The sequence below is a fragment of the Tursiops truncatus genome, chromosome 4 (assembly GCF_011762595.2).
Source record: "Tursiops truncatus isolate mTurTru1 chromosome 4, mTurTru1.mat.Y, whole genome shotgun sequence".
NCBI lineage: Eukaryota > Metazoa > Chordata > Mammalia > Artiodactyla > Delphinidae > Tursiops > Tursiops truncatus.
Window position 1 is genome coordinate 16,685,498 of NC_047037.1, and position 72,089 is coordinate 16,757,586.

Below are 72,089 nucleotides of genomic sequence, written 5' to 3' on the forward strand. Positions count from 1 at the left end.
GGATAATAATAGAAGATGTGTGCTACATCAGCCTTGGAGAAGGATACAATTCTCTCTCAAAGTGAGTGTCATGACCCGGTAGGGCTTATCTAGTAATTGTCATAGGAAAATGAGTGCTAAGGCATGATCAGGCCGTGGGGACTAAAAGAGCCACAGGTTGATACTACAGAACATGGAGCAGAGCTGAAGGAGAAACCATGATGACACACCATTTTTGTTCTTTATAGATGGGCCTCTCAGCTGAGGAAGATGGGTAGAGGGAAAGCAGGGTGGAATGGAGTAGGGTAAGAGGACGTACAAAGAGCATGCAACTTTGTTGTGAGAATACCAACCTCTTAAACGAGGAGCTGTACTCAGCAGAAAGGAAGTAAAATATTTGATGAAAGGGTGTTTGCTACTACACATCTAAGTAATAACTAAGACCTAGTTTTATAAGTTTTTACAAAAGGTTAAGCAGATTTAGCTTTAAAATTAACTGCTCCACAGGAGAACAGGCTAGCTTGTGATACGCACCTGGGGAGGGCTGCTTCTTGAGGCTGTGAGAATAGTTTTCTGATATAAGTGAGTTTGGGGTAACTGGGAGGAACAAGACATAAATAGGGGGCCAACACAGCCAGGTTTCACTAGGACTATCCAGGTTCAGCACAGAGAGTCCTGCATCTTGAGAAACCTCTCATTCCTGGGCAAACGAGGATGGTTGGTCAGCCGAGGCAGGACCCACAATTCCTCCAAGATTCCTCAGCAAAGGGGATCCTAAAGGTAGAATTCTGGCTTTAGTTTGGGAATTACATTAGGAAAGAGGAATCAATCAAGAATATGAGTTGGGAAGAGATGGGTCTCAGGTAAATGACCGGAAACATCAAGGTTGCAGAAATCTGTCACCACACTGGGCCCTTCAGTTTACCCACTGGTAGGCAGTTCAGGCCCTGAGAAGCCTCATGCTTGTAGTAAAATGATTAGTTGATTTCTAAGCAGTTTTCAAAATATCATCCTGTTGCTGAAAAGTAGTAAGAAAGACATGAGGAAGCAAAGACTAAAGTTCAGTTTCCAGAAAGGCGGCTGCCACGTCCCTGTGTGGCGGCAGAGGCAATTTTGGCAGTGAAAGCAGTGAGTTTTATTAAAATGTTCCAAAATATTGTGCCTTGTGTGTGACTAATTTTATTGTTCCATTAGCTGCCTCCCTAGAGCTCTCCTCTGGAGAAGTATTAGTCATTATTAAATTAAAAAAGCCAAAGCCCTGCTGCTCCTCCCCTGTATCACACAACGTGGAGCAGCTCACATGACTGACACCCCGTGCCTGCATTTACGCACTGTTAGGGGCTCAGCCAAAATTGTAAACCACAAATCTGTGGTGACACCAGTTAAACCCATCTGCATGCTTTCTTCAACACATGTCAATCCAAGGAGAAAGAATTGTTTGATGGGCACAGTGGTGGTGAGAATGGGCTTGAGGAGTTACTGGGAAGGAGGTTAAAATAATTGACTACTGTGTCCCGGCTACGGAGGAAAGGACATGAGGGAGCTGAGAAAATGGGAGTGCAGGTAACAATCAAGATCGCCATGCAATGGAAGAGCAAGTTAAGTGGGTCGAAAGTTTTGTTCAAAGGATGGAATTTCCAAGTTCAAGGTTTCAAAGATTAAAACAATCAAAATTAATTAAAGGTCCAGAGTATTGGCATGAAAGTGCCTTGCTAAAATTGAGTGAAGATAAATGTCCTTGAAGTATGACTGAAGGAACTCTTAAGGGATTGGATGGGTCAGTGTGGGCACTGAATTTTTCCAGATTTATGTCAAAAGGCACACTGAGCCATGAAGAACTCCATGGAATTTGGAGAACTATCAAGACCATTCTATCTCTGTCCCAAATTCTCAATGTGTTTCGCATTGCAGTCCTTATTAGTGCAACTCTTAATTTTGTGTTGGGGGAAAAAGATGATATATACTGGGAATCTAAATTTGGGGGCTATTTTAACCTACCTATTACTATACACAGTGCTCAGAAAACTGCATTAAATATCAAATGCTGAAATAATTACTGACACTCTGTGTGCAAGATTTCCTGGCTTTGGGATGGTTGAACAGAGGCCTCAAAGATAGGACAGCCAAAGAATTACTTAACTGCTTAAATATCAACAAACCTGATCTTGAAGTGAAGCAGCCAGTCACTTCAACCACAGGATAAAAGGAAGGTTATGGAAATAATGACTAAATGATCACCATACAAAGAGCTTGGAGGCAAAAGGCAGAAGTATCATCTTGTGTGTGTCTGTGTGTGTGTGTGTGCTCGGACACGTACTCACAAATGTTGTGGTTGTTGTTATTCTAAAGTTGTCAGCATGAGTTAGAGAAGCTAATTCACTTCATTTAGACTTAGATCTTTCAACTTTTCTGCTTACTCATGCCTGGATGTCCTTGCAGTTGATGTCTTCGAGTCTTGTACCTTTTACTTTGTTTCATGTAATTTGTTCATATCTTTCATTATGCCCTTAGTGTAAACATTAACCAAAAATTGCAGACATTAAAATAGGACTTTTCCCAGAAACTGAGAATCGATGTAACTTTTTCAAGAAGGTTGTCTTAACAAAGAATAGCAAACATATTTACTGTGCCAACCTCTAAGTATTTCATATTTATCAATCTATCTAATTCTAATCTATCTTATGAAGTAGATACAATCATTACCCTCATTATGTCAATATGGAAACCAGGCATGGAGAGATAAGTAACTTTCCCAAGATGAAGCCTTGATTTGAACCTTGGTGTCTGGCTCCAGGGTACCTGTCCTTAATCACAAAAACAATGGTCTTCATAGGGTGGTCCCCAGATCAGCAATAGCAGCATCCTCTTGTAACTTGTTAGAAATTTCAATTCCTGGACACCACATCAGATCTACTGAAATTTTGGAGGTGAGTCCTAGGAATTTGTGTTTTAACAAGGTCTTCAGGAGACCCTGATGCAGGCTCAGTTTGAGAAACACAGCAACACACCACCCTGCTCAGAAGCAACAAAGTGGTAACAAACATGCATAGATTGAAAAGGCTGCACTGATAAATTTCCACCCATGGCATGGGGGGTGGGGTGGGGGTGCTCAGAATAACTGTTGTTTCAAAATTTCTGGATTAAATACCCTCAGGCCCTGAATTCTACTGAAAGGAATTCACTTAAAAACCCACAACAGGGTAATGTTCATGGCACAAGCTGTCAGTATGTAGCTTAGAGTAGAAAAATACACTTCCTTCTTGTCCAGCATGGTTTCCACAACTGCCCATTTTCCATTTCAGTTGGAGTGGTTTTGGTCAAGCAGAGTGTTTTGAATCACAGAGTGTGGTCAAGGTAAAAAGTCATCCAACTTTTTCAGAGTGGCAACTATAGACACAGCTAAAGCCATCTGGCAAACATCTGCATTGTAAGCCCAGGCAACACTCTGCCAAATCATTGCAAATTTTGCATTTCTATCACTATGAAAAAGAGACTCTGTGTCATTTTCAGAGTTTCAACAATGTGTTTCCACATCATATTAAGAGATGAAATGTCATTACCTCTGGCTAAGGTCCTATATATTTTTAAAATATTCTTTTTGCTCAAATAATATATCTACATAAAAAGACTGAGAAGTAAACCAGCAGTTAACAGTGTCTGCTTCTGGCAAGTGGAATTATGGGAGTGTTTTTCTTCTTACATTTTTATGTCTCATGTCTTGACCTCTGTCCTGAACTCCAGACTCAAATATCTAACTATCCACTCAACATCTATTTAAATGTCTGATAAGCAACTCAAATGTTATGTGTAAAAAAACAACCACTTAATTTCTAGGCCCTCTCAACCAAATCCTTCCCCTTTCCTTACCATTTTAGTTAGAAAAACAAAACAAAAAACCATCTTACAAATGGCAAATTCTTGGACCAAATCTTGTTCTTCATTTTTATTCTCTTTCTCTCACAAACTGTATCCAATCTGGCTGAAATCCTGTTTGGCCAAATATACCCAGAATAGGATAACTTTTCATTAACATTGTAAAACTACCCTGATCCAGCTTACCACATTTTCTCACCCGGATTACTATGGTTGTTTCCTTGGTGCTCTCCGTTTTTACCCTGGCCCTATAAGTCTATAGTCCATAGAGTAGTCAGAGTGACGCCTTTAAAACATGAGTCAGATCATGTCATTTTTATTGATCAAAACTTTGCAAGGGCTACCAAGAACTGTGAAGAGTCTGAGATCTGATTTTATCTTACTCACAAGTTGATAAATTAGCCTATGATTATTTCATGGATGCTGACAGAAGACACAAGACTCCTGGGTCCAAAACAAGGATTTTATTACTCACAGCCTGGCAAGCAGCATGAGCATCAGCATATTTGTAGCAGTTCCTCATATCCTCCAAGTTCCAAGAGGGCAACACAATGGACCTAAATGATAATGTGCATAGACAATGGGTCTCATTGTAGGAGAGGAAACACTGAGGTCAAGAAGCCCATCATTTTGTAGGAAGTACTGAGCAAACCTGATCTTTGTCCTGGAGGAAGATGTCACATCATCCCTCAAGGTTGCTTATTACAAACACAACCCTGAGAAATGGCCTGGGTAAAGAGTGGTCAGGACCTTGCATTCTTGGCATACTTGGCAAGACATGTAGGAGAGCAAGAAATTCATGGAAGACAGTTTCTCCCAACAGTAGCTCCCCATGTTCATCAGAATAAAAACCAAGGTCTTTGTAATGATCTACAAGGCCCTACACTATCTGCATTCCTCCACCCCCATGTCTTTCTGTCTTTGCAAACTATCTCTCTACTAATCATTCACCTTAACTTAGTCATACCGGCTTCCATGCTGTTCCTCACACAGGTCAGGTACAATCCTGCTTGGGACTCTTGGACTTACTGTTCTTCTGCCTTGAATGCTTTTCCTCCAGATGTTTTCAGGAGCTTGCTCAAGTGTTACCTTCTCAGTGAAGCCTTTCCTGACCACTGTATTTATAACTGCTACTTCCGAACCTCTTGGCATTCCCTATCCCCCTATCCAGCTTTATTTTTTACTTTGCACTTATCACCATCTGACATATTATGACATACTATGTATAATTTATGTGTATGTGTGTACATATATGTATATATATAACTTGTATATGTTTATTTTATTGTATATCTCTCATATAAGAGGAGAGGGACTTCATTTTGTTCACTGCCAGATCAGCAGTGTCCAAAACCAGCACTACAGCTCACAGTAGATGCTGAGTACATATTTGTTGAATAAACTAATGATTTTGTATATTTTTCACATTTTCTAAAATAATCACTTTATAATAAGAAAAAATATTACTTTCTATATACAAGAAATTCCTAAATACAGCAAGTTGTTTCTATACCCAAACAACTCAGTCTGACCCCAGTCATGTCCCTGTTTGAGACAAGAATTGCTAGTAATTCTTCACCAAGAATTCTAGTTGACTAGAATTGCTAGTCAACTTCACCAAGCATTTTCCACATTTGGGGCACTTTATAAATTAGTTCATATAGTTTTCACAACATCTTTGTGAGGCATTACAAATGCCTTTTACCTATGAGAAAACTGAGGTTCAACTGAGTAACTTGTCTAAGATCACAGAGTTTGTAAGAATTGGGACTATGAACCTGGGCAGATCTGGGAAAGGAGGGCCACTGCTTGAGGCCCTGTGCTTTGGCATGCCTACCTCAAAATGTTTTAACTTCCTCTCAGGTGACTGGGACCAACTGGGTCCTGCAGTGCTGTCTGGGCAAAATGCCCTGGGCCTGGATGGAGAACTACATGGATCCTGAACTTATTTCTTCTCTTCCAAATGCTCTCCAACTCTCTACCCTGCATTGGGATCAACTGGATCCTGAGGAGCTGCAAAACTCACACTTATGGGTAACAAGAGACTGACCCAGATGTGGGTTCCAGGACAGCGGCTAGACAAGTGGATCACTCCCACTGGCTTTCGTTGGATCTCGTGAGATTGGGCCACAAGAATGGCAAACTCAGGTGACTCTTACCTCACTCACAGGCCATGTCCCAGGCTCAGAGATACTGGGTCCACTGCTAACACTTGGCCTTGAGCCACATGTTTGAGTCCTTGCATCATGACTTGCCTGTTTGTTTCAACCATGGTGTCTCTTAACTCTTTACAGCACCTGAGGATGGTAGGGGCAGTGGTCTTTTACCTCCCAACCCTGTGTACCCACACCCTTTCCTCAATATCTACATCCCGCTTCCAGCTGCATCAAAAAAGCCACCACAACTATCCAATGTTGCTTCAGCTGATGGAACAAAATCAGCTGCGACATACAACTCTGCTAAATACAGTTGCGTGCATTTGCTGTGATGTTACAACATGAAGTCTGTGCACATGTTGCCCTGAAGCCTGAATATCTTTCGTACTCTTGTCTAATTTCCATGCCCTTTCATCAGACTCCTCAGGAAAGCCTTCCCTGGTTCCTCCTGCATTTCCCTCCAGAGACCTGGTCTTCTTTGGAGTCACCCTTTATTTATACCTCTTTTGATAGTAATGGTGATACTGTATTTCTAATTATTACTTCATGAGACTGTCTTGCCCTCCAAACTGTGAAGTTCTTCAGAGCTATCTTTATATCTCCAACAATTTATCACCATACTTGGTCCATATTAAGTACTTAATAAATATTTGTTGAGTTAATGAATGAAGAAGAAAACCAAGAAGCACAGACCCAAGTGATTTTTGCAAAGTTTTAAAATGAATAACTTCAAATCATCTAAACGACGCTTCAGAAAGAAATATGTTACTTGAATCTACCACCAAATTTTATTGATTTCCTTATGGAAAACATGTGCTGTGTTCAAAGTCAAAGGAGCTTTAATGCAGGGTCAGATCCTCCTTCATAATACTTTGGAAGCAACATTGACAATGAGGAGATGGTGAAATGTTGTTACATTATAAATAAGGCTAAAAATATGTGCCTGATGTCGTTTAGCATTTGGGTCCTCCAAGAACCAAAAGTAGCCATGTGTGGCATTTAAACGTAACATCTGCTCTTTCACCCTGTTCATTGGGCTATTTGTGAAACATTCTAGTTTATTTCTTCAAAGTAAAGTGAGCAGGAGTAGGATTCCTTTGTTGAGAGTACTTTTGTTAGGCCGTGGAGGTGCTGTTGTCCATGGAAATCAGATGACTGATGGTGGCACTGGAGGAGCCACAGGTAGGTGGAGAGAATAATTTTGTTCCCCTATGACTTTTCCTCATGCTGACCTTCCTTCTTCTGAACTGGGAACTCTTGGCATAGTTTCTGGCCCCCCTTCCCCAGGTAGCTCATGCTGACCTTCCTTCTTCTGAACTGGGAACTCTTGGCATAGTTTCTGGCCCCCCTTCTCCAGGTAGCTCATTCTCACCCTCTAGTCCATTCCCTTCCCAAGCCCTACTACAGCAGCTATCTTTAACTGAAGAGATTTTTTGATTTTAGACATCCTAAAAATGAAGATGCTCGTCTAAATAAAACATCCTCCAAGTAGCTGTCAAAGAAAAAATACTAAATCAAAAGAAACACCAAAAACTTAAAGCAACTGGAATTTTTCCCATGTAGATTTAATGGTTTCTGAATTTTATTCTAAATTATACATTTTCTTCAGAGAAGCTCAGATCATCATCTTCGAGGGTCAAGGCAAACTTTGATGGGAAGCCTAACACTGTCTAAAGAAATTCTCCTTCAACTTGCTCCTTCATGGCCTACATTCCACAATTAGATGTTCATTTGTTGGCTTAAAATTTTGGAGACTTCTTTGTCTATTTAAAAATCTGTAAGAGTGTTTATGTATCACAACCTAACAGAGATACCTCAGAGTGAAGAGATCTTTCATATCTATTTCTGAGACCAAAAGACACTGGTGGTGATTGCAGGGGGTTGAGTAGAGGATGGGGGATACAAAAGAGTATGGGGGTGTGTGCTATCTGGGCCTGTTGCGAGTGAGGGAATTAAGAGAAGTCTTCAGGTCAATTTCTTTTATCTCACAATTTCCCCCAGCCCAGTCCTACTCAGAATTTGTGCAAAAAATTTTCACCATATGTTCTTTGGTTCCTTTTGCTAGCAATAGCCTCCAAATATCAAAATGTTTTGGTATTCTTTAAGATCTTAATGCTCTTTAAAGATATTTTTTTATTAACTGTAGCACATGAATCCAAGTTGAGGCAGAGACCAAAAGTCATGATGGGCATTCTCAGTGAATGCAGAATAGGATTGACAAACAGTAGAAATGGGAGAAAGAAAAAGATGCAGCAATCATGTCACAAGCTGTACACAGCTACATGTTTTCTGACAGAAATAAATTCTACCAACCATTTTGTGTCCACAAGCAGAGAAGGGAGGCATGAGTCAGAGATTCATTTTTATCAAATTGCTAATAGTCCGACCAAAAACTCCAGTGTGATTCAATTATCTACACTTCTCTATTCCTAATATCACAAATGCATTCAGCAAATTAAGGCCTTGAAAATGTATTTGCTGCCCCTCTAAAGTCTTTCCATTCTTCCTCTTCTCTCTTCCAACCCTCTAGCCCTGCCCTAAATTCCTTCCTTCTCTTTATTCATTAGTAGGGCTGGTGCTTTAATATTCTTTATTATCCATGAATTATCTGACAAAAAAACTGGGTATGGTTAAAATTAAGTTCCTCTGAAACAGTTCTAAAATACTGCACATAGAATTTAAGTAGGCTAATAAATACTTGGAATATCTACCATCTTTAAGATATTACAAATGAAGGATACAGGAACTTATGGTTTAGCGAAGAATTTACAATCTAGAAGGAAATGATAGCCTAGTGAGAGAGGAAGACAAAGCAATGTGGCTTTGCAATGGAAGAGGAACAAAGCACGGTAGGAGCACCAAGGAGAGTGGTGCTATTTCTGTCAAAAAGGAGAAATCCTCCTAAAGAAGGGAGATGATGGCTAATTGAAATAACCACTGGTTTTGAATAATAATTTTAAAAAGTACTTGTGAACTAGATCCTTTTCTACATATAAGTTTTAGCAAAACATTAAATGTCAGGGAGGGAGGTTACATAAACTACTAAATAAAGACTAATTTATTTTTGCTATGACATCTGTTAATAACAACACTTTTCTGAAAGGCCATGTCCAAGTTAAATGCTTGTAGAGGGTGAGTTAAAAGGTAATATACAAGTAAACCTTGTAGACTTATACAACATCAGCATCTTTGAAAACTGTTCCAATGTCAAATTTAAGTGCCAAGACTAAGAGAGGCAGCAGGTGTCCTGGCTTTGCCAATGGAGGGACTTGAGTTCAAATCCCAGCTCTGCCACTTGTTAGTCCTGTGACCTTTGATTCAGGTACTTTTTTGTTTTCTCAAAAGTTTTAGTTCTTTTCTCCTAGTAGAGAAATGTTATATAAATCTTACTGTTGTACACACCTAAATGAAGTTTCTGGGGAAAAAAATCACTGTTTAGTCACAAATAACTTTGTTAATTTCTTTCACTATAAAAATCAATCCCCCTCCCCTCACTGTATAAGTTACAATTATATGCACAGGAAGATTGGCTTGTAATCCTACTGAGTGAAAATTTTACTAATAAATTTCTCACATAATTCATAGATAATAAAGAACATTAGAGCACTACCCTTGGAAAAGGAGAGTCAGAAGGAAGGAATTGATTCAGGGTCTGAGGGTTAGAGGAGAGAAGAGGAAATCTGGGAAGCCTTGAGAGCGTCAGCAGAAGAAACTATTCATAGGTCCTTTAAGGTTTTTTTAAATTCCCATATTTTTCCTAAAGATTTTCTATACATACCTGCCAAATATGAGTTTCAAGTTGCTCTCTGTATGCTAGCATTCTTGATTTGTGTGCCTGTTTGACTCTTCAAGGGCTTTCATATTTATAATCACACTCATGACACCACAATGAATCTGGGCAGTGATTATTACCACCTACCTAACACTCCACCAGCAAACTAAGCCCAACGCTGACTGAGTTTCCCTAGCACTGAGCTCACTAATAGAAGAGCCCAGTCTTAACTCAGATTTCATAATTCTAATTGCTAGGCACTCTTATCTTCAAGCTTGTGAGGTTCCCCTCCTCACCTTTTCTAATGACGATATCATCCGTTTTGTCCTGGACATAATGCCAAGTGCTTTGCATGCAGTCTTGAATACCTAGAACCTCACTGCAAGTTAGGAAGGAGTATGCCTACTTTACAAATGAGGAACTAATGAGGCTCAGAAAGACTAAAAAACTTGCCCGAAATCACACAGTTAGTGAACGCCAGAGCCAAGATGCAAACCCACATTATTTAATATGCATTTCAAACGTCTTTTCCAAACAAATCTTGCTGCAGTTTTGTTCTCCGTTAAAACTCCATAGCTTTCTGTGTCTCCTCTTTGGAATGAAGTCTACAAACACCCTCTCTTCCCTACCCACCATTCTACTATAAAGTCCTAAAGACCAGTGGTTGGCTTACTCTACTTTTAGTACCATGCCTAGCGCTGTAACAGCTCAGATATATTTTTAAGTGAGCAGCACTACCCTTCAGAAAACCATTCCAAATAAACCAAAGCCAAGCCTGTGGCTCCAGCACTTAACTCCCATTGAAAATTAGTAAATGACAGGTTGCATCTGAATTAGTAGGATGTTCACTTCCATAGGAAGCAAATAGGTAGCCTCCTTTTATTTGCCAGTGAAATGAGAAAAAGTGATGACTTATACTTCCTTTGATGCTCATTCTTATGAGTCTTTTTTTTTTGTGTGTGTGGTACGCGGGCCTCTCACTGTTGTGGCGTCTCCCGTTGCGGAGCACAGGCTCCGGACGCGCAGGCTCAGCGGCCATGGCTCACGGGCCCAGCCGCTCCGCGGCATGTGGGATCTTCCCGGACCCGGGCACGAACCCGTGTCCCCTGCATCGGCAGGTGGACTCTCAACCACTGTGCCACCAGGGAAGCCCCTTATCAGTCTTTGAAGTTGACTTTCCACTTAAGGAGGCAAGACCTAGTATGACTAGGCAACAGCAGAAACTTCTAGATGGTGATATTTTTTAATCCTAATTATTTGATAAAGAAGATTAAAGTAACTCATGGTTTCAAAACTTGTTTATGGCCTTGAGGTCCTCTCAACTTTCGTCAAATCAGTTCACTCTCTTCTGTAGATCTAAGGGAAGTTCTGGTTAGGGCAGATCTCTCTATGGATTTAATCTCCATATGCTTTTCTTCCATTAATGTTCATAGGTGTCTACTGTTTTTCCTGGAAGCTCAGAGCAAGAGTACCAAAGCCTCAGAGATGGCAAAAGTTCATTGTTTGAACATCGTTTTTCAAGGGGAGGAAGTAAACTCATGCTAACAGAGTATCCTCTGTCATAAAGTTTCAAATGGTAAGTTTCAAAACAAAATGAAAAGTTTTCATTGTTTCCTGAGGAAATAAATAAGGTCACAGAAGAGACAGCTTAATCTTTTGTTGGTCAGATGTATTTGAGGATGTACATAAATTTGTCTCAAATGCTTAATAACCCTTAGACACCAGAAACTTAGGATAAGCTGTTTTGATGGGCTGACATTTGGGGTGTGATTCACTAAGACAAGCAGACCATCAAGATGAATTTCTAATGTATGCTAAATAAAGACGATGGAGTCTGAAAATCTGGAGAAGCATTTAGCACTACTATTCCTTAAATGTCAGTATGTGCCCAAGTCCCCTCTCTGGAAATACTACAGGTGAAAATTCCTTCAATGACTGTTCATGTCTGCCTCAGTGCCAAGAATATATAAGCTCTCATTCATGTGGACAATATCTCTTGAAGAGAAGGAAACTAACTTCGAATGGTTTAGTAATCACCTCAAAAGCACATCTGTCAAAGTGAATCAGGCTGAAGGTTTAGAGAAATATCTCTTGTTGTTGTTGCTTTGTTCAAATGAGCAGAACCCTTTCCCCCCAGAAATCTGAAAAGCTGACTCCCTTACATCCTTCAAGCCTCTCCTAAAAGTCACCTTCCCAATGACACCTTACCCCACCACCCTATTTAAAGCTGTAACCCTTCCCCAACCACCATCCACTTTCTTTCCCTGCTTGCTTTTCTCAAAAGCACTTATTACCAGCTGAAAAACTACATATTTCACTATTTTATAGCATCTCTGATTCCCTCAACCAAAATGCAAACTCCATGAGGGCAGGATTTTTTTTTCCTGCTGTATCCCCCATGCCTAGAATATAGTTGCTTTGGCAGATAGAGGCACTCAGTAAGTATTTGAGTGAATGTGTTAGTGAATAAATAATCTAGGCTTGGAATCTTATTAAAAGCGAAGCCATAAATTCAGAGATGTCAAGCAATAGTAGCTTTTCCTGTAATTTTTATAGGCCAGAATTTATCTTTAGTAAAACCACAGATTGCTTTTTTTAATGTATATGCCTGCAGTTCACACAGTTGGAGAGCTGTATACAAAATAGAATGTTTCAGGAGCGAAAACATGGTTTGTGAAATTTATCCTTTCTTTTTTTATTATTAACTCTCAAGCAGTTGCTGGTGGTGACGACTTGAGTATTCAAATACGTGGTGCTTTCTATGCTGGAGCTTAGGAAGAATAGCTTTTTTGTGGAAATGTAGGAAAAACACTGTAGGATGGAGAGAAAAGTCACTCTAAAATTCTATGCCTGAGTTTCTCAGGTTGTAAAACCCTTTCTCTGGAAAGGGGATGCTGTGAGAGTAAAAGTAAAGAGTAAAAGAAAATCAATTTGAAAAATATAAATGCTAGATATTATTGCTGCGAAGTTTTACACTTATTATTAATAAAGTTATGTACTTTGGCAACATGTTAACATTTAACACTTAATTTAGGAAAATGTTGGACCATAGTGAAAACTATCCAATGTTTGAAAACATTTGGATAAATATGCTTCCAGTGACTTTGTCTTGAAGAGAAGATTGAGAAAGGCAATTCTGACTTTCCTATGGTTGGATTTTCTGAAAACAACTTATCCAATCTACAAATATAAAAAGAATTTAACATGTCTTAAGTTCAATCAAAATGAATGGCAAATAAAGTTAGCTATCAATTTAAGATTTAGTCCACTATTTTAAATAATCAAATTATACAGTTCAGGTTTTTCTGTGAAAGTTCTAAAATAATAGGGACCTATCTATCTATACATCCATCCCTGAATAAAAATGACCCTAGAATTATAAACTGTAGTATATCTATGTCAAGAAATATGAGAACTGACAATTCTAATAAATACATTCACTGTTGCCATGCCATGGTGGAAACTTTAGCCGACTCTGGTACACAAATATTTGGTGTTTCCTGTCTTTGGTAGAATGGCTGACTCTGAGAAACCTCAAAATGTGTTGGGGCCTTAAGATCCCCACTCCCTTACAGATTGGTTCTGCTACAAAAAAAACTACTGCATGTGGTCTTGGCCACCCTGTATTCCCTGGCACTCAGTTTCCATTTATGTAAAAGGAAACAGATGACTTATATTATCACAGAAGCATCAGAGAATGTTAGAACTAAAGGAGATTTGGGGACCATTTAGCCTAACATATCTGCGTTATAGAAGAAACAAATTCTGAAGTGCCTGTATCTGTTGGATGTGCTAATTCTATTACTAATCTTTCCAGTCAGATTTTTACAGTAACTTCTCACTCCCTACCCCAAAATGAAATGAAACTAAGCTCTCTATTTAAAAAAAATCACAAAAGATATTATCTAAAATAAGAAAGATTATCAGGAGTAAATTTATGACCTATGACTAGCAATGTTATTTTTTTGAATTTTATTTAATTTTTTTTATACAGCAGGTTCTTATTAGTGATCCGTTTTATACATATTAGTGTATACTTGTCAATCCCAATCACCCAATTCATCACACCACCACCCCTACTCACTGCCACTTTCCCCCGTTGGTGTCCATACGTTTGTTCTCTACATCTGTGTCTCAATTTCTGCACTGCAAACCAGTTCATCTATACCATTTTTCTAGGTTCCACATATATCTGTTAATATGCGGTATATGTTTTTCTCTTTCTGACTTACTTCACTCTGTATGACAGTCTCTAGATACATCCACGTCTCTACAAATGACCCAATTTTGTCCCTTTTTATGGCTGAGTAATATTCCATTGTATATATGTAGCACATCATCTTTATCCATTAATCGGTTGATGGGCATTTAGGTTTCTTCCATGACCTGGCTATTGTAAATAGTGCTGCAATGAACATTGGGGTGCATGTGTCTTTTTGAAGTATGTTTTTTTTCTGGATATATGCCCAGTAGTGGGATTGCTGGGTCATATGATTTTTCTATTTTTAGTTTTAAGGAACCTCCATACTGTTCTCCATAGTGACTGTATCAAGTTACATTCCCACCAACAGTGCAAGAGGGTTCCCTTTTCTCCATACGTCTCCAGCATTTATTGTTTGTAGATTTTTTGATGATGCCCATTCTAACTGGTGTGAGGTGATACCTCATTGTAGCTTTGATTTGCATTTCTCTAATAATTAGTGATGTTGAGCAGCTTTTCATGTGCTTCTTGGCCATCTGTATGTCTTCTTTGGAGAAATATCTATATAAATCTTCTGCCCAATTATAGACTGGGTTGTTTGTTTTTTTATTATTGAGCTGCATGACCTGTTTATATATTTTGGAGATTAATCCTTTGTCCATTGATTGGTTTGCAAATATGTTCTGCCATTCTGAGGGTTGTTTTTTCATTTGTTTGTAGTTTCCTTTGCTTTGCAAAAGCTTTTAAATTTCAATAGGTCCCATTTGTTTCTTTTTATTTCCATTACTCTAGGAGATGGATCAAAAAAGATCTTGCTGTGATTTATGCCAAAGAGTGTTCTTCCTATGTTTTCCTCTAAGAGTTTTATAGTGTCTAGTCTTACATTTAGGTCTCTAACCCATTTTGAGTTTAGTTTTGTGTATGTTCTTAGGGAGTGTTCTAATTTCATTCTTTTACATGTAGCTGTCCAGTTTTTCCAGCACCGCTTAATGAAGAGACTATCTTTTCTCCATTGTATATCCTTGCCTCCTTTTTCATAGATTAGTTGACCATAGGTGCATGGATTTATCTCTGGGCTTTCTATCCTGTTCCATTGATCTATATTTCTGTTTTTGTGCCAGAACCATACTGTCTTGATTACTGTAGCTTTGTAGTATAGTCTGAAGTCAGGGAGTCTGATTCCTCTGGCCCCATTTTATTCCCTCAAGACTACTTTGGCTATTCAGGGTCTTTTGTGTCTCCATACAGATTTTAAGATTTTTAGTTCTAGTTCTGTAAAAAATGCCATTGGTAATTTAATAGGGATTGTACTGAATCTGTAGATTGCTTTGGGTAGTATAGTCATTTTCACAATGTTGATTCTTCCAATCCAAGAACATGGTATATCTCTCCATCTGTTGGTATCATCTTTAATTTCTTTCATCAGTGTCTTATAGTTTTCTGCATACAGGTCATTTGTCTCCCTAGGTAGCTTTATTCCTAGGTATTTTATTCTTTTTGCTGCAATGGTAAATGGAAGGGTTTCCTTAATTTCTATTTCAGATTTTTCATTACTGTATAGGAATGCAAGAGACTTCTGTGCATTAATTTTTCATCCTGCAACTTTACTAAATTCATTGATTAGGTCTAGTAGTTTTCTGGTGACGTCTTTAGGATTATCTATGTATAGTATCATGTCATCTGCAAACAGTGACAGTTTTACTCCTTCTTTTCCAATTTGTATTCCTTTTATTTCTTTTTCTTCTCTGATTGCCATGGCTAGGACTTCCAAAACTATGTTGAATAATAGTGGTGACAAGGAACATCCTTGTGTTGCTCCTGATCTTAGAGGAAATGCTTTCAGTTTTCCACGGTTGAGAATGATGCTTGCTGTGGGTTTGTCATATATAGCCTTCATTATGTTGAGGTAGTTTCCCTCTAGGCCCACTTTCTGGAGAGCTTTTATCATAAATTGGTGTTGAATTTTATCAAAAGCTTTTTCTGCATCTATTGAGATGATCATATACATATATATATATATATATTTTTTTTTTTGCGGTACATGGGCCTCTCACTGTTGGGGCCTCTCCCATTGTGGAGCACAGTCTCTGGACATGCAGGCCCAGCGGCCATGGCTCACGGGCCCAGCCACTCCGCAGCATTTGGGATCTTCTCGGACTGGGGCACAAACCCGTGTCCCCTGCATCGGCAGGCGGACTCTCAACCACTGCACCACCAGGGAAGTCCCAGATCATATAGCTTTTATTCTTCATTTTGTTAATATGGCGTATCACATTGATTGATTTGCGTATATTAATGAATCCTTGCGTCTCTGGGATAAATCCCACTTGATCGTGGTGTATGATCCTTTTAATGTGTTGTTGGATTCTGTTTGCTAGTATTTTGTTGAGGATTTTTGCATCTATATTCATCAGTGATTTTGGTCTGTAATTTTCTTTTTTTATAGTATCTTTGTCTGGTTTTGGTATCAGGCTGATGGTGGCCTCATAGAATGAATTTGGGAGTGTTCCTTCCTCTGCAATTGTTTGGAAGAGTTTGAGAAGGATGGGTGTTAGCTCTTCTCTAAATGTTTGATAGAATTCACCTGTGAAGCCAACTGGTCCTGGACTTTTGTTTGTTGGAAGATTTTAAATCACAGTTTCAATTTCATTACTTGTGATTGGTCTGTTCATATTTTCTATTTCTTCCTGGTTCAGTCTTAGAAGGTTATACCTTTCTAAGAATTTGTCCGTTTCTTCCAGGTTGTCCATTTTATTGGCATAGAGTTGCTTGTAGTAGTCTCTTATGATGCTTTGTATTTCTGCAGTGTCCGTTGTAACTTCTCCTTTTTTATTTCTAATTTTATTGATTTGAGTCCTCTCCCTCTTTTTCTTGATGAGTCTGGCTAAAGGTATATCCATTTTGTTTATCTCCTCAAAGAACCATCTTTTAGTTTTATTGATCTTTGCTACTGTTTTCTGTGTTTCTATTTCATTTATTTCTGCTCTGATCTTTATGATTTCCTTCCTTCTACTAACTTTGGGCTAAGTTTGTTCTTCTTTCTGTAATTCCTTTAGGTGTAAGGTTAGATTGTTTATTTGAGATTTTTCTTGTTTCTTGAGGTAGGCTTGTATTGCTATAAACTTCCCTCTTAGAACTGCTTTTGCTGCATCCCATAGGTTTTGGATAGTCGTGCTTTCATTGTAATTTGTCTCTAGGTATTTTTTGATTTCCTCTTTGATTTCTTCAGTGATCTCTTCATTATTTAGTAATGTATTGTTTAGCCTCCATGTGTTAGTGGTTTTTACATTTTTTCCCTGTAATTTATTTCTAATCTCATAGCATTTTGGTCGGAAAAGATGCTTGATATGATTTCAATTTTCTTAAATTTACCAAGGCTTGATTTGTGACCCAAGATGTGATCTCTCCTGGAGAATGTTCCATGTGCACTTGAGAAGAAAGTGTAATATGCTGTTTTTGGATGGAATGTCCTATAAATATCAATTAAGTCTATCTGGTCTATTGTGTCATTTAAAGCTTGTGTTTCCTTATTAATTTTCTGTCTGGTTGATCTGTCCATTGGTGTAAGTGAGATGTTAAAGCCCCCTGCTATTACTGTGTTGCTGTTGATTTCCTCTTTTATAGCTGTTAGCATTTGCCTTATGTATTGAGGTGCTCCTATGTTGGGTGCATGTATATTTATAATTGTTATATTTTCTTCTTGGATTGATCCCTTGATCATTATGTAGTGTCCTTCCTTGTCTCTTGTAAGATTCTTTATTTTAAAGTCTATGTTATCTGATATGAGTATTGCTACTCCAGCTTTCTTTTGATTTCCAATTGCATGGAATATCTTTTTTCCATCCCCTCACTTTCATTCTGTATGTGTCCCTAGGTCTGAAGTGGGTCTGCTATCTCTTGTAGACAGCATATATATGGGTCTTGTTTTTGTATCCATTCAGCAAGCCTGTGTCTTTTGGTTGGAGCATTTGATCCATTCACGTTTAAGGTAATTATCAATATGTATGTTCCTATTACCATGTTTTTAATTGTTATGGGTTTGTTTTTCTAGGTCCTTTTCTTCTCTTGTGTTTCCCACTTAAAGAAGTTCCTTTAGCATTTGTTGTAGAGCTGGTTTGGTGGTGCTGAATTCTCTTAGCTTTTGCTTGTCTGTAAAGCTTTTGATTTCTCCATTGAATCTGAATGAGATCCTTGCCAGATAGAGTAATCTTCATTGTAGGTTCTTCCCTTTCATCACTTTAAATATATCATGCCACTCCCTTCTGGCTTGTAGAGTTTCTGCTGAGAAATCAGCTGTTAACTTTATGGGAGTTCTCTTGTATGTTATTTGTCATTTTTCCCTTGTTGCTTTCAATAATTTTTCTTTGTCTTTAATTTTTGTCAATTTGATTACTATGTGTCTAGACGTGTTTCTCCTTGGGTTTATCCTGCCTGGGACTCTCTGTGCTTCATGGACTTGGATGCCTATTTCCTTTTCCATGTTAGGGAAGTTTTCGAGTATAATCTCTTCAAATATTTTCTTGGGTTCTTTCTCTCTTTCTTCTCCTGTGACCCCTATAATGTGAGTGTTGTTGCATTTAATGTTGTCCCACAGGTCTCTTAGGCTGTCTTCATTTCTTTTCATTCTTTTTCTTTATTCTGTTCTGCAGCAGTGAATTCCACCATTCTTTCTTCCAGGTCACTTATTCGTTCTTCTGCCTCAGTTATTCTGCTATTGATTCCTTCTAGTGTATTTTTCATTTCAGTTATTGTATTGTTCATCTGTTTGTTTTTTCTTTAATTCTTCTAGGTCTTTGTTAAACATTTCTTGCATCTTCTCAATCTTTGCCTCCATCCTTTTTCTGAGGTCCTGGATCATCTTCACTATCATTATTCTGAGTTCTTTTTCTGGAAGGTTGCCTATCTCCACTGCATTTAGTTGTTTTTCTGTGGTTTTATCTTGTTCCTTCATCTGGTACATAGTCCTCTGCCTTTTCATTTTGTCTATCTTTCTGTGAATGTGGTTTTCTTTACACAGGCTGCAGGATTGTAGTTCTTCTTGCTTCTGCTGTCTGCCTTCTCCATTTATCCTTTAATAATATCCTTTAATCCATAAACTGTGGCATACAACTTCAAGTGCATTGTTCTCTTGGCTGGCATAGTCCAGATAAGTAAAGATTAAATGGTACATTTTTGATAGTTTTGGATGCATTGAAGCAGTAAAATCAATTTAATAGTAGTCTGAATTGAATTAAGAATTTAGAAGAACAAAGTCTAGAAAGTCATTGACTTACAAAAATGTGTTGTTGGCTTGATGAAAATGTCATAACTAGTTTTGTGGTATGTGTGTTTATAAAGGAAATAATATAGCATGATAGTTAATGTAGAAATTCTAGAGTCAGCCCTGATCTTATTTCTAGTTATTAGTTCTGTGACCTTGTGAAGTCTCTTAATGTCTATAACTCTTAATATTCTCATTTCTAAATAGGGTTGAATATAAAGAGCTTGGCGTAAAGTTTGTCAAATTACAGGGCACAATAAAGTGTTACACTATGTGACAGAGTCACAATGTATTTGAAAATGGGTGGCAAACAGTAAAGTACTATATAAATGGGAGGTGCTCTTGCCACATGACTTTCATGAGAAACATGTAGATTTCCTGCACAGAGCTGAGATGGGGAAATTGTCAACCAGACATTGTTTGTATTGCCAGTGGCTCAATAAGTGGGAGAAAGGGTTAGCTATAAGTAACAAAATAAAAATATTCATTATATTAAAGATTAGCTCAATACAGGGCTTTTTAGTGGTTTGTTTGTTTTTAACCTGAAAGTACGAATAAGCAACCAAGAATCAATATTCTGAAAATGCATCAAGGGGTAAATGAGTCTTCGAGAGTTTGATCTTCCTGAAGCAATTCTAGTATAGCTAAGATCTTGGCTACTGTTGGAGCATGTATGTGGGGCAGAGGGTATAAATACAAATTCCTTAGCATGATATTCAAGGTCTTCACAATCTTGTCCCTGACACATTTCCAATTTTTCTTTGCAGTATATCCTCCCATATTCCATAATCTTCACTGTCTCTGTCCAAGCCATGCATATGCAGACATCTGTGTCTCTGTTTCACCTAAGATATCTTCTCTCTCTTCCTCACAATTGTATTTGACATAATACTTAATCAGTAACTAGAAAATCCTAAAAGCTTTTCTAGTTTCACTTTTGGAGATCATAACCTCTCTCCCTGTGTCTCCCAATCATATTTCTTTTATCTCCATTTGTACAAATATGTCACTTTACTTTGAATTACAGTTATTTGTGTTTCTTTTCTTCCTTCCTTCCTTCCTTCTCTCCCTCCCTCCCTCCCTCCTTTCTTCCTTTCTTTCTTTCTTTCTTTTCTTTCTTTCTGCTTCAAAAAGCTTTCCTGTTTCCATTTGGTCCAAGGCTTGGGTGAGAGTGCTCCAGAGTGGTTAAATAGCTGCCTAGTGGCTACAGAGAGGGGCTTCAGGCAGAAGCCCTGACACCAGAGAGGGCTCCTCAAAGGCCACTGGGTTCCGGAGGCTCCTAGTCGTGCTTGAGCATGAGCCTTTTGAAGGAATTCTTGCTCAGGCAAACCTAGAGATCAGCCAGCCTGCAGAGGTTGGTCAGGTGGTCACCCATCTTGATGAGTTTCACCTCTTCATCTGGGAGGTGGCTCTCTAGGAAGTCACAGAGGTGGGGGCCTGCACAGGCAGAACCCAGGGCATGGTTCAGGTTCTTCTCCATGAGAATGGCAGCTTCCATAGTGTCCTGGGTTTTACCCCACTCATTTTGAGATGGCTTCTGCACATCCTGGAAGAGGGCATGACCACCGTGCTGCTTTTGCATTTTCAAGAGACTCTTGGCACCCTCGCGCTTCTCCTCAGCCAATTCATGGAAAAAGTGGCCCATGCCCTTCAGAGCCATATAGTCACAGTCGAAATAGAAGTCCAAAGAGAGGTAGGTGTAGGAGGCCTGCAGATGCATATTGACCAGGTAGTTGATGGCGACCTCCACCTCGGTGGAATAATTCTGACAAATCTGGGAGCTCATGGTTGATCAGTAATAAGATGTTAAGCTCAAAAAATGGTGTTGGCTAGTTCTGGTGACGAAGGATAGCTGAGTGGCTGATTCCAAAGGTTGTGACTGGAAAAAAGGTTGGAGAGTGGTCAGAGGCTGGAGCAAGGGATGTCCCTGCGGTCTGTTCCGTCCAAACATCGTTGGAGCAAGAGAGAGATCTGTGGGACTGCTGAGTGCAGTGCCTATTTGTGTTTATTATTCTTTTACTTGAAGGCCAGCTCCTTGAGGGCAAGTTCCTTAAGATCATCCTCTGTGTCTTCTGGTCTCCATAGCCCCTCAGTGCCTGGTCCAAAGCTTTGCACACAATGAGAACTAAGAAATGATTTTTGGATTGAGTTGAAATCAGACTTCTTTGAATAAAGTCCATTACCTATAGGAGTATCCCTTCTGAGGTTTTGAGACATATCAGCTTTCCAAATGGCCTTAACAGTTAGGGGTAGTCATTGTAATCTTTGATGGTTTCAGAGAAAGAGGACTTGTAAAAACTTTGCTCTTACCAGTGAAAATGATCAGGCTGATATTGGGTATTAGAAAACCTATAACCTAATAATTTTGCTTACGTCATTGGAAAAGGAACCTCATTAAAAATAGTGGCAGCTGTTCCCTTAATGATACATTAATCCAGAAGCCTGTGGCCTTCTGCAATCTGTTAACATTTGCTGAGGACAGAAAATTTTAACGTCACAATTTTTGGTAAGTTTGTTAGATATATTTGAAGAAACATATGTATTGAGCCTCTACTATGAGCCATACGGTGTTCTAGTCTCTAATGTGACATTTGATCAAGACATAGCTAAAAACCATTTTATTTAGAAGACTGAATGCCAAACTTTGTCTTGTGATTTAAAGCAATGAAAATTAATTCACCTAAATGTACTTTTTCATATGTCTTTAATGTATGTATTACGTTCTTCTTATTTAGTGTTTTTCCTTTAGAATTTTTATATCTATCTCATCTATGTAAATATAGAATTTCCTTTTAAAAATTTCTTTATCACTTATTACAACTAGTATCTAAAAACAGTAGTTTTTCCCTTATTGTTCCATGCTGTGTTTTAATTATTCTACCTTTTTAAAATTGATTTTTATTGGAGTATAGTTGATTTACAATGTTGTATAACATTTTTTACTTAAACTCCAAGAAAGTGAAGAAATTTGCACTAAGGTGTAAATAAGAAGTCGAAGCTATGCTAAGCATATGAAATGAAGTTAATGAGAACCTAGCAATGTTGAATTAATTTAAAAAATACTTTCTTTATAAGATCCTTATGGATCAAATAAACTACAAAAGGAAACAAGTAAGTAATGCTAAAAGGAAACAATAAAGGAAAATGGAAAATAAAACATATGGGCTATAAAAAATAATGATTAAAATAGCACACAAAGGTAGATGGATATGAGCCTTTTGAAGGATAAGAGATAAAGAAGGATTGGCAGTCAGTAATTCTTAAAATGACAACATATTCATTGAAATACTTAGGCACCTGTGGCTTCCTAGAATTATGTCAATGTATAACAATTCATTTATCCATTTATTTATTTACCAAGCATTTATTTTACTTTTTTTTTCATTTTTGTTTCATTCATCCAACATAGATTATAGATTTCAGGTTTCAGAGATGATGACAACCAGTTGTAACTTGATATAGTAAAGCAACTGAAATATATAAAATTTCTATAAGTAACATCTTGTAATAGAATGGTGACAGTATATTTTCTTTCTCATGGATATTCATTAGGTTAAAACATTTTGAAAAGGAGACAGTGGTTTTATGTCTTGGGAATTCTTTCAGAGGAAATGTACATTTCCTGTAATAAATGGGCCCTAATAAAGCTGTTAAAGATAAATGAAATAAATGGTTATTTTTAAGGTAATACCAGTCAATAAATTTGAGTATGAAAATATGAGGAAATAATTCTTAACAGAGGAAGCAAGGGAAAAAATTGATAACTTTAGCTGTCACTTTAAAAATGAACAAAAATACTTCGTGTTTTTGTAAATTACTCATACCTCCTCATATTTGGGGAGAAGAATACAATCTAAGGTAAATAACACAAAAGTTGCTTTCCTACATCAGATATACTTTCTTCAAAGCTGGGTATATGTCAAATTCATTTTAAGGCTACTATTGGCCTTTAGCTCCACCAAAAGACCATCAGAAACACATGTTGATCATGCAAATCTGAGTTTGTTAGACTTACAGTAAGAAAGAACACCAGTATGATAGATTTTTAGCCAGGTCTGTGAAGGGAGAATTTCCAGGAGCAAGTATATAGGGCCCTAGGTGATTTTTAAGGCTGATATTGCAAGGGAGGAAACTGGGATTGGCAAAATTTATAACAAAGTAGCTTTGGTTTGGTGGACATGATAAGGAGAAGGTCTTGAAGTGAGCTATTAGTCTTTATAAGTAAGCTATTTTGGTTGGTTCATAGACTTATCTTCCAAAGCAAGTATTTCCTATAGCAAGCTGCTAAGTTGCTTTTGCCCAGTCCCAGTTTTGTTTAGCACAGAAGCAGGAAAATGTATTTAGTCTTCAAAGTTTGTAGCCCAGGAACAGTAAAGTATGATCTTATTTCTCACTGCAAATAACTTAAAATTAATTCAAAGACCAGATATTTTTCTTTTAGGGTAAGCATGCTTCTAGTTCTAGTTCATTCCTTCACCATGAAGGGATCTCAAATGACTCCTGTGCTTCTTTTGGTCCTTACAGTATTGTATTCTTGTCTCCTTTTTAAATAGTCAAACTCTCATTGTTTTATTCACATATTTGGTTGGTCTCCACTGTTTCCAGTGTTGTGCTAGTTATCAGGTACGCAAAGTTGAATGAGTGTAATCTTGCATGAGATGAACATGCAAACAAATACATGCAAGAATTGATAGCTTGCACTGTTGAAACATTTTGCAGAGGGTACACAAAGAAGGTGTGGATGGTTGGACAAAGTTTTATACCGGAGCTAATGCTCGATCTGAGTTTCAAAGCATATGGAGGAAGAGGGAGAGAAAGGAAGAGAATTGTAGGTTAAAGGAACAGGTGTGTAAGTTTGGGAAACTGCCAACTAAACAGAATGACAATTTAAAATAGAAGTATTACTTATATAGGAATATTTCATTCTTGCTCACAGTTTCTTTTGAACATAGGTCTTATTTCCCTAATAAATCTGAAAGGATCTTGTGCATGGAAAATCTTTTTATATCCCTCATGTCACCTAAATCTGTATCTAGAGAATGTGTTGTAAATACTCTGATTTATTTATATATGGTAACTGAGAAGACCAGAAGGAAAAACATTGTGAGTTGGATTATTTACTCTAACCAGTTTAGCAAATTACTGTTATTTTAACAGGGTTTTCAGTGGGTAGAAGACACATGGGTGATTCCTATAGTAATTCAAGCAAGAAGCTCTCCTCAGCTCTATAATTAATGATTGTGCCCAATATTCAGGGCCAGATTATTAATAACTCATAAGAAAGAGTATTTACCTGATACTTATGTGCAGTAATTTTGCGTGGAAAGAATGGATGCATGTGTATATCACATTAATATTACCAGGTATGAAAGAAAGTCAGCTAGGGGGTTGGGGGAAAGCTTTTCTTTATGTATTAAAAAGATAGCTGTGACAAAGCGAGAGAGAGGCATGGACATATATACACTACCAAACGTAAGGTAGACAGCTAGTGGGAAGTAGCCGCATAGCACAGGGAGATCAGCTCGGTGCTTTGTGACCGCCTGGAGGGGTGGGATAGGGAGGGTGGGAGGGAGGGAGGGAGACACAAGAGGGAAGAGATATGGGAACATATGTTCCCATATGTATGGCTGATTCATTTTGTTGTAAGGCAGAAACTAACACACCATTGTAAAGCAATTATACTCCAATAAAGATGTGGGAAAAAAATTTTGATTGACCATTAAAAAAAAAAAAAAAAAAGATAGCCCTGTGAGGTTTGCTCTCCTTCTTTCTTGTAGTCTGTGATGCTGATGTGATACAGTCATGCCTGAAGCTCTGGTAGCTGAGTTGTTTCATCGAGGTTACAATAGTATAAACACCAAAAAGCCCAAAAGCTGAAGATGGCTGAGCAAGAGGTTATGAATAGGCTGGCTTTTTGATGACTGAGTTGAGGAACCAATCCTGGGCTTCCTAGCTCCAGACTTCTCCTTATGGAAGATTATTAAATTGCTTAAAGAACTGTTTGTCAGGTCCTAAAAATCTTGCAGCGATAAGCTTTCCTTACTGAAACAATCCCAGTATATGCCTCTTACTAGATTTTCAATGAATATTTGTGTAAGGGGTGTTACTGAACTCAGAGGGGTTTGTGGGTTAAATTGTGTTAGTCTGCTAGGACTGCCATAACAAAAGATCACAGAGTGGCTGGCTTAAACAACAAATTCATTTTCTAACAATTTTGGAGGCCAGAAGTCAAAGATCAAGGTGTGGACAGGTTTGCTTTCTCCTGAGGCTCCTTTCCTTGCCTTGTAGATGGTCACCTTCTTGCATTGGCCTTATATGTCCTTTCATCTATACATGACTATCCCTGGTGTCTCTCTGTGTATCCTAATCGGTTCTTATAAGGACACTAGTCAGATTGGATTAGGGCCCACCCTAGAGGACTCATTTTAACGTAATTACCACTTTAAAGGCTCTATCTCCAAATATAGTCACATTCTAAGGTATTGCAGGTTAGGGCTTCAACCCTATGAACATGAATTAGGGAGGACACAGTTAATTCCATAATATAAATATTATGATTTAGTGTCTATTACTGCTTGTTTATTTCTTCATATGAACTTTTGAATCAGCTTGTTTATTTCCAAAGAAAATAAGTTCTTATTTTGTTGGGATGCTTTAGACCTGCAGACTAATATTGGGAAAATTAGTAGCTTTATGCTATAAACCTTGTGTAAGGAGAGGTAAGTTTTTCTTTTGATCAAGTGTTTTTCTGTCTCTCAGAAGCATTCTAAAGTTTTCTTCCTAGAATATTTTTATCTTTTTGCTAATTATTATGTAGCTATATTATCTTTGTCTAAACATATTATAAATATTATGTTTTTTAATGGTTTTTTTTTTATTGAAGGCTGTTTATATTTGTACCTAAAACTTCGTATAGCTTGTAATAGTTTTGATTTTGAATCTCGTGGCTTTTCAAGTACTACAATACTATCATGTGCAAGTAACGTTAATTTTGCCTTTTTCCTCCAAGTTTTACAACATATATTTCTTTCTTTTCTTTCTTTCTTTCTTTCTTCTTTGTCTAAGTGTGTTAGCTAGAAGCCAGTTTTCATCTTCTAGTTGTTTCCTATTAAGCTTGCTGATGGATTTTGTATTTAGAAATAACTAGAAAATATCCATCTGTTGTTATTTTATGAATGGCTTTAACCCAGCATAGATATTAAATTTTATCAAATGTTGTTTCAGCAACTACGGCAGTTGTGCATCAGTATGGGTGCAGATATCATGCAGTCTTTCTGTACTCAAATGGAATGTCTCTAATTGTAACTGTGTAAGTGGGTAGAGCTATTTCAGCTCTTTTAAATAGGCAGACAGTATGGTCCTACTTCCTGGGCTCACATGGGGAGCCATTTCCTGTTCCCTGCTATGTGTGTGGCCGATTTGACTTCCATACCTACAGTCCCTAAAGTACCATCTCTAGTACATATATATAGTTATGACTCGATCTGGGTTATAATACTGTAATCTCTGCTATTGCTCTGGGCTCCCTCTGCTTCTGTAACATGAAGATTTTCCCTTTCTATTTTTGAGTGTGGTCCTATACCTTTTAACACTTAAATATTCTATCCCTTATTTCTATTTCGGTGGGAAAGAGAGATCCAAATGAGGAACTGCTCCATGTTGACCCAGACATTCTGCTCTCTCTGTGCACTGTCAAGTCACTGAGTTATTAAGTGGCTTTTATCCAAAAGTGGATAACTAATGAAACTTAAAAGCTTTTGCACAGCAAAGGAAACTATAAACAAGGTGGAAAGACAACCCTCAGAATGGGAGAAAATGTTTGCAATCAAATCAATGGACAAAGGATCTCCAAAATATATAAACAGCTCATGCAGCTCAATATTAAAAAAACAAACAACCCAATCCAAAAATGGGCAGAAGACCTAAATAGACATTTCTCCAAAGAAGACATACAGATGGCCAAGAGGCACATGAAAAGCTGCTCACCATCACTAATTATTAGAGAAATGCTAATCGAAACTACAATGAGGTATCACCTCACACCAGTCAGAATGGGCATCATCAGAAAATCTACAACCAACAAATGCTGGAGAGGGTGTGGAGAAGAGGGAACACTCTTGCACTGTTGGTGGGAATGTAAATTGATATAGCCACTATCGAGAACAGTATGGAGGTTCCCTCAAAAACTAAAAATAGAGCTACCGTATGACCCAGCAATCCCACTGCTGGGCATATACCCAGAGAAAACCATAATTCAAAAAGACATATGCACCCCAATGTTCATTGCAGCACTATTTACAATAGCCAGGTCATGGCAGCAACCCAAATGCCCGTCAAGAGACGAATGGATAAAGAAGATGTGGTACATATATACAATGGAATATTACTCAGCCATAAAAAGGAACAAAACTGGGTCATTTGTAGAGACGTGGATGGACCTAGAGACTGTCATACAGAATGAAGTAAGTCAGAAAGAGAAAAACAAGTATCGTATATTAACACATGTATGAGGAATATAGAAAAATGGTACAGATGAACCGGTGTGCAAGGCAGAAATAGACACAGATGTACAGAACAAACGTATGGACACCAACGGGGGAAAGCAGGGTTGTGGGGGTGTGGTGGGATGAATTGGGAGATTGGGATTGACGTGTATACACTAATATGTATAAAATGGATAACTAATAAGAACCTGCTGTATAAAAATTTAAAAAACAAGGCATTTGGGAGGAGGCTTCCTTTTAAAAAAATGTGCAATTAGGCATTTGTTTAGCATTTCGCCTATTTTATAGAGGAGGAGATTGAAGCTTGGAGACTGAGGAGCTGCCTGAGGTCACACAACCTCTAAGGGGGTATTGCTTGGTCTGCTCAGCTCAGCTCAGCTCAGTGCTTGCCCTCATTCTGGCTGCACAGGCCGAGCTAGGCAAAGAGAAGGTCAGGGAACAAAAAAAAAAAAAGGATAGATGGTTGTAAAATGCACCAATGGTAAGGCAACCATTTTGAAACCTAAACATATTTCACTATTTTAGATTATAGAATTCTGAATATATTTCATTACTTTAATACAAAACAACATTCTTAAGAGGAAAGTTAAACAAGTAAGGTTTCTGAGGTGAAGGTCAGAATGAAATGTGTAGTCTCTCAAGAATTATACTTTTTCAAAACTGTATCTCCTGGATGTTATAGATGTGGCCTTGGGGAAGTTGGGTGTTTCATTCATAGGTGAGTAGGAAGGTTTTTGGGGCATGCCCTCTGAACTCTGTCATTAGTGTACTTCCATTCCCATTCAACTAGCAGCATCAGCTATGTTTCCCATCCCTCTACCCTCCCAAATGTAACAGCACTTTCCTGCAATGTTGCTAGTTGGATTCATTCTTGCCTCTCCTTAAGGTCATTGCCCGGTGAAGAAAAAGTGAAGCCTAATAAAAACTACAGGAGTACAATTAAATTGAATTTAAATGAACATTTTATTAGAGGAAGATAAAAGTTCTCTTCCTATTTGTTAATGAAATACCATTTTGATGCTATACATAATAGAACTAAGCAAGAAATTTTAGCCCTAGAAGGAAATTGCTAGCCTGGTAATGTTCTACCAGAGAAAAGAGCAAAGTGCCTTTTAAAAGCAGCTTTACCATCAAGTTAATTCTAAAAATCTCACAGCTATGAGATGTTCAATAACAGCTGAAAATTCGAAAAACTATCCAGGAAGGAAAACCAAGTAACAATAGTTTCGTAATTGAGTGAAAATCATTTGTTCAAGACAAGTGCCCAGCTCCTCCTTAGCAGAAATCCCAAGAGAAGAAATACGTGGAGCCACTGAACGATCAAAGAGAAGTGAAGAAGAGAAAAATATATTACATGAAAACTATTATTATTCTGGAGACAGATAAAAATGGTTTCCCATCTTGAAAGATGACATGAGCCAAAATAACTTCAATGGCCATTTGGGGAAACATGACTGACCAAGTAGCAGAGTGAAACATGCTCTCCAGGGAACTGAACAGGCCTTAGAAACCCCACAAATAAAAATGGGTAATGATCACGATGACAACTTATCTACATTTTTTTATTACCTTGAGAATCCATTAAAGAAAATAAATGTGTTCTCTCATAAGAAAGACTTTGTTCCAAAAAAATTATTTGGTATGCTTTAAAAAAACATATTTATAATTCACAGGCATGTATGTTCCAGTAAATCTTAGTATGAAAACCCAAGCAAGATAATTTGAGAAATCTATTCACTTTATTTATAGTTAGCACTAGGGAAATCAAATGGCTATGTTTCTGGTAAAAATGACTGATTTACATTTCATTGATATAAAAAAGATAAATAACAGTTTTATTGACTCTATTTTGAAATATTAACTTGTAAAAAAGTAAAAATAGGCATTCCTTATCTTTCATTATTTAACACACTTTCAATGTTCTCCTCTTCTAAATGTTCTTTTTCTGCCTTTTTTTCTTCCTTCCCTTTCTTTACTCTTATTCATGCAGTTTCATAGGATGATGACAGTCACAAGCATATGAATATCCATAGTAAACCCACAGCACTGAAGTCTTATTATGAGCCAGGCACTTTATATTTTAATCCTCATTTATTTGTCCTTTCAGTACCTGAGGAAAAATCTCCCACTTCATTGTGTTTTACAGAACTTCCTTCCTAGGGTATAAACCATTTTGCTGAACTTATTTTATATCTTTTTCTCTATTGGTCTAAGCTCCTTGAGGGCAGGACCCTCTAAGCACCTTTGTGTCTCCAGAAACCAGCTCAATACCCAGGACTGAACAAGTGGTGTTAACCTCATACTAACAAGCTTTTTCTTAAAGGGCCAGTAGTAAATATTTTAGACTTGAGGGCTATCCAGTCTCTGTCACAACCACTCCGCTCTGCCACTGTAGTACTAAATCAGCCACAGATAAAACGTTTTCCTAAAAATGAGCATGGCATAGCACAGGGAGATCAGCTCCATGCTTTGTGACCACCTAGAGGAGTGAGAGGGAGATGCAAGAGGGAGGGGATATATGTATCTGTATAGCTGATTCACTTTGTTATACAGCAGAAACTAACACAACATTGTAAAGCAATTATACTCTAATAAAGATCTTTAAAAAAATGAGCATGGCTCTAGTCCAATAAAACTTTCTTTACAAAAAGGTAGGCAGCCTGTATTTCAATAAAACTTTATTCACAAAAAAGGTGGGCTGCCCACAGCACCATAATTTACCAACGCCTGCCATAGAAGGGTGGGCATAAGCACAAAATTGAAGGCTAAAGGGTGAGTCTAAAAACATTGTAGCCTAGGTGAGAATTACTTACACCTCATGCAGTGTGTCCATAAATAAAATATGGTTGTCTTCAGGTTTTAAAACTTTATATAAATGGTTTCATAGAATAAATGGCTTCCTACAACATTTTGTTATTGAGAAATGTCTGTGTTGACACCTGTGGCCTCTAGTTCATTATTTTTGACTATTGTATAATATTCTGTTGTACCAGTAGACCACAATTTTCCCTTGCTCTTGATGATAGACATTTAGGTTATACTACCAAAAATGCTGCAACTATCTTATATAAATTCCCTTGAAAGCTGCAACTATCTTATATAAATTCCCTTAAAAATGTGCTATATTTTCTGAAGGGACTATACCTAGAAATGAAATTGCAAAGTCATCAGACATAAAAAACATTCAAGTTGAATAGATAGTTCCTATTGTAGGCAGAATAATAGTTCCTCAAAGAAGTCCATGTCCTAATCCCCAGAACTTGTGAATATGTTTGTTTACATGGCAAAGGGAAATAAAGGTTGCTGACTGACTGACCATGGGATGAGATTATTCTGGATTGTCCAGGTGGGCCCAATGTCATCACAAGGGTCCTTATAAGTGCAAGAAGGAGGAAAAGAGTGAGAGGAAGAACCAGAGAGATGGTAGTATGAAAAGGACTCAGCTCAGTGTTTCTGACTTGGAAGATGGAGGGAATGTAGACTGCCTCTAGAAGCTAGACAAAAACAAGGAAGCAGACTCTCTCCTAGAATTTCCAGAAAGGAACACAACCATCCTGACACCTTAATTTTAATCCAGAGAGACCCAGTTCAGACTTCTGACCTCCAGAACTGTGAGATAATAGATTTGTGTTGTTTTAAGCTACTTAATTTATTACAGCACCAATAGAAAATTAACACATATCCAGATCGCTCTACAAATGTGAGCTCATGTTAATTTATACACTTACTAGCAGTATATAATACCTGGAGTTATTGTTTGTATATGGTTTTAGGAAGGGCTATAACTATGTTTTTCAATATGCATAGCTACTCAGTACAATTTATTGCATCATTTCCCTACTGATATGCAATACCAATTTCATTATTATATCAAATTTTTATATATAGGTGGATCTGTTTCTTAGTTTTTTTATTCTGTACGACTGGTGCCTTTACCTAGCCTGTTTGAATACCATGTTATATTGATTACCATTTTTTAAATAACTTTTGTCATTTATAATTTCACCTTATTTTTCTTCAAAGTTTTAGCAACTCTTGGCATTTTGTTCATCCATATAAAGAATTCTCAGAAATTCTCTCTTAATATATTACTTCTCTGACGTTCTATTATTTTTTTCTCTGGTATCTCTTCTAGAAGCCTCTCTATTTTCCGTCTCTTACAACTGCTCTATTATTTCTTCTTCTTTTATTTAACTGATTTCTCTTTGCTTTGCTCTGGCATTTAGCACTCTTCTACCTAATTAATTTGTTTTCTTTACAGAGTTTCTCTCATTGCACGACTTGCAGAAGGTAAGGGGAAGCTAACGCTCCGGAATCCCCAGTTGACACTCAAGCTTATTTTTCCAGAGAGCAGCATTGTTCATGATAGCTGTTTCCTTAATGGTATTAGTATTCATGGACATTTCAGGAATCCTGTGAGTTAAAGAGGCTTTTGATAGCTGGCGTAGGAACCTAGCCACTATACAGAACAGTTGGTTCTAAGGAAAAATGTATTCTAGGTTCCAAACAATGAACTTTAAAATGAATTTTTAAAATACAATCCATTTGTACGGTGGAAACTGCCTTTATAAACACAAACTCACATAAACACCAGATGGATTTTGTTTGTTTGTGCTCCACAATCCCAACTCCCTCCACTTGTAAATAGACTTTATAGTGGCCTCCAAAATTATCTATCAACTTAATGACATCAAGAAAAATGTTTAGCTCTCTAAGAGCCAAGTCCAAGGTCTAGAAGATATTTTATTCAGCATTGAAAAATTATAATACACTGTGCTAAAGAATGCAAATAGCTAGAAGCCATACTGAAGAGAACTACCTAAACAATTTTATAAGGGTTTCTGTGGATATTCCCTTAATCATTGGCCAATGAACACCAAACCAAATGCACGCCACTTCCATAACCATTAGCTTTTTCATATGCCAAACTTTGAACACCATATCATTGGCTTTTAAAGCATATTTTAAGAAACATATTAAGGAAATACTCAGAAATACTATGGTAAGCTCTTTCCCACAGGGATGCTCATGACAAAAATTATAAATTAAATAAAGATTGTCTTTGGAGTCTATTCATCTTGGCATGTTTGATACTCCTTTCCATCTAGATAATCTTTTTCCAATTCAAATATCAACTACTTTTTAAGAAGTATTTTGCCCTTCTATATCCCAATAGAATTTCTCCTTCAACGCTCTAAATCAGTGCATTCATACTTATATAAAATTCACATATCCACAGTAATTTCACTGCAAAGTAGTTACTATTTGAGAAACTAATTCTGAAAGGACATGACCTTGCATTATTGAAAACAAAATGAGCCACTTTTCTTAGGAGTATATGCATTATAAAAGACATTTTTGAGAAAATGTCTCAACACAAAGGGATATATTTCTAACAATGGATTATCTAACATTATTATAGATGATGGATGATAAACTTATTTTCCCCCCACATTAAGGATCATGTATACAAAATTTAACCTTGAGTCCATGAGCACTTCAATGTGCTTTTATGAGTTTGCCTAATTTAATACCCCATAAGAGAAACCAGGCCATATTTATTCTACTGTGACACTTATTTCACTTAGCATAATGTTCTCCAAGTTCATCTATGTTGTAGCAAATGGCAGGATTTCCTTCTTTTATAAGGCTGAATAATATTCTATTGTACATGTATACATTTTCTGTATCTATTCATCTGTGATGACATTTGGATTGTTTCCCTATCTCGGCTATTGTTGAATAATACTGCAATGAACATGGGAGTGTAGATATCTCTTCAGGATTGATTTCACTTCTTTTGGATACATACCCAGAAGTAGGATTGCGGAATCATATGGTAGTTCTATTCTTAATTTTTTAAGGAACCTCCATATTTTTTCCATAGTTGCTGCATTATTTTACATTCCCATCAACAGTGTATAAGAGTTTCAATTTCTCCACAGCCTTGCCAACACTTGTTATCTTTTGGGGTTTTTTTGATAATAGCCATCCTAACCAGTGTGAGTTGATATGTCATTTTTTTTTTTTTTTTTTTGCGGTACGCGGGCCTCCCACCGCTGTGGCCCCTCCCGTTGCGGAGCACAGGCTCTGGACGCGCAGGCTCAGCGGCCATGGCTCACGGGCCCAGCCGCTCTGCAGCACGTGGGATCCTCCCAGACCGGGGCACGAACCCGTGTCCCCTGCATCGGCAGGCGGACTCTCAACCACTGCGCCACCAGGGAAGCCCCGATATGTCATTTTTAATTTGCATTTCCCTGATAATTAATGATGCTGACCATCTTTACACACACAAACACACACACACACACACACACACACATACACACAAAGAGCAGGGGACACAAGGAAGCTTTGGGAGGTATTGGATATGCCTGTTACTTTGATTGTCATGATGGTATCACAGGTGTTTGCATATGTTCAAACTCAAATTGTACACATTAAATATATGCAGTTCTTTATGTAATAATTATACCACAGTAAATCTGCTTTTAACTGCAAATTAAACAGTTTTATGGAGAGAAACAACATCCTAAATTGAATACATACGCATATAATCTGAAATTACAGAAGAAACAGTAAATCAAGTATGGAATATATTTTCTTTATGTCGGCAAACTGGAACAATTGTGGCTCTTATTTTATAACACTTTTTTTTTTTTTTTTTGCGGTATGCGGGCCTCTCACTGCTGTGGCCTCTCCCGTTGCGGAGCAGAGGCTCCGGATGCGCAGGCTCAGTGGCCATGGCTCACGGGCCCAGCCGCTCCACGGCATGTGGGATCCTCCCAGACCGGGGCACGAACCCGTGTCCCCTGCATTGGCAGGCGGACTCTCAACCACTGCACCACCAGGGAAGCCCTTTATAACACTTTTGAGCCATTCATGTCATGTGTAATTCACTCAAACAAGAGTAATTGCTAGACCCTTTCTGTAAGGGGTGCTGTCTCCTGAGACTGCTCAACTTAGATACCAAAATGTACTAGCAAATTCAATTGAGATATAGCTGGTACAAGTAATTATCTCTAGCAATATATAATTGGATAATAGAATTTAGAGAATAAAAAAAGATTAACTGAGAATGTCTGAACTCAAAACTCAGGAATGGACTATATATATACATGTAACCCCAAGTTTCACCAAGACCCAAAGATTGCAATAGTATTAACTCAGATTACACTGGCTCTTTCCTGCATTTTCCACAATAATATCCATGTTCTGCTGAGTAACTTGCATGCATTTCTGTGAGAACCCAGAGGATGATTTGCATGTACTTAAACTCCTTTGACAATCTCTACAACCACCTCTATTCACTCTTCTTGTTCTCCAATAATTCCATGACAGGCACTGACATAGCCACCTCTCAGCAGACACTGCAGTCACTATGCTGAAACTATGGAATAAAATGAAGGAGGAGAGTCACTAAAAACCTCTAAAAGCTGGAAAAGTTAAGAAACAGATTTTCCTCTAGAGTCTCCCAAAGGAATGAAGCCCTGAATTCCTTCCAACACCTGATTCTAGCCAAGTAAGACCCATTTCCAACTTCTGACCTCCAGAACTGTAAGATAAATTTGTACTGTATTAAGCCACAGGATTTGTGATAATTTTTCATACCAGCAATAGGAAACTAATATAGAAGGAAACTTATCTTCCCCGGTTCAATTCAAATTTTCCTTCCCTTTTGTTGGTTGGGTGTGACTTCCTAATCCTGTTATATTCTGCACTGGTTTTGTAATCCACAAGCATCTATTCCAGAATTTCTGTTTCTTTATATCAGGTCTTTAACACTAATTGCAGAGAATTTTAGGTCTTTTCCTTAGAGTTTATATACCCGTATCTCTAACTTTTGTTTTTCTGTTTGCATCTGTATCTCCTTCAGTTGAATTCTCAGCAAAGTGTTGGGTGCAGATAACTGTTATTTGGGAATGGCTTATATTGGGGATGGGGGATCTTTCTTTTCTACTTTTTATACTCTTTTGTTGCTCTTTCCCTCTGGGTCATTTTGGAAGAGAACAATTTGAAGGTTAACCACCACCTGAAAAAGCATTTCCCAAGATGCTGAAATCACTGTTTCTGTGGTATGTGGGTATCACACAATCAGACATCTTTTTTATTGGGGTATAGTTGCTTTACAATGTTGTGTTAGTTTCTGCTGCATAACGAAGTCGATCAGCTATATGTATACATATATCTCCTCCCTCTTGGACCTCCATCCCACCCCCCCGCTCCCATCCCACCCCTCTAGGTCATCACAGAGCACCGAGCTGAGCTCCCTGCGCTTATACAGCAGGTTCCCACTAGCTATCAATTTTACACATGGTAATGTATATATGTCAGTACCAATCTCCCAATTCATACCCCCCATGTCCACATGTCGGTTCTCTACGTCTGCGTCTTTATTCCTGCCCTGCAAATAGGTCCATCTGTACCATTTTTCTAGATAACACATTTTTTGTGAATAGAACAGCCTAGGATTGTGCTATGAAATCAACTTACACTGTGTGTGGGTTACACCAGGGGAATTAAATGAGAAAGAAAATGTTTATCAATTCATTTCCAGGGTTTCTCTTGGGGTGCTGAGATTTCAGCAAGTTCCTGAAAGAGTAAGAAAATGCTTTGAGAACTTGATAAGAATTACATACTAGGTACAGGAGCAAACGATAAGAAAATGGAAGATGGAGCTAGGAACAAAAGAACCACAAGACATTCATTTGGAGATAGGGAAAGAAGTCTAAAGGAGTGGAGGATAAGGAAGGAAACAGTCCTATGATCAATGCTGTTGATTTCCCTGCTGTATCAACATTTATTCAAAACATCTGAGCTTCCATAACTTCTCACATCCAACCAATGTTCCTATTCACTAGCAGAATTATCTTAAAGCTGAAGGTTAGTCAGTGGCTCAGCCTAGAAGGGAATTCCTACATAGTTTTTTGTTAACTACTTAATATTCCTTCTCCAATCTAGTACCTAGTATAGTTATTCAAGTAATAAATCTTAATTCTTAAAAAAAAGAAGGAATGCAGAATTCAGGTTAAAATACAAGTGGCAAAAGGTACATGTAATTTAAACTGTTTTCTACATGCAGCTAAAATTTTAGAGGTAGAGTTTGTTATTATTGGACTAGCATACATCATGTCAGGAGGTCTTAATAATTTTGGCAAGCAAGAAAGCTCATGGAAAGTTTCTCTGGCTAACAAAAATCCTTTTTAAGGACTCATGGAAGGTGTCCATTACAGAGAATGGAGAAATCCATGAGGAAAAGGCAACATTAAAAAATACTGTTTTTGTTCTGGCTCTCATGTTTTCTCTTTCTCTTTTTATAGAAACAAAATCAAGACATTCTTACTTTATAGGTCAATAAATCAAGATATTGGATCTGTGCAGGCTCAAAATGTATGTTTTGCCCATTTGGTCACAGGCAAAAGTAACAGACCTTTACATTCAAAATGTATAAATAATAAATGCCCAAAGACTTAATACTTAAAGTTTGGGGAACTTAAACATTTGGTGAATTTTCATTGAAAACATTAAAGTACTTTTTCCAGGTGTACTTTCACTAGAAGTATGAAGACTGTTTATAACACTTTTAGAGAGATATTCTCATTTACAAGATTTTTTTGAACTATGTTAATTTTTGCATATGACAAGCTACATTAGAAATTTCATATCCTTAGTTGTTTTTCTCAAACTTGATTTATGACAGTCTAACAAAAATCACAACATTTTCTTCCTTCTTTATAACCAAACTACTATGTGTTTTTTTAAAAGACAAAATCAGTTTAGCTGGACAGCCTGAGGCCAGCAGAATGGAAACCCAATTAAAAAACAAAACAAAACAAAACTTGGCCTTGAAAATATGCATGTCTTACCCGAGTTTAATTAAAACACATTTACACACACCTTTGTGTGAGAAGTTTGCAGTTTTCATAATTTATATATTTGATCATTATGGCATTCACTAAAGATAAATCTTATTTTAAAAATGATCATTAAAGGAGAATCTAAGAAAGTCTGAGTAACTGTTATACCTGTAACCCCTCTCCAGATAAAGCTCTTCCTTCTGTATGCGTTAACTTGCTTTGTCCCACATGAGCTGCATCATGGGCCATGATTCGTTTGAGCTCCAGATACTAAGACAATCATCCATTGATTGACACAAGGAAAACTAGTAGTCTGTAAGGTGGCATGGTGTTCTGAAATGGGAATGGAGTGGGTCTATTAACTAGGTTACTGACTCACTACTCAGATTTTCTTTCTTAGGGAGTTAGGTAATAGCTACATAGCAAGTCCTACCAGTTTGTCTTCAAAAATATTCTCCATGTCCATGCATTCCTTTTACCCCACTGCCACCACGCTATCCAAGACACCATCTTCTCTATCGGGCTGAGGCCATAGTTTCCTTATCTGGTCTCTCCACTGTGACCACTGACCTGTTAAAATCCATCTTCCATGAAGCAGAGAGTGTGTTCTTTTAAAAAATACTTAAGATCATGTCACTTACCTGGTTACAATTCTCCAGTGACTTCTCATTTCATTTAAACTTCAAACATATAAAACACAAAGAATTCCAACTCTGTCATGAACTGCTCTCTACCTGCCTTTTTAAATCTCCATTCTCTCTAATCTACTGTGCTCCAGCTATGCTGCCCTCCAGTGTCTTCCTCGGGCACACCAAAGTCTCTAGCACCTCAGGGCCTTTGCAACTGCCCTCTCCTCTCTCTGGGGCAATCTCCTCCCCCCTCCAGCAAGCTGGCTTCCTCTTCTTTTTCCTTCAGGTCTCAGTTCAAATATCTTCTTCAAGAGATCTTCCTCTAAAACAGTAATTCTCAATCCTCACCATGTATCAGAATCACCTAGGAAGCTTATAAAAACTTCAGCTGACCGCATCCCACTCCTAGTAATTAATCTGAATAGGACCATGGCATCAGAATTAAAACAAAATAAACCAAACCTCTACAGGTGATTTTAACTGCAGCCAGCTTGTGAATCAGCAATCTAAAGAAAATTACTATCTCCTCATATCCACCAGTTAGTGTGCCTCTTAGTATAATATGTATCCTACTCAGTAATTACCTTGTTTACCTGTTTTCCTGTTAATTGTCTCTTTCTTCCACTAAAATGCTGATTCTGTGAGGGCAGGGAAATTTCCTACCTATTCACTGCTGTATGCCCAATGCCCAACATAAAGTAGGTAAATGAAGAAAGGACTGAAGATCCTTCAGGTCAACAGACAGAAGTTTTAAGCATATGAAAGACAGTATGGAGAATCTGCCAACTAGAGAGGATATAGAATGAGAGAGTAAGTGGTGAAAATAGATGAAGAAACAAACTGAGCGATGAGAATGAAGCAGAGTGTAAACCATGGACTACAAAAAGCTCTCTTGGGCCACTGTCTTTTCCAATGAAACCTGAAAATTCAAACGCTAAGATTGAATCCTTTTTTGTGAGCCCTTAACATACCCTAAATTGTCTCAGTTCCGTGCAAACTCAGTTCCGTGCAAACAATGCCTACTTTGTTAACACACTGAGATGAAGGCTATCTCGTTATTGATTTTTAGCACAGAGAAGTCTTACCTTAGATCCTGAAGGTTTCTCCTTTTATTCAAACTATTTTGTTAGAAGCCTTCTTAAAAATATATATTACATTTACTTACCTTTTTTAAAAATACGTGAAGGAAATTTAACATTATCTTGATAACTCCAAGATTTTCAAAGTCAGATATTTTGCTATCTATATTACCTTGATAGTCTTAAGAAATCTTTAAACATATAGACCATATTATAAAAGTCTTTGGAACAGGGAAATTTTATGGCTCATAAAAACATTTTAAGTTTTCTTTTTTCAGTTTACAGGAGCTCTGCTTATACCTGCATGCCCTCACTGCTTATCTTGCTTATATTCAGCTGTGACCTTTTAAAGTTAATCACATCCTTTTTAAACAAATGCAAATACAAAGGCTCAGTAGTTCCCAAACTTGGCCATGATTGTAATCACCTGGAGAGCTTTAACATCCAGGAATGCCTGCCTGCCTCCCTCTTCAGACTGTAGAATTCATGATTTAATTGGCCAAGAGTGTGACCAGAACATTAGTTGTTTTTTGGCTTTGATTTTGAATTTTTGGTTCCCAGGTGATTCTAACCCTCACCTTCATGTTGAAAACCTTGCACAAAGGCTTAATAAAGAAGTTTGGAATGACCAGATTTTCTCCCTATTTTTAGGGGTAATTGTTTAAGCCGTCTTGACTCTTCCTCTTAGTTTGGTTCTCTCTTTAAGGTCCTTCAGGTGAATGCTGCTGTCCCCATCCAGACTCAGCCCCAAGGCTCCCATTTAAAATTCCAGATCAAGAATGGGCAACGTGGGCTTCCCTGGTGGCGCAGTGGTTGAGAATCTGCCTGCCAACGCAGGAGACACGGGTTTGAGCCCTGGTCTGGGAAGATCCCACATGACGCGGAGCAACTGGGCCTGTGCACCACAACTACTGAGCCTGCGCGTCTGGAGCCTGTGCTCCCCAACAAGAGAGGCCGCGATAGTGAGAGGCCCGTGCACCGCGATGAAGAGTGGCCCCCGCTCGCCGCACCTGGAGAAAGGCCACGCACAGAAACGAAGACCCAACACAGCCAAAAATAAATTAATTAATTCATTAATTAAAAAAAAAAGAACAGGCAACCTCCATTTTCCTTGTTTTCCTTTAGCATAAATATTAGAGCTGGAAGGGCCCTTTAAAAATAATCTAAATGAACTCTTCTATTTACAGGTGACAGATCTGAGGTAGGAAAGTAATTTCCCTGAGGTCCTGTAACTAGTTCCTCACAGAGGCGGCACTGCTGATTCTCCATTCCTCGCCAATTACAACACTGGTTCTATAGGAAGAGTGTGTCTGTAGCAAACTCTCTTAGGCTATTCTGGAGGGCAAAACCAAAAACCCACTCAAAAAATCACAGAGTCTCAGAAAGAATCAGGAGCATCTTACAAACCTCTGGTCAGGTCTCCTTAGGAACTGGAACCTGCAACTGGAAAAGCAGCAAGAACCCAGTTATTCTCTGCCCCTCTATGTGGGTGTGTGTATGTGTCTCCAGGCTACTTTCTCTGCTTCATTTTGCACATGAAGGTAAGTAATTGACCCCCCTGCTCCTGCATATAAATGTCCTTCAGTTTCTAGAACTAAATGAATCTATAACAAATACCTCTGTTTCAAAGTCTCAGGAGAAGGATCTGCTCAGCCCTTTTGGTCAGGCATCCACCCATTCCCCTTCCAGGAATGAGCAGGGAGCAAAGGCAGGTTGTAGAAACAAACATAGGTACAGGGTTACCTTAGAGCTGGTCAGAGTTCTAGGGAGAGATTCTCAGAAATGGGACACGTGGGATCTACTTACACAGTCATAAACAGCAATCTTAGCCATTCATAGTAGGACAACTTACAAAATTTGCATAACAAAATCTTGACTGTTTGTTTTTCTTTGACTCATATTATGAGATTAATAGCAGTAGTTCCTGCGCAGTCCCATATTGAAAGCTCTATTCCCGAAACATTGAGTTGTTTTTACTTTCAAAAGATTTTTTTTTTTTTTTTTTGTGGTATGCGGGCCTCTCACTGTTGTGGCCTCTCCCGTTGCGGAGCACAGGCTCCGGACGCGTAGGCTCAGCGGCCATGGCTCACGGGCCCAGCCACTCCGCGGCATGTGGGATCTTCCCGGACCGGGGCACGAACCCGCGTCCCCCTCAGCGGCAGGCGGACCCTCAACCACTGCGCCACCAGGGAAGCCCCAAAAGATTTTTAAAAATTAAATAAATAGCCGAAAGCTGAACTGCACCAAGGATACAATCATAGAGAAAGTAGTTCCACATGCATGCTTAGACGGGTGGCAGAACTTAGTAAAAACACAGTAGAGTAGCAAGCCCAGCCTGTCTTCTTTCACCCGCCTCACCGAGAAAGATTAGCCAGTAAAACTGGTTCAAGTAGCAAAGTGAAAATGGCCTCCAACCAGCAGCGTCGGCATCACCTGGGAACTTACTGACAGAAATTCTCAGGTCTAATCTAGACCTACAGAATCAAAAACTCTGTGTGTGAGGAAGGGGGGGCCAGAAATCTGTGTTTTAAACAGCCCTCTAGTTGATTCTGACCATTTTGAACTTTGGAAACACTAGAACAGAAAGCTATTGAGGCCATGGCCATTAATCTGACCTGGTATAAGCTGGTCATCTTTCCATACTGAGGTGAGGTGGAGAAATGAGCATGGGCTATGTCATGGGAATCTAGCTATGTCCTGGTGTCATCTTTACTAGAAGTATTATGGCCTTGAACAAGTCACCTAGCTTGTCTAACCCTTAGTTTCTTTCATCTTTAAAATAGAAAATAAGGTTTCTGAAAATCAAATTTGGAGCAATTCATGATTTTTTTTTTTTTTTTTTTTTCCTGCGGTACGCGGGCCTCTCACTGTTGTGGCCTCTCCCATTGCGGAGCACAAGCTCCGGATGCGCAGGCGCAGCGGCCATGGCTCACGGGCCCAGCCGCTCCGCGGCATGTGGGATCTTCCCGGACCGGGGCATGAACCCGCGTCCCCTGCACCGTCTGGCGGACTCTCAACGGCTGTGCCACCAGGGAAGCCCCGCAGTAAGTTTTTTGAAGAGAGAATTTTTTTTTTTTTTTGCGGTACGCGGGCCTCTCACTGCTGTGGCCTCTCCCGTTGCGGAGCACAGGCTCCGGATGCGCAGGCTCAGCGGCCATGGCTCACGGGCACAGCCGCTCCGGGGCACGTGGGATCCTCCCGGACCGGGGGACGAACCCTTGTCCCCTGCATCGGCAGGCGGACTCTCAACCACTGCGCCACCAGAGAAGCCCCATGATATCTTTTTGATTAAAAAATTTAAAATAATTGTACCACAATTTTCATAGCCATAGACTATACCCAGTGCTGAAGAATAAAATCCAGAAATACAGAGTGAATAGCTCTCCTGGGGGTTAGGCCTCTGAACTCAGACTAGAACTAAACATCAGCTCTTCTGGGCCTCCAGTATGCTGACTCATCCTGCAGATCTTGGGACTTGCCAGCCTCCATAATCAGGTGAGCCAATCAATACATATATACTGGTTCTGTTTCTCTTGTGAACTCAGACTAATAAAAAGGAGTGAAAATTATAGAAATAATGATAAGAATGAAAGAGAGAAAGTTCTAGGAAGAAAGAAAAGCGGTACAGAGATCTGGAAGCAGAGGGTATAGCATCTTAAAATAATTGAAATAAAAATTACAATAGCAAATATTTACTTAGTACTTACTGTATGTCAGACCTTGTTTTAAGTTCCTTTCACATGTTACCTCATTTAATCCTCACAACAGCCTCATGAAGTAGGTTCAGTTATTATCTCAGAGTGCAAATGAGAAAGTTGAGGCACAGAGAATTTGAATAACTTGCTCAAGGTCACAGAGATGGAACGAAAAGAACCAGGTACCACAACCAAGTGTTCTATCTCCAGATCCATGCTCTTAACCATGACTCCTTCACTTCTCTTTGGGGCTGGTGACGAGAATAAGGAAGTGGTAAAGAGAAACGCCAGATCATGGGGAATCTTGGAAGCCCTGTTAAGGCATTTGAGCTTTTCCCTAAAAGCAGTGGGAACCACAGAAAGGAAAGTTTAAAGCAGAAGAGTGACAAATCAGATTTTAACAGATAAGAAAAGATTGCAGGGAGGAAAATGGAATGGGGATAGCAAGACAGGTGATTTTTGCTTTGATACAAGATTTTCTCTTTTAACCACTTTAATTGAACATTTAAGAATAGTTTAAATCACTCCAGAAAATCCATACTATGGGATTAAATGAAACCATGTGTGTAAAATTCTGTAAATTGTAAAGCAGTATAGAATTTAAAGAATTTTTCATTCAATAAAAAAGTACTCCAGAAAATATCAAAAGCAAAAATTCAAACAATATAAACGTGTATGTTAATATCATTTAAGTTTTTCTTTTTTTTTAACATCTTTATTGGGGTATAATTGCTTTACAATGGTGTGTTAGTTTCTGCTTTATAACAAAGGGAATCAGTTATACATATACATATGTTCCCATATCTCTTCCCTCTTGCGTCTCCCTCCTTCCCACCCTCCCTATCCCAACCCTCTAGGTGGTCACAAAGCACCGAGCTCATCTTCCTGTGCTACGCGGCTGCTTCCCACTAGCTATCTACCTTACATTTGGTAGTGTATATATGTCCATGCCTCTCTCGCTTTGTCACAGCTCACCCTTCCCCTTCCCCATATCCTCAAGTCCATTCTCTAGTACGTCTGCGTCTTTATTTCTGTCTTACCCCTAGGTTCTTCATGACATTTTTTTTTCTTAAATTCCATATATATGTGTTAGCATACGGTATTTGTCTTTCTGACTTACTTCACTCTGTATGACAGACTCTAGGTCTATCCACCTCATTACAATGGAATATTACCAGTCCTATTCTTAACTGAAAACATCAGGTGTCCACAACAAAGCCTGCCTTAGCAGAGAAAGTCTCAGAGAAAGAAAGTCGCAATAAATATGCCCCTAGGCTGCCTCTAGTTTTGTTTTCATTCTTAAGGGTTGCTAGTTGAATACCACGGATAAAAATAGGAAATTCTTGCCAAGGCTTTAACTTGATTTATAGCAATACTCCTTGAGTGATGACATGTGTTTGACGTCCACGATCCCTCAAGAAAGATACCTGAGAGTGTACTTAGCTTCCTTTTTCTGTAGGAAGAAAGTTTTTGAAGACTGTGGCTAACTGCCCTGAGGGGACACATGGCAGAGCTTGGACTGAGCTTTCCTTAAGGGGCCTCCTCATTGTAAGCACAGACTCCTGAGGTCTTTTAGTTCAACGCCCTCGTGTTCCTGGGTGTCCATTACTGGTTCTGTGTCTATGGGAGTACACGTATAGATATCTGTAATTTTCAACAACTTATTGACAGAAAGAAGCACGAGGGTGCTGAGCTCAAACCCGTACCTCTGAGAAACTTTACTTTGGATTTTAGCCTATGTGTTAAACCTCATGAAACTTTATACATGGGCAGAGAATACAAGTCCCAAGAAAAGCAGTCTGATCATTAAGCCTCTGTCTCATTTGAAACAGGTTTTTTTGAGCCAAAGCAACAGCTTTTTGTTTGGTGAGCATCTTTTTCCTAGGCAATATGAGAGTTGACTTCAAAATTTACTCAAATAAAAGTGTGTGTGTATTTTAATTCCAAATTCCATTCTTCTTTCAAATGTATTTTTTGCATAATTTTCAGCTATTCTGCATGAGTTAAAATTGCTAGTTGTTTCTTCTCTTCTGATTACTATTCCAGTCCTCTTGGGATTGGCTCTGTTACATTAAAAGGATTTTACTTTATTTTTTCTTTACCCTGGATCTGCGTCCCTGAACTTGTTCATTTAGACTTTGGGCCAGTAACTGATTATTCAACAGGGAGATATGGTCACAAAAAATATTGATTATAGATCACATGGATTTGTGTGGCTCTCTCACAGGATGTGGTGTAAAAGTAAGCTAAGTTGGGCAATTCTTGTTTTCTGGTAAAGTAATTGAAATCTTTGAATAATAAGGGTTTTTTTTTCCATCTATGAAATTTGGCTTGAATAGGATTTCTTTCCCTAACAAAGTACTTTCAAGAATTGTATTATTTTTAAAACAGAACATGATCCCAATAGAAGAATAAGCCAAGAACATGAACAGGCAATTCAAAGAAAAGGAAATGACCTTTAAACACATGAAAAGATGTTCAACTTCATGATCATATGAGAAATGTACTTAAAGATTATAAGGGAATGACTTGTTTTTTCATCTATCAGTCTGGAAAAGATTTAAGAGTTGGCTATTACCCTATTTTGACCAAGAGATAAGAAAATATACACTATGATATATAGTTGAGATGGTGTAAATTAGTTCAACTTTTGAAAGTCAATTTGACAATATTTGTCAGTTTAAATTATAAATATCCCCTTCTCTGAAATTCTACTTCTAGAAATTTTTCTTATAGAAACCCTGTACTACATGCATAGAGATGTTTGTACACAGTTATTATAGCATCCATGCGTCAGAATACTGTGGAGCTCTTAATAAGGGAGAGCTATAAAGATTGATATGAAATGATATGAAATCAACTCCAGGTTATATTAACCGGCGAAAGGAAGATACAGTACAGTATGTAGAGTGCGTTACTGTGTGACTAAAAGAAAATGGCACTGTATGCATATACACGTTACATATGTATGGGTATGAAGTATAAGAAACTGGCAAAGTAAACTGCCTCTGGAGAGGACTGCCAAACTGAGGAACTAGCAGACTAAAGTGAAATGGAAGTTCACTTTTTACTGTGTATCTTTTTCTCCTGTTGGGATTTTTTTTTAAAGCATGAGCACTATCTTGTATTTTTTTTTAATAGCATTTAAAAAAAAATAAGAAATTATGCACTTATCTACATGATGGTATGTAAAAAAAATGCCAGTATGTATAGAGGAGTTCTATTTACCTGATTTAACTTGATAAAGACGATATAAAGCCCTTTTTAAAATGCACATTAATGATCTTAAGTCTTAATGATACTACAGCTGATGAAAATGATCAATTTAGACAACTTATTGTTTTGTCTACATGGCAAAAACATATTTGTTACACCCCTGTGTTTTCCAAATCAATGCATAGTCAGAAAATTAACATCCTCTTACAGGGACTCACACCCGAATGGGCCTCACTATGAGGTCCGTTTCCTCCTGTCCTTTCATACTATCCTCATTATTTCTCATTTAGACCAGGAGCTGGTCAACTCGTTCTGTAAAGAACCAGAAAGTAAACATTCTAGGCTTTGTGGGCCAAGAGGAAAAGCTGAGGATATTATCTATGTGCTTATATAACAAAAGAGAAAACAAATTTCTCCAATTTTTTACTGAATAAATTAAAAATATAATTATTGAGAAAAAAATGTAATGTAGATCTACTAATGAGAAAAATAGAATTCAAGGAGATAAATTTTGCTTAATTGGGGTTCAAGGTTAGTGTTACTTATCATCAAGTCGATTGAAAATGTTTATTTGTAAAAATCTTTTTTACCTCCTGGGCCCATTAAAAAGAGGTGGTGAGTCAGTTTGGGCCTAAGCGCTGTAGTTTTCCACCCCTAATTTTAAGGGCAGTGTCCTCACCAACCAAGCTACCTTCTTGCCTCTAGTATTTTGACAAGTGGACCCAATCTGCCTCAGAGATACTGCTAACCTCTAGTGTGACCACCCACTCTTCTGCTTAAATCTTGCAGTAATTTCCCACCACTCAGACTACAGAACAAAGCCTGAGCCCCTTGGCCCATCACGCCAGGTCCTCCCAGCACGCTCCTTGCTGGGTCTCAGCCTCATCTCCTTCCTTTCCAGCCCTCAACCCGCCTCCCATCCCAGACACACAGGCACTTCTTGCTGTAACAACTCTGAACTACTTTCTGGCACACCGCATGGCGTTGTACCACCTCATACCTGCTGCTTCCCTGTCTGGAGTACTTCCCTTCCTTTTCTGTTTGATGGGCTCCCAGCTGCAAAGTGCTCACCACTCACCCCTCTGGGAAGCCTGGCTGCCCCTCCCCCACCCCATCCCCATCAGAATAACAATTTCACCACCTCCGTAGTTTGTCTGCACTTCCATTCTTGAATGGATAACATTTATTGTATTTATTAGTAGCAGATTTCTATTGCCTTTCCTATGTCTGATTTATCTATCTCTAACCTCTAGAATATGCCTAGAACACAATAGTTACTCAATAATTTTTGTTAAACTGACCTTTTATCAATTACAGAGCAATTATGATGGTGAATACAGCTGAGTCCATCACCCACCCACTTAGCACGTATGATGTTAATAACGTCCCAAACTTGTATTTTTTGGGTGAAATAATTAGGCGAACCCTTCAGCTCGAGCGTCATCAGTCATGTTCAAACATCTGAGAGCTTTCCCTTTTGACTGAGATGCCTAGGCTTTTGCAAGCACTTATTGTACTTAAAGGCTAAAACATGTTCACAGACATAGTCCCAAAGGACAGCTCTCCAGATGAGAATTCGCTCATAAAAATATATAATACTTGCAGGAGGAGTTTAAGCTTAAGTACTCCAGCGCTGCTATATAATTTACTCCAAACCCAGAGCAGATATGGAGGATGGGGGTGGGAAGAAGAGGTCAAGAATAAATCTTTTTAGAAAAATTTTATTGAGGTATAATTGGCATATAACATTATATTGGTTTCAGGTGTACAACATAATGATTCAGTATTTGGATATACAGCAAAATGATCACCACAAAAAGTCTAGTTCCCATCTGTCACCATACAAATTTAACTTTTAGGATTTCCTTTCTTGGCAACTTTCTTTTTTTTTTGCGGTACGCGGGCCTTTCATTGTTGTGGCCCCTCCCGTTGCGGAGCACAGGCTCCAGACGCGCAGGCTCAGCGGCCATGGCTCACGGGCCCAGCCGCTCCGCGGCATGTGGGATCCTCCCGGACCGGGGCACGAACCCGTGTCCCCTGCTTCAGCAGGCGGACTCTCAACCACTGCGCCACCAGGGAAGCCCTTGGCAACTTGCTTGGTATGCTCTATGATATTACTGACTGCAGTGGCCATGCTGTACATTACATCCCCATGACATTTATTTTATAACACTTGACCCCGTTCACCTGTTTTGTCCACCCCCAAACACCCCTCCCCTCTGGCAACTACCATTTTGTTCTCTGTACCTATGATTTTGATTTTGTTTTGATTTGTTTTTTAGATTCCACATATAAGTGAAATGATGCAGTATTTGTCTTTCTCTGACTTATTCCATTTAGTGTAATTCCCCCAAGTTCCATCCATGTTGTTGCAAAGGGCATGATTTCATTCTTTTTTATGGCTGAGTAGCATTCATATATATATACATATTATATATATATAATGTGTAGATATATGTGACATCTTATTTACCCATTCATCCATTGATGGACACTTAGGTTCTTTCCTTATCTTGGTTACTGTAGATAATACTGCAATGAACATAGGAGTGCATATATATTTTTAAATTAGTGTTTTAGTTTTCTTCAGATAAATATCCAGAAGTGGAATTGCTGGGTCGTATGGTAGATCTATTTTTAATTTTTTGAGGAACCTCCATACTGTTTTCCATAGTGGCTGCACCACTTTACATTCCCACCAACAGCGTGCAAGTGTCCCCTTTTCTCCACATCCTTGCCAACACTTGTTATTTCTTGTCTTTTGATAACAACCCTTCTAACAGGTATGAGATAATAGCTCACTGTGGTTTTAATATGCATTTCCCTATTAATTAACAATGTTGAACATATTTACATGTGCCTCTCAGCCATCTGTACATCTTCTTTGCAAAAATGTCTTTTTAGATCCTCTGCCCATTTTTCCATCAGGTGTTTGTTTTGTTGTGGTTGCGTTGTATGAGTTCTTTATATATTTGGGATATTAACCCCTTAACAGATATATGATTTGCAAATATTTTCTCCCATTCAGTAGATTGTCTTTTCATTTTGTTGATAGTTCTCTTTGCTGTACAGAAGCTTTTTAGTTTGATATAGTCCCACTTGTTTATTTTTGCTTTTGTTACCATTGCTTTTGGAGTCAGATCCAAAACTTCATCACTGAGACTGATATCAAGTGGCTTACCACCTATGGTTTCTTCTAGGAGTTTTATAGCTTTAGGTCTTACATTCAACACTTCAATCCATTAGGAGTTAATTTTATGTGTATGGTGTAAGACAGTGGTCTAGTTTCATTCGTTTGTGAATACATCTTTTTAAAGTGCTAAAGAAGTTCTTCCAGGAAGAACTCTTCACCAAAATATTTTAGTTTGTGCCTCTATATAGATACAGTCACTATTGTGTATAATTTGGGGGACTGTGGAATGCCAAGGTATTTCCCATCAGTTGTGGGTTTCTTTGTGCCAGGCCACAATAAAATAGCATGCAATGAAATTCTCCAAGTGATCATATTTTCTGATAATGACTGTTTAGGAGTTCCATGGCCTTTGCCAAAGCTGGACCTTGTGCCTTGGATGTTCTTAGTCTTAATCTTCATGGTTTCAAATCCTACTCATGGTTTCAAACTCTCCAACTGCTCTGGCTTGCATGTCATGGAATCTACACCAGCCCTCACTCTAATACGTCCATTTAGTTTATGGGGTCTTTAGTTTATGTCCATTTAGTTAAATGGGGTCCATTTAACGTTATCTCACTATCAGCTTCTTAGTGACCCAGTTCAATTCTTGAAAGGAAGAGAAAAACTGGCATAAATTGGGGGTCTATTGTCCAGTTCTGATCTAAGACAGCTGTGGCCTGAGGGATGAATACAACACAAGGTACCCTAAAAGTTGTGAATATATGCCTTCTAAGATGCTAATGTGAGAGAGGATACAAATGCATGAGAAATGCCTAGGCAATTGTGGTTAGGCATAAGGGCATGCACAGAAACCATGCGCCCCTCCACACACACACAGTCACACACGCACAGACCCCATAATTTCTCTGTTTTGAATTAATTTAGCCTGGGCCTCCTTATATGAGAAACCTTTTTTGTTCATCATTTTGCGTTTTGTTTATCCTTCAGACTATTGAGAGTGCAAATAAAATTTTTTAAAATACATAGGCCCATCTTGTCCAATGCATCCAAAAATAAGTAAACAAACATAATAAGAAGTATCTCACCCAGAGACTACCAGGCACCTAGTAAATGGGCATTCAATGGCATGCCCACTCTCATAAAAACATTTGTTTTGTCTATTGATTCATGATACTGTTTTTAAAAACCGACTATACCAAGCTCATTGTCACTCATGGCTCAGCTAATTCAAACAGAATGGCACTAAAAAGAAAACTGGAAGAAAGTACAAGTACTGAGTAAAACCTCACTGAACCATGGATGTAACCCCATGATTTGCATGTTCAGTTCTCTAGTTTGGTGCTTATAATACCTCCCAAGTGTACATGGAAACAGTAAATAGAGTTTTTTACTTAGTTACATAATGGAACCTTAGAAACCCAACTCAGAGTTCCTTAAAAAAAACAACCTCTGTGACATTACACTCATGGACTGTCTCCTATAGCTCAGCCAGCAGGACAAACTCAATCTGGGCATGTTTCTCAGGATTCTGAGTTCCAGTACAAGCCTTCCAAATAGTGTTAATGATGAGTCAGTTGAAAATGTAGTGTGCTACAGACCCCATAGAAGCCACTTAAATTTAACAGCAAGAAAGCACTGAAACCAGAGAGCAGACTAGAGGCAAACTGTAGTTGACCCCGTTGAAGGTAGCCTGCAGTACTTATAGTCTCTTCTGGTCTGCCAAATTAATTCCTTCAACCTATTCCTCAATCTTTTTTTCTTTTTCTGAGATGAAATCTTTCCAGAGTTTCTACTTGTTGTTAATATTATCAATTTTTTCATCAAAGTTTGTACAAATAGACTTTCCCTTTCTTTTCCACTTCAAATTTTCTTTTAAAAAAATCAGGGTCCCCCCTAAGAAGCATTTTAATATTCTTTTTTACTTACAGTTTTTAACTTTGAGTTGTCTTTTCTTTTAATATCTCCCTATATCATCCCTTTCTGACATTTAATAGCTGAAACACTCAACATTTCAAAAATACTCCTTTACCAATATTATATATACTTGCTATTCTTTTCCTGTCTTTCATCTTTCCTAAATGATCCTTGACTTTCTTTTTCTTTCCAAATATTTGTTCGAAATATGTCTTTGTCCTATTGTAGTCAAAAAAAATTGTTTTAATTTTTCCCTGATGATTTTCCATATCTACATATGTACAAACGTTTGTGAAATGGTCCAAAAATCTAAAGCCCTAAGCATCATAATAATCAAAAGAAAAAGCCCCAGACATAATTTGTTGTGCATAAAAGGTGGTAACAGCCTCTGGCTCCCTCACAGGAAGCTATCATAACATTAATTAGGATCATTTTTACATTCTAATTGTTATACTTTGGGTTAATTAATAAAATATTGACAGAGTGTTTAAACTTCTGTCAAAATGACTAATGGACCCAAAGCAGTTAAGGGCTACTGATCCAAAACAAAATTTCAAATTTCTCCAAGTATATCTCTGAGAAATATCTGTCAATATAAACACATTTCTCTGTAATTCTTTTTTTTATTGGAGTATAGTTGCTTTACAATGTTGTGTTAGTTTCTGCTGTTCAGCAAAGTGAATCAGTTATACGTATATGTATATCCACTGTTTTTTAGATTTCCTTCGCATTGAGGTCACCACAGGTCACTGAGTAGAGTCTCTGTAATTCTTTTTACCTGAATATATAGTAAATATTGCAATACTCAAACCTTAAGTTAAAGTTTATTTCACAATAGTTGTGCTTTCAAAGAACTACATTTTAGACCACATAGACTATTCTGCAGTAAAGATAATAGTGTATATTCACTGAGTCCTTTTTTTTTTTTTAACATCTTTATTGGAGTATAATTGCTTTACAATGGTATGTTAGTTTCAGCTTCACAACAAAATGAATCAGTTATATATATACATATATTCCCATATCTCTTCCCGCTTGCATCTCCCTCCCTCCCACCCTCCCTATCCCACCCCTCCAGGCGGTCACAAAGCACCGAGCTGATCTCCCTGTGCTATGCGGCTACTTCCCACTAGCTATCTACCTTATGTTTGGTAGTGTATATATGTCCATGCCTCTTTATCGCTTTGTCACCGTTTACCCTTCCCCCTCCCCATAGCCTCATCACTGAGTCCTTTTTAATTTATTTTTTTATTGAAATAGTTGACTTACAATGTTGTGTTAGTTTCAGGTGTACAGAAAAATGATTCATATATATATATATAGACACAGGTATATAGATATATATAGATATAGATTCCTGTGCTTTACGGTAGGTCCTCGTTCTTTATCAAGAGTCTTTAATATGTGCACAGCACTGTTCTTAAGTGTTTACACAGTTGAGGGGGATGGTCTTTCATGAGTATCTCATGCCCCTATACGCCTTGCTAGGTATGCCAGTAACGCAAGGCCTTAATAGCCCATTACCCAAGCCATTTCTCAGGGTTGTATTTGCAGCAAGTAACACTGAGGAATGAGATAATGTCTCCCATTAGGACCAAGAGCAGGCCCACTTACTAGCTGCTGTGAAACAGGTGGATTTCCCAAGCTTAGTGTTCCCTGGCTACAACATAAACCCCCTGTGTGCATAACGTCTACCTGGATCCTCTACATGCAGACCTGATACTCGTGCTGCTTGCTGACCATCAGTAGTGAAGTCCTTTGTCTCTGACCCAGGAGTTTGATATGTTTTGCCAACATCCATGAAAAAAATAACAGTGTAATTTATTAGCTTTTAATTAGGGTAAAATAAAATTCCAGCCCCTTATATAATCAAATCCCAGCCCCTTATATATATATATATATATATATATATGTGCATGTGTGTGTGTGTGTAATTTAATCTCAAAATATTTTACAAGGTAGACATTACTCTAGCCCCCTTTTTATAGATAGGGAAACTAAGACAGACATAAGAAGTTCAATCATTTACTCAAAGTCACACAGCTGGTAAGGGTTAGAGCTAGGATTTGAACCCCAGCCATTTGCCTCCAGGGTTCATGATTTTAACCTCTGTGCTTTGTTACCACTTTAGGAGACATATTATTTCCTTTATCTTTTATATTTTAGGAGACCTTTAATTCCTTTTCTTAGCAGTACAAACTATACTAAAATTTTTATCTTAAAGCAATATTCCCGATGTAATGAAATAGAATGACATATTTGTACAGCCAAAAAAGGGTTTTTTTCCCCTGCCAAAATATTCCCAGGATTTTTGTATCTTTCAACAAACAGTAAATAAAAAGAATAATGCAAAGCAATATTCTTCCCCTCTCCAGACCTTCATGGCCAGTCTCACACATTTTCCCAGGCCAAGCTCAAGGGCCATTTCCGAAACAAATCTTCGCTAAATAGCTTCATATGATCTCTCCTGCCTGTTTAGCATTTTCTTTCTAGCTGGAACTCAGCACCTTAGCCCATGCATTCTCCTTAGCTGGTGTCGGTCACCTCCGCTTCTAGACAGTCAGTTCCCTAAAGGCAATTTCTACTTATGTTTCACCTTTTCTCCTTCACAACTTTGAGCATGATGCCTTGCAACTGTTAATAAGTACTAGTTAAGAAACCATCTTTAGTATTTGATAAAAAATAATAAAGTGCAATGTGAAATTTTTAATTTTTTTTTTTTTACAAAGAATATTTGGAGCATACCAAGATTTTTTAAATCTCTGCTGTGATTGCCTGACAGCAGAATTAAGGTATTCCCACTATAAATTATAGGAAATTTACTGAGTTTATATTTCCTAATGCATTATTCTAAAATACATGCTTCAGTTGAATGTTCTGACATTTTGCGGGTGAGAAATGTGTATTTTCATCATGTTTTCCCACTTAACAGCACATGATAGCCATCACAAGGGAGATTTTTATCACATCACATCTCTTCTGCCATTAAAGTCCACGCCTGGCCGCCTCCTCTCCAGTCTCCTCCTCCAGTCCATTCCACTACCAGATGGATCTTCTTAATATCCTACTTTCTCTACACTGTGATTCTACTCAAAAACCTTTAGTGACTCTCCATTGACCATAATATCAATCAGAACTCCTTGAGAGCCTGGCACCCAAGTCCAAATCTAACACAATATACCTAATGACACTTTTTGCCTGCTTCTTTTCTACATGAAAACATTACTTCAGTCAAATTGACCTACTCCCCAGCTAATGTCCCTTGCATTTCTCTGCTTCTTTTTCCATCCATGGGATGGAATACACATCCTTTTCTGTACATCTAAATCTTACACATTCTTCAAGGGCAACATCTAAGGCATGCTTTTCTTAACACCCTGGTCAGGAATATTGCCTCTATTCTCACCTTTCTCCCCATGGTGTCATGCTAAATTTACTTTATTCCACGTTATCCTTTTTACCTGAGGGGTGATTATGATGTATATTGAAATGTTTGCACTCTACTAAATGTCATCTTTCAAAGATTTCCCTCAGGGACTCTTCTAATAATGCTCACATTGTTTGAAATACTGCAGCAGCCGTATTACCAGGCTGCTTTCCTGGTAACAGCAGCCCCAGCTACACTAGAGAATTAGCCTCTTTATTTTATAGTCTCTTCTGGTTTTTATAAAAGAAAAAAAGTGGCCCAACCTGATCATCCATCCTCCTTCACAAAATCAGCTAGCTGCCAATGATTTTTGTGTGTGTGTGTGTGTGGTTCGCGGGCCTCTCACTGTTGTGGCCTCTCCCGTTGCGGAGCACAGGCTCCGGACGCGCAGGCTCAGCGGCCATGGTGCACGGGCCCAGCCGCTCCACGGCATGTGGGATCTTCCCAGACCGGGGCACAAACCTGTGTCCCCTGCATCGGCAGGCGGACTCTCAACCACTGTGCCACCAGGGAAGCCCTGCCAATGATTTTTTATTGTCTCTTTAAAAAAAAAAAAAAAAAAAAAAAGTGTGTTCTTTCAAAGGGAAAAAGTTGACCACCATTGAGGACATCCTAAAAAATGCACCATGGGTTCTAAAAGCATATACTCCTTGCCATGAATAAAAAAGAAAATCCTTCCCTTAGATTAATTGATACAGTAAAACTAGGGTCAGGTCTATCTCCATTTACTTTAGTAACCAGAAGTTCCAGTCACCCTGCAGAATCCTTTAGAGTTCATTTGCATCACTTTTGGCAATGACTTAGGCGGTGGTTTTCCCATTAAAAAAACTTTTTTCCAACTGGCATGGCATGAAAAGGTGAAATATTTTGTCGCATTTCAGACTGTGCAATAATAAGAGAGCATATTCCACTGCCTGAAATTGCAGACAAGTGTGCTTGCAAATCCTTCCTCTGTGGCCAAAAGAGCAATGGAGATTTTTTTTACTATGGAAGAATTGACTATGAATTTCCTCAGTATTTCTGCCACTTCTAAAGGCTACACAAGTGTTCTGTGGTCAGCTGGGTTAAATATGTTAATGTTATACATCTGTGTATATGTGGATGTAAGACCACTGTCAAGTACGTCTTCAGACAGAAAATTAGTGATAGTACATCTGCATTAAATAAAACCTAACTTCATTGCCTTTCTCAGAAGGTCTGTGGGAGGATAATATGCTTCTACCACCATTTCCATTTGGTTTCATTTGTGGAAACCGAGCATCTTCCAGCTTTTAGATGATCTCTAACTTTACAGAAGCCAGAAGTACAGTAAGCTAAGAAGACTTTTAGCAAGAGCTCACTGAATTTTCCATGAAGTTTTACTGAATAAAATCTAGCAAAAATTCTTTGGTTACTTCTGATTTTCCAAAGAAGGCATACTAATTTTACCCATCATTTCTTTTTTTTAAATCAATTTATTTAAGTAACCATAGAAAGAACTTTAATGAAAGATTTTATGATTCCTACATCTTATATTCCCAATATTATTGATATAAAGAAATTATAACAAAGGTTTAGAAAAAATAGTTTAAAAATCATTAAAGAAATGCAAATTTTTGCATTTGTTTTATTTTGATGTAGTTTTCTTCATAGCATGCTGTCACTCTTTACCCTCTTACCATACTTTGTTATTTCTTCATTACACTTACCTAATTTTATATTATACATTCTTTTGTTTTATCTGCTTATAGTTATCTGTCTCTCTTCTCACTAGGATATAAACCCTATGAGGGCAGGGAGTTTTTCTTCCTCATCATGATATTTCTAGCACCAAGAGCAGTATATGTAGGTCCTCACTAAATATTTACTAAATGCATAGATGATTTATTTAATTTACAGTAAGTTCTAATTGACATAAATTTGTACGTCATATCAGAAACTGGGCTATAGTCTTGTAATAGGGGCTTATAACTGGGTGTCTCTGAATTTACACAGCAAGATTTTTGTATATGCATCTCATGATTTTCATAAGATTCTCTCAATAGATCATAAACCCCCAAGGGACAGAGGGTTGTTGCTATAGGGGGAAAAAAATGAGGAGAAAGTATCAGCTATGCCAGGAAATATCTGGAACTGAGACAGTGGGGAGAACTAGACACAGGGGCTACAGGACGTAGGAAGGGGCACCCTTGCACCCCATTCTGAATTTTCTCCAGTGACATTTTTCTGGAGATTCAGGACCAGAACAGAAAACACCATCGTGAGACACATAGAAGTGAATTATAAAATCCTAGAACGTAGTTTTATATGCTCAGAGGAGTTCCCTTTATTTATCTGTCTCTGACACATGCATCTAACTGAAACGCTGACAGTAGCTGATACATCATGATCTGGAGCCCCAAATCCTCAACTTTTAGAATCTCAAAAATTAGTTTACATTAACTATTTATTTCATACCACACTATAATTCATTTAGTGTTTTCTGGGAATTTTGACCTTATGTCTTCAAAGGTTGAAATTTTTGGGGCCAATATGCTACTGGAGGAGATTTGGCAAACGTTAACAAGAAAACGAATTCATAAAGTATCAATTTGAAAACAAATCTGTAATCCTATACAAGCAATAAAAACTGGAAAAAGAAATCTGATTCAATGCCCAGAAAACAAAGTACCATTCAAGCACTGCAGGTAGTAAAAGTTAGCTATTCTTTTTAAGCAAATTAAAACATCACCTTAGTCCAAATCAAACCAGAAATTACACATTCTCAACGAGAATCCAAACTTACATATTAGTTCACAAGGCAAGATGATGTTAATCCAGTGCAATCACAAAAACAGTATGGCTTTCAGCACTAACTGTAAATTACCTCAGTGCACACTGAACCCTTGCTGAGGGAAGAGTAGGGCCTGATTTATTCAAGTGTTGTCTCATTTCCTTTGCCAATAGTTTCACTGGGTTTACTCCTTTTTGTTTATTTGCTTTTTCTTTTTCGCTTATGATGTCATTTCATTGGATATTTGGGCTGGTAACAGAAGCCCCTTAAGTCAGCTTTAAAGAACAAGGACATCTTTTTTTTCACCTTTTGTTTACTTAATAATTAGGACAGCCTTCATGCTTGGTTGATTAAGTACTTCAACAGTGTTATCAAGGACCCCAGGTATTTTGCACCTTTCCACAAGGAAATCATCAGTGTCAGCTTAGCAAGATATCCAGGGTAGTTACAAATGCTATATGCAAACAAGACAATTTTAAGAGGAGATAAGAATACTCTGAAGAGAAACTTCTCCCAGATTACTGACAGAAGGCTTATCCTCATGTTTCACTGGCCCTGATTACGTCATATTTCTGATCTAATTACATGTTCCATCTTCTCCTGGTTATGATAGTTGTTTTCCCTTTCCTTATTGTCAGTTTTTGTTTCCTCAGGTTAGCTTTGATATCTTAGTGCTAATTAGTAAAATGAGAGCACTTAGCCTTGAAACTGCAGACCTTTAGACCTTTCTAATGTTTGTGAAGAAATACCAGAAAGGTTTAAAAAGAAAGATGTATCCTCTCTCACTGCAGCTATAGAAAAGCAGTTATTATTTTGCATCATAATGTCCATGTTAAATTTAATTCTAATAAAGAAAATTTTTACAATAGATGAACTTCAGCAATGGTTATATATTATAAAAAGTAACCTTTAACCTCTAAAGTGTTTGTAATTCTGATTGGCTTATTTCATAACTTGTTGTCCAGGGAATGGTATTAAATTGACATCACCGTATTCTAAAATGTATAAAAGTTCATGAGTCTGTTAGGCCACAAGAGGTTAATTGACACTTTCTTCTTCTCCCAAATGCATGGAGGTAAAAAGAAATAAAAGATACGAGTTTTTCGATATCTGATTTAAGAGAGAGAGAGAAAAACTATTTCCAAACAAACCAAAACTGAGTTTGTCAACAGCAAAACCGAAATAAAGTAAATACTAAAGAGAATTCTTCAGGCAGAAGAAAAATCATCCTAGAAGGAATAAGGAAATGCAGAAGGAATGGAGACCAATGGAAAGATAAATAAAAATGAGGGCAAATATAAATAAATATTGACCATATAAAAAATAGCAATGAGGGAATTCCCTTGTAGTCCAGTGGTTAGGACTCCACGCTTTCACTGCCAAGGGCCAGGATTCCATCCCTGGTTGGGGAACTAAGATCCCACAAGCTGCGTGACACAGCCTAAAAAAATAAATAATTAATTAATTAAAAAATAAAGTTCCTCCATATCTTTAAAAAAAATAGCAATGATATTTTATGATCCTTATTGCTGTTTCCATAACCAGTGAATTTTTACCTTACAATGCAATTTAGTAAACATTCCTTATTTTGCTTTGTGCATTCTACTTTAAAAAAAACAAAAGGGCTTCCCTGGTGACGCAGAGGTTGAGAGTCCGCTTGCTGATGCAGGGGACACAGGTTCGTGCCCCGGTCCGGGAAGATCCCACATGCCGTGGAGCGGCTGGACCCGTGCGCCATGGCCGCTGAGCCTGCGCGTCCGGAGCCTGTGCTCCGCAACGGGAGAGTTCACAACAGTGAGAGGCCCACGTACCGCAAAAAAAAAAAAAAAAATGTGTGCAACAATAACAAGTGTGAGAATGAGTAAAAAGGATTTTAACATTGTAGTATTGCTTGGGAAGTAGGAAAAGCACCAATTTATATCAAACAGAGTAGTCCCATTGAAATATAATGCAAGCCACTTACATAATTTAAAATTTTCTAGTAGTCACATTAGAAAAAGTAAAATGAAATTGTTAACATCAATTTTAATGTATTTTATCTCACCAAAATTATGAAAATTTCAACATATAATCAATTTTTAAAATATTAATGAGATATTTTACATTCTTTTTTGTACTAAATCTTCAATATTCAGTATTGTATACTTACAGCAAATCTCAACTCAAACCACACTATAAGTGCTCAGTAGCCACGTGCAGTGGCTACTATGTTGGACAAAACAATATTAGACCTGAATGAGTCAAGGAACTCTCTTGCAATCTTTACAGGAATCACTAAAAGTACTAAAAGTAGAAGAATATATAGCCCTCAGGTGTGAAAATGGAAAAAAGTGGAATATTAAGTAAAATTAGTAAACAATACTGATGGTGCCCTGCCCAGATCCCCTCTAGCTGGCCAGCGTACCTGCACTCCAGCTGTTCTGAGTGTTTGCTGCTAATGGCTCACAGCTTCCCTTATCTGAAGAATTGTCCTTAACCAAAAGGGAACCAGCTTCCCCTGGAGGTTATGCTCCTGACCCCAAGAGGAAGTCAAAGGCAATGACTGACTGACACAGGGCAAAAAGGCCTGGCATCTTGGCAAAGATTGGACCAAAGGAACATAAAACAAGTGAGACAAATAAAACAACTATTAATAATATAGTGGATATAAACCCAAATGTATCAGCAACTAAATTAAAATATAAACGGTCTGAATATTCTAGTTAAAAGGTAAAGATTGTCATATGATTAAAATATTTTTAAGAAAACCTACTTATATGCTTCTTATGAGAAAGAAACACATCTTATATATAAAAGGACTCAGAAAGATATGCTATACAAACACATACCAAGAGAAAACTGATTTTGCTATACTAACGTCACATAAGATCTACTTTAAGGCAAGAAACATTCCTAGAAATGAAAGAAATCTTTAACAATAATAAAAGGGTCCATCCACTAGAAAGATATAAAAATTCTTTTTTATAGACCTACTAATACAGCTTCACAATACGTAAAGTAAAACTGACAGGTTTAAAATGAGGAATATACAAATCCACAATCAGAGAGGCAGAATTTCACACATCTTTTGGATAATTGATAAAACAAACATCCAGAAAATTAGTAAGGCTATAGATAATCTGAACAGCACCATTAGCAAAGTAGAAACATTGTTTTGTTAAAATGCACCAAAAAATGACAGCATACACAGTTTTGGCTAGTATATATGGAACATTTACAAAAATAGACCATATCTGTGGCCAAAAAGCCAAACTCAACAAATTTAAAAGGACTCCAACAGTTTAAATGTATTGTTTGATCTTAGTGGAATAAAGGTAGAAATCAATAACTAAAAGATAAAAAAATCCTCAAACATCTAGAAATTAAGCAACATGCTTCTACATAACAAGTTGAAGATGAGATTATAATGTATAGTAAAATACTTGAACTGAATAATAACTGAAATGTAATATTTTGAGACATGTAATTTAGCTATCACTGTGCTTAGAGGGAAATCTATAACTTAAATTCATATCTTAGGAAAGCAAAAAGCCTGAATATCAATTGTTTAGGTATTCCTCAAGAAATAAGAAAAGATACCAAATTAAACTCAAGAAAGAGTAAAGAAGAAAAAATAAAGATAAGAGTAAAATTAGTAGTAATAAAGATAATAAACAATAAAAGGACAAAGATAAATAAGAAACATACATGCAAGAGAAAAATCAATAAGTTGAAAAGTTGATTACTTGGAAAGACCAATGAATTGATATTGGTCTCCTAGTAAGACTAAACAAGGAAAAGCAGAGAAGTCACAAATAACATATATCAAGAATGAAACAGGGAACATCACTACAGGTCTCAAAAGATGTAAAAATTTTTTGATAAAATGTAAGACCACAGCAGGAAAAAAATAACCCTCTATGCAAACTGGGAATAAAAGGATTTTCTGTAACAAAAAAAAATTTACTGAAAAATGCAAACCAATAAAGGGAATTACCTTAAACTGACAAAGAATATTTATTTTAAAAAAACTATCACAAAAATGATACTTAAGTGTGAAATATTGAAAACTTACGCCTAACTTTGGGAATGGATGAGCAAAGATTGCCCACTATTAGCATTTGTATTTGACATTGCACTTCAAATCCTATCCAGGATGGTAAGAATAGATTATTGATTGATTGATAGCATCAATAGTTGAATGGATGAATAAATGGTGAAATATTCATACAATGGAATACTATGCTGCAATGAAAAATAAACTGTTTCTACACAGAAGAGTATGAATCAATCTCATAAACAAGGTGATGGACTAAAGAAGCCAGGCACAGAAAGGTATATACTGTATGATTCCATTTATAGAAAGGTCAAAAATTTGTAAAAATAAATTGGTGGTAATAGAAATAAGGATAATAGTTAATTTGGTGGCAATAATCACTAAGATGGAGAAAAGTGGGACTTCTGGGACACTTGATTAGTGCTCTATTTCTTGATCTGAGTATTGATTACATGGGTTTACACTTATAATTTGTGATTCTTCTCTCTCTCTCTCTCTCTCTGATATTTTCAATAAAAGATTTATTTAGAAACAAAAATGTAAAATACCTATTAGGTGTCCTTGGGTCTTTCCTGAGACTCATGAAAATATCTGTTTGTTACGGAAGGCAGATTAAATTTTGTGAGACAATCTACTAAATTATTATTTGTTCTACTTACTTTTAGAAATATATTTTAGAAAGAACATTTGATGTTTATTAAAATAAATAATGGCTATATTGTACAAATACAGTCACCATTTAATAACAACTGAAATGTAGAGAATAGAGAAACTGTAAACTTTGTCACAAATGACTTTAGATAACCTTTTAAGTTTTCATTATTACTTCTCACACTAGGAGTCTGGTCTTCAAAATGTGCTGGAAAGGATTTTTTCTAGTAGTGAGAAGGAAAGATGTAAAGTTTAGATCCATTACCTGGTGGAGGCAACAGAAATCTTTGGAATGTGAATGAGGTGAGCTAAGTCGTTCGCCTAATGAGAACCCCAGCACTGTTTCAGTAATCTCATTATATCTTTTTTATTTTATGCAGCTCCCTCTATAGTGTGTGTGTGTGTGCATATATACATATGTGTATATGTGATGTATAGTATTATATAAATTATAGGTGTACAATAATTCACAATTTTTAAAGGTTATATACCAAAAAGCGCAATGAACAACAGTCCTCCAGACACTGTTTAGTTGTGACAGTGGGCACTCTATTTCTCTAAAAGAAATAGTTTTTAAAACATCTTCTCTCTATTTTTCTATTTTGATGGAGATCATTGTAGGTTACAAGAAGTCTGTGGAGGCTTGTGGGATGAGTAGAAAGTGTGAGAAGTGCTGACTTCTGTTGAAGCAGTTGGGGTCTTAAGATGAATGGGGTTTCTGACCTACCACATTACATCACTCCTGGCTGTATCAAATTTATATTTACTAAGCACCACAGAATTTTTGCGGCAGACTTCTTTTGCCCACAGCCTAACACAGAAACATATGAAAACGGAGTTAAATGTTTGCTTTAACCTCAAAGCATAATAGTCCATTTATACACACAGAAAAAAGATGGGTGAACATGCATATAAAAATATGAACTTTTTTACAAATCAGTTTCTACCCAAAACAAGAAAAATTATATAATAAAATAGTTTTTTTCTGCTGTAATAAAAGACTTTTCCTCTCCTCTCTCTAGTCTTCTCTCTCTCCTCCAATTTCCCTCCCTCTTTCACTCTCTCTCTTTCTCCCTCCCTGTCTCTCACGCACACACACAACACACACAAAATCTGATTTTACAAAAAGCAGAACCGCAATTTAGATGCCATGGGAATACAGTAGACAAATGATATCATAAATTTAGAGAATGCTGTTGGAAAAATGTCTGGTATAAACAAATGGGGGAAGCTGCAATGTATCAAACTGGGCAATTCAGCTCTTTCTTCTCTAAAGCACAAAGGATATCAGAGTGGGAAAAGCAGTAAATCCTCCTTGGAAATTGAACCACAATGAAAATCATACATAAATGTTCACACAATAAGTTCCCTTTTAGACAAAAATTTTAGATAGAATTTAAACTGAATTTTAGAGATAATCTGTTTTTAATGTTAAAACCTCTGGAGTTTTTTTGTTGGATGATTGGTGGGTAGTTGAATAAGAGATATGATAAATAGCAGTCTCGAGTCACAGCAAACCTTGACAGGCTTACTCAATAATCAAATATTAAAATGATTTCGGCCCGCCCCTCCCCCCGGCGCGCCGGCCCTCACGAGCCGGGGGGGGGGGGGGGGGGCGGGCCCAGCTCCCCTCCCCAGCCCAAGGGGTTGGCTGGCTGACCTAAGCAGGTGGGGAGGGGAGGGCTGTGCCGGCCGGCGGGCAGACGGCAGTGCCGAACCTCTGCGCGGATCCCCAGCTGCACGCGGAAGAGCACGCAGTCGGACCTGGCCTTTTTCAGGTTCCCGCGTGATCCAGCCAGATGCCAGAAGTGGAGAAGTGCAGGAGAGCAGACTTAGAAGATACAATACCTGATCAACTAAATAAACATTATCGATTGTGTGCCATACACTTTGAGACTTCTTTGATCTGTAGAACTAGCCCTTAAAGGACAGTTCTTCTAGATAATGCAATACCAACAATATTTGATCTTACCAGCCATTTGAATAATCCACACAGGAGACACAGAAAACGAATAAAAGCATTGAGTGAAGATGAAATCAGGACACTGAAACAGAAAAAAAAAAAAACCTGATGAAACTTCTGAACAGGAACCAAAATATAAGGAAATAAACAACAGCAATGCTCAGAACCCCAGTGCAGAAGAAGGGGGTGAAGAGAAGGATGAAGACATTTTACCTTTAACCCTTGAAGAGAAGGAAAACAAAGAATACTTAAAATCTTTATTTGAAATTTTGATTCTTATGGGAAAACATGTCTTCATGTCTGGATGGACGTGAAGCTGATGAAATCCCAGAAGGTCTGTTTACTCCTGATAACTTTCAAGCACTGCTGGAGTGCGGGATCCATTCTGGTGAAGAGGTTCTGATGAAGCGCTTTGAGACAACAGCAGCTAACACACTGTTCTGTTCGAAAACACAGCAGAAACGGATGCTAGAGATCAGGGAGGGCTGCACTCAAGAAGAAACCCTCAGGGAAGTGAGAGGCTCTCACTTCTTTTCCATCATCACTGACGATGTGGTGGACATAGCAGGGGAAGAGCACCTGCCTGTGTTGGTGAGGTTTGTTGACGAAGCTCACAACCTGAGAGAGGAATTTGTGGGCTTCCTGCCTTATGCAGCTGATGCAGAAAATTTGGCTGTGAAATTTCACACTACGATAACTGAGAAGTGGGGATTAAACATGGAGTACTGTCGTGGCCAGGCTTACATTGTGTCCAGTGGATTTGCTTCCAAAGATAGTTGTTGCTTCTAGACTTTTAGAGAAATACCCCCAAGCTATCTACACACTGTGCTCTTCCTGTACCTTAAATATGTGGTTGGTAAAATCAGTGCCTGTTATGGGAGTATCTGTCACATTAGGAACAATTGGGGAAGTTTGTTCTTTCTTCCATCCATCACCACAATTGCTTTTAGAACTTGACAATGTAATTTCTGTCCTCTTTCAGAACAACACAGAAAGGGACAGAGAACTGAAGGAAATTTGCCATTCTCAGTGGACAGGCAAGCATGATGCTTTTGAAATCTTAGTGGACCTCGTACAAGCACTGGTTTTATGTTTAGATGGTATAAAGAGTGACACAAATGTTAAATGGAATAACTGTATAGCTGGCCGAGCATTTGTCCTCTGTAGTGCGGTAACAGATTTTGATTTCATCATTACCATTGTTGTTCTTAAAAATGTTCTAGGGCTTCCCTGGTGGCGCAGTTGTTGGGAGTCCGCCTGCCGATGCAGGGGACGTGGGTTCGTGCCCCGGTCCGGGAAGATCCCACATTCCGCGGAGCGGCTGGGCCCGCTAGCCGTGGCCGCTGGGCCTGCGCGTACGGAGCCTGTGCTCCGCAACGGAGGAGACCCCGACAGTGAGAGGCCCGCGTACCCTTAAAAAAAAAAAAAAAAAGTTCTATCTTTCACAAGAGCCTTTGGGAAAAATCTTCAGGGGCAAACCTCCGATGTCTTCTTTGCAGCCAGTAGTTTGACTGTAGTGCTGCATTCACTAAATGAAGTGATGGAAAATATCGAAGTTTATCATGAGTTTTGGTTTGAGGAAGCCACAAATTTGGCAACTAAACTTGATATTCAGAAGAAACTCCCAGGGAAATTTTGCAGAGCTCAGCACAGTAACCTGGAATCTCAGCTAACCTCTGAGAGTTACTATAAAGAAACTCTAAGTGTTCCAACAGTGGAACACATTATTCAGAAACTGAAAGAAATATTCTCAGAACAGCATCTCAAAGCTCTTAAATGCTTATCTCTAGTACCCTCTGTCATGGGACAGCTCAGATTCAATACATCAGAGGAGCATCATGCTGACATGTACAGAAGTGGTTTACATAATCCTGACACACTGTCTGCTGAGCTGCATTGTTGGAGAATCAAGTGGAAACACAAAGGGAAATATATAGAACTTCCATCCACTATTTATGAAGCCCTTCATCTGCCAGACATCAAGTTTTTTCCTAATGTTTATGCATTGCTGAAGGTCCTATGCATTCTTCCTGTGATGAAGGTTGAGAATGAATGCTATGAAAATGGGTGAAAACGTTGCAAAGCATACCCGAGGAACACTTTGACAGACCAAAGTTCAAGTAACTTGGCTTTGCTTAACATAAATTTTGATATAAGACACGATTTGGATTTAGTGGTGGATACATACATCAAACTCTATACAAGTCAGAGCTTCCTACAGATAATTCAGAAACCATTGAAAATACCTAAGAGACTTTTAAAATAGGCTTTCTCTTACGTTTGATATTTGAAAAAATCTGTAAGAAATTTGAAAATATCTTACGGAAAACTTGCAAGGTGTACGTAGGCCACTTAGTCACTGAATATCTTGACCTGTAGGCCTCCCATTGAGTACGTTAGTCATTGATAATCTGCCTGTTTAAATGACCTGTTTGAAGTCCCATGCTTTGGAGACCTAACTGTTCTTCCAGAAGATAGCATTGAAAGTACCATGTTACATTCTGTGTGATCTCTGCTAATGGCACTTTGGAATTGTAGTAGTTAAGTCACTTTAGACATAAGTTATATCACAGTGGATCTAATTGTCAGGTATTGAGTTATCAGTTCTTTGAAGAAATAAATTTTGAGGAGGTATGGGAGGAAGGAATACATTTTATAAAACATTACAGTGAAGCTCATGACTGACCTTTGCATAGTAGAAGTTTTAAGTATGCTGTTAAAAATCTGTAAGGGACAGTTAAGAAAATTATCAGACTGTAATAGAAACATGTGAGCTCGCCAAACAAGGATTTCAGTGTAGATTTTGTCTTTATCAAATGAGGTTAAAGGAGCAAGTTATAGTCAAAGTTTGAATGGAAGAGCCTGCCATTGTTGTTCCACATGTGGTTGTTGCTGTTTACATTCCTTTATTGAGCCTACATCTTCATAAGCTTTTTGACAGGTATATGTTGAACACTTCTATCTTATGGTCAAGACAGGATCAGAGGCCATGGATACTGACAACTGATTTCTCTGTTTTCTTCTGTCTTTTTCCATGACTGTATCTACTGCCTCATCTTGATTTACAAGCAAAACCTAGAAAACCTGCAAATATAAGTGTTTTGTGGTTTATCTAGGAATAATACATAAAATATTGCTGTTATTTTTGGTGAAGAAAATCAATTTTTTATAGCTTATTTCAACCTAAATAAAATGTGAATTTTGTTTAAATAAATAAAATGATTTCAATAAACATTTATACATTGTATACACATAACACATTACTTCTTTAGTCAATTATCTTTTAGTATTATCAAAATAAGAAAAGTAAACTGTATATTTACTGTCATTTTTACCATTTCCAACATTTTTTTTTCTTGTATAGATCCAAGTTTCTGTCTAATAACATTCCTTCTACCTAAAATACTCTTTTAACATTTCTTATAGTGAAAGTTTGCTGATAATGAATTCTTTTTTTTCCTTGTCCATAAATTCTTTATTTCTCTTTCATTTTTCAGTGATAGATTAACTGGGCCCTGATTTCTGAGTTGACCATTTTTTTCTCTTTCAGTGCTATAAAGATGCCCCTCTATCATCTTCAGACTTAGATAGCTTCTAATAAGAAGTCTGTTGTAACTCTCACCTTTGTTCCTCCATGTGTATCTTTTTTTCCACTGGGCTGCCTTCTAGATTTTATCTCGATCGTTGGTATTGATGTGTCTAGGTTTTCTTCCTCCCTCCTACATACTTCCCTCCCTCCCTCATCTTCCCTCCTTTCTTCCTTCCTTTCTTTTTAGTATTTATCCTACTGGGTCTTCTATGAGCTTTCCAAATCTATGGTTTAAAATCTTTCATTGTTTGAGGGGAATGCTCTGCCATTATATTTTCAAATATATCTTCTCCCCATTCTCTTTTTTCATTTTGGCATTCCAATTGCTCATTTATTAGACTATTTGACATTGTCCCACAGCTCTTGGATGTATTGGCTTTTTTCCCCTCTTTCTTTGTGTTTCGTTTGAATCATTTATTTTGAGTGATCTTTATCTTATGACTATATATTTATTTCTGGCATTTCCATTTCATACTTTCTTACAGTTTCCATTTCTCTGCTAAAATTTTCCATGTGTTCTTGTATGTTATTCTTCTTTTACACTAGAACCTTTAACACATAACTCATAGTTTTATCTTTTTAATACCATGCCTATTAGCTCCAACATCTGGGTTCTGCAGATTGCATTGTCTCTTGGTAGAAAGTTGTTTTCTCTTGAATTTTTGTGAATCTCATCATTTATGATTAAAAGCTGGATATCACATGTAGGACAGTAAAGACTGAGATGGATATAGGTATAGGTATAGATATAAATATAGGTATAGACATATATATATAGATAGAGATATAGATATATGCCTGGATTGGGCATGCCTCTTTTTCTACTATACATTTAATATGGAGAATTGTGTCAATCTAGTCAAAAGTTGAGTAGGGTTTGGGTTTTGCTAGCTCAATGTTTTTACCTTCTGCACACTATTGACTACAGATTCCTCTAGAATTACCTGTACTTAAGGTGGGGGTTGAGTTTCCAAAGAATATTTTTCAATGTTCCATTTTCAGTCTCAAGTTTAATCTTCTTCTGTGAATGTAACCTCAAAGGAGGTCTCTCTTTATCTTCTTGCCCTGCCCCCAGTGGTAGACTGCTGTTACTTGTTATTCAGTGCTAGCAAGCCTGGTGGTGGAGGGTGGGAATATTCTCTATTTCTTCCTTTATCTTCAGTCTTAGGCAAGACCTCTCTCTTGTGTCTCACAGAAAGAGATTTTTCAGTGATTCTGCCCCTTGGCCAGCTGTAGTTGACCTCTAATGGTCTGGGCCAAGGGAAATTCCTTTCCTTCCCTCAGGCGTTGAAGGGTTTTTTTTCTGTTCCCTTCCCTTCCCTTCCAATGGGTCTTCAGTTATGTCTGAGAAAGACAGTATTTGCTGCCAGTTCCCCAGAGGCTTAAAGTTTTTGTACCATAGAAAAGATAGAAAAAAGGATCCAGGGATCCCCCACTGCTGTTCCCCTACCTCAGTCCTGCATTGCCAGGGGCCTCTTTCTGGTCTACTGCCCTGCTCTCAGTCTATCTCATGAGAAACCAGAGAGGTCCATGGAAAAGAGTCTGGAAGTGGATACAAACTGCCTTTGTGTCTGTCATTTTCAGGTATTCTACATTAGGGCACAGAAAACTATGGTTTGTGGGCTAGTCATCTGTTTTTTTAAATAAGGTTTCAATGGAATGCAGCCACACCCAATCATTTGCCTAATGTCTATGGTTGCTTTTGCACTATAAACACAGAGTTCAGTAGTTGCAAGAGTTACCTTATGGCCCACAAAGCCTAAAATATTTACTATTTGACCTATTAAAATAAGGTTTCCAACCCCTGTTCTATACTCTTACACTAGCCCACAGTTAGCCTTTAGCAATTCATTAAAAATTTAGGTAATTTCTTCTTACCCACTTGTTTGGTAGTCCCATTTTCCTCCCTTGCTCTATCCCAGGTAAACTCACTTTCCCATGTTTTAACAGAGCCACCTATATTTTCTTAGTTTTCAGGTTGTTGGTTACCCTATGAAACTCAGTTCTCTGGTTGGTTGAAGAAAAGGTATAACTTTGTCAAAGTGCTGGCAATTTTATGAATTTTGGGGGGTTTTCTTATTGTTATATTGGAAGTGATGCTTTTTCCAGTTTTTAATATTATAGCAGAAGCCCCTCGATGAACTTTTAGTTTAGTATGATATGTAGTTTTTAATTCCAATCATCAGAAAGTTGGTAATCAATATGTAGTATAGATGCTACAGAAAGGACTTAAGGAGTATCTTTAAAATTTGAGGACAAGTTTAGAAACTGACACAATCTGAAAGTCATGTAAAAATGGAAAAGATTAGCTGCTGGAGAAGGTTTGTATGGCATTGTAAGCATGGTAACTGTAACCAAAGCACGGAATTCTTAAAATCCTACAGGATGTGTATTACAGTTCCAAATCCTAGTTCTGGACCTTGTTGTATAGCTTCTCCATTCTCAAGAGAAATTTTAAAATATTTTGAACTAAATTAAAATGAAAACACAACTTATGAAATTTGTGGGATGCAGCAAAATCATTACATACAGGGAAATTTATAGCATTGAATGTCCTTATTAGAAAAGAAGAAAGATGTAAAATCAATAATGTAAGTTTCCACCCGAGAAAACTAGAAAGAGAAGAGTAAATTAAATCCAAAGTATGCAGAACAAAATAAGTAATAAGAATTAGAGCAGAAATCAGTTAAGTTGGAAGTAGGAAATCAGTAGAAAAATCAACAAAACAAAAATCTGGTTCTTTAAGATAAATAACATCAATACATCTCTAGGAAGGCTAACTAAGGAAAAAAGAGAGAACACAAATTATTAGCATCAGAAATGAAAAAGGGCCATCACTTTGGACCCCATGAACATTAAAAAGATAATAAAAGGATAGTACCAACAACTCTATGACCACAGATTTGATAATCTAGATGAATTAAACCAAATCCTTGAAAGACCTAATCTGCTAAAACTCATACAAAAAGAAATAAGCAATCAAAATAGGGCTATATATTTCAAAGAAATTAAAATACGTATTGTTAATAATCTTCCAGTAGAGAAAGCATCAGTACCAGATGGGTTCACTGGTGAATTCTATCAAATATTTAAGGAACAAATTATAACAGTTCTCTAAAATCTCTTTTAGAGGATAGAAGCATAAGGAATACTTCCTAACTCATGCTACAAGCTAGCATTATCCAAATGACAAAACAGACAAAAAATTACAAGGAAAGAAAACTACAGACTAATAGCTCTCATGAACATAGTTGCAAAAATCATCAACAAATTTTAGGCAAATGAATTCAACAAGTATAAAAAAAATTATATACCACAATCAAGTAAGACTTATTCCAGGTATGCAAAGTTGGTTCGTCATTCAAAAATCAAATAATGTAATCCATCACAATAACAGACTAAAAAATAAAAATAGCATGATCATATCGATACAGAAAAACATCTGACAAAATCGAGCACCCATTCATGATAAAAACTCTCAGTAAACTAAAATATAGAGGAATTTCCTCAACTTGATAAAACATGGCTACAAAAAAAACTACAGCTAATATTCCACTTAAAGGTGAGAAATGGAAAGCTTTCCCACTAAGATCAGGTACAAAACAAGGATGTGCCCTCTCACCACTGCTTTTCAACATGTTGCTGAAACTTCTATCCAAAGCAATGAGATAAGAAAAGGAAAATATACGTATACAGATTTGGAAGGAAGAAATAAAACTCTTCGTTCACAGATGACATGCTCGTCTATGGAGAAAATCCAAAAGAACTAACCAAAAAAAAAAAAAAAATCTTGGAACTAATAAGCAATTTTAGCAAGGTTGCAGGATACAAGGTTAATACACATAAGTCAATTGCTTCCCTATATACTAGCAATGAATGAGTGGAATTTAACATTGAATGTATGGTATCATTTACATTAGCACCCAAAATATTAAATACTTAGGTATAGGTCCAACAAAATATGTACTAAATCTATATGAGGAAAACTACAAAACTGATTAACAAAATCAAAGAACTAAATAAATGGAAAGATATTTCATGTTTATGGATAGGAAGACTCAATATTGTCAAGATGTTTTTCTTCCAATTTGATCTGTAGATTCAATGCAATCCCAATCAAACTCCCAGCAAGTTTGTAGGTATCAATAAACAGATTCTAAAGTTTATAGAAGAGGCAAAAGATCCAGGATAGCCTACACAATATTGAAGAGGAACAAGGTTGGAGGACTAACATGACCCAACTGCAAGACTTACTATAAAGCTGCAAAAATAAAAAACAGTGTGATATTAATGAAAGAATAGACAAATAGATCAATATAAGCCTAGAAATAGACCCACACAAATATAGTCAACTAATTTTTGATAAAGGAGCAAATGATGCTGAACAACTAGACATCCACATG

At 37.7% G+C, this 72,089-nt stretch overlaps 1 long non-coding RNA gene and 1 pseudogene across 1 annotated transcript; both read left to right on the forward strand.

The window, feature by feature from the left end:
- The first annotated feature begins 5,735 nt into the window (after positions 1-5,735).
- LOC141278446 (uncharacterized) lies at positions 5,736-40,400 on the forward strand. The gene is made up of 3 exons (XR_012331198.1): positions 5,736-7,190; positions 11,214-11,356; positions 40,017-40,400. It is a non-coding gene; the product is annotated as an uncharacterized lncRNA (long non-coding RNA).
- A 22,938-nt stretch (positions 40,401-63,338) lies between these two features.
- LOC101330859 (52 kDa repressor of the inhibitor of the protein kinase pseudogene) lies at positions 63,339-66,347 on the forward strand (annotated as a pseudogene).
- Positions 66,348-72,089: the final 5,742 nt, after the last annotated feature.